At 35.8% G+C, this 72089-nt stretch overlaps 1 protein-coding gene, 1 non-coding gene and 1 pseudogene across 2 annotated transcripts; 1 reads left to right on the top strand and 2 right to left on the bottom strand.

The window, feature by feature from the left end:
* Nucleotides 1-47813: 47813 nt before the first annotated feature.
* LOC139889875 (isoleucine N-monooxygenase 2-like) lies at nt 47814-59174 on the top strand (annotated as a pseudogene).
* Nucleotides 59175-59361: 187 nt separating this feature from the next.
* Nucleotides 59362-59489, bottom strand: LOC139895407 (U11 spliceosomal RNA). Its single transcript, XR_011775859.1, has one exon. It is a non-coding gene; the product is annotated as a U11 spliceosomal RNA (small nuclear RNA).
* A 158-nt stretch (nt 59490-59647) lies between these two features.
* LOC139893264 (actin-related protein 9) lies at nt 59648-65557 on the bottom strand. The gene is made up of 20 exons (XM_071876416.1): nt 65457-65557; nt 65227-65299; nt 64934-65052; nt 64380-64439; nt 64225-64293; nt 64028-64130; nt 63743-63903; nt 63530-63650; nt 63278-63342; nt 62765-62854; nt 62589-62639; nt 62353-62484; nt 62139-62228; nt 61482-61552; nt 61166-61374; nt 60602-60645; nt 60463-60512; nt 60237-60282; nt 60016-60066; nt 59648-59890 (listed from the first exon to the last, which is right to left on the bottom strand). Exons 1-20 carry the CDS (start codon nt 65457-65459, stop codon nt 59747-59749), a joined length of 1752 nt encoding a protein of 583 aa, XP_071732517.1. The 5' UTR covers nt 65460-65557; the 3' UTR covers nt 59648-59746.
* Between the last annotated feature and the right edge of the window lie 6532 nt (nt 65558-72089).

Below are 72089 nucleotides of genomic sequence, written 5' to 3'. Positions count from 1 at the left end.
TGCATTTTGGTTGGAAGAAGTTCAATTCCTCGGTCACATAGTGAACAAAGAAGGTATTAAGGTGGATCCGGCAAAGATAGAAACTGTTGAAAAGTGGGAAACCCCGAAAACTCCGAAACACATACGCCAATTTTTGGGACTAGCTGGTTACTACAGAAGGTTCATCCAAGACTTTTCCAGAATAGCAAAACCCTTGACTACATTAACGCATAAAGGGAAGAAATTTGAATGGAATGATGAACAAGAGAAAGCGTTTCAGTTATTGAAGAAAAAGCTAACTACGGCACCTATATTGTCATTGCCTAAAGGGAATGATGATTTTGTGATTTATTGTGACGCATCAAAGCAAGGTCTCGGTTGTGTATTAATGCAACGAACGAAGGTGATTGCTTATGCGTCTAGACAATTGAAGATTCACGAACAAAATTATACGACGCATGATTTGGAATTAGGCGCGGTTGTTTTTGCATTAAAGACTTGGAGGCACTACTTATATGGGGTCAAAAGTATTATATATACCGACCACAAAAGTCTTCAACACATATTTAATCAGAAACAACTGAATATGAGGCAGCGTAGGTGGATTGAATTATTGAATGATTACGACTTTGAGATTCGTTACCACCCGGGGAAGGCAAATGTGGTAGCCGATGCCTTGAGCAGGAAGGACAGAGAACCCATTCGAGTAAAATCTATGAATATAATGATTCATAATAACCTTACTACTCAAATAAAGGAGGCGCAACAAGGAGTTTTAAAAGAGGGAATTTTAAAGGATGAAATACCCAAAGGATCGGAGAAGCATCTTAATATTCGGGAAGACGGAACCCGGTATAGGGCTGAAAGGATTTGGGTACCAAAATTTGGAGATATGAGAGAAATGGTACTTAGAGAAGCTCATAAAACCAGATACTCAATACATCCTGGAACGGGGAAGATGTACAAGGATCTCAAGAAACATTTTTGGTGGCCGAGTATGAAAGCCGATGTTGCTAAATACGTAGGAGAATGTTTGACGTGTTCTAAGGTCAAAGCTGAGCATCAGAAACCATCAGGTCTACTTCAACAACCCGAAATCCCGGAATGGAAATGGGAAAACATTACCATGGATTTCATCACTAAATTGCCAAGGACTGCAAGTGGTTTTGATACTATTTGGGTAATAGTTGATCGTCTCACCAAATCAGCACACTTCCTACCAATAAGAGAAGATGACAAGATGGAGAAGTTAGCACGACTGTATTTGAAGGAAGTCGTCTCCAGACATGGAATACCAATCTCTATTATCTCTGATAGGGATGGCAGATTTATTTCAAGATTCTGGCAGACATTACAGCAAGCATTAGGAACTCGTCTAGACATGAGTACTGCCTATCATCCACAAACTGATGGGCAGAGTGAAAGGACGATACAAACGCTTGAAGACATGCTACGAGCATGTGTTATTGATTTCGGAAACAGTTGGGATCGACATCTACCTTTAGCAGAATTTTCCTACAACAACAGCTACCATTCAAGCATTGAGATGGCGCCGTTTGAAGCACTTTATGGTAGAAAGTGCAGGTCTCCGATTTGTTGGAGTGAAGTGGGGGATAGACAGATTACGGGTCCGGAGATTATACAAGAAACTACCGAGAAGATCATCCAAATTCAACAACGGTTGAAAACCGCCCAAAGTCGACAAAAGAGCTACGCTGACATTAAAAGAAAAGATATAGAATTTGAAATTGGAGAGATGGTCATGCTTAAAGTTGCACCTTGGAAAGGCGTTGTTCAATTTGGTAAATGAGGGAAATTAAATCCAAGGTATATTGGACCATTCAAGATTATTGATCGTGTCGGACCAGTAGCTTACCGACTTGAGTTACCTCAACAACTCGCGGCTGTACATAACACTTTCCACGTCTCGAATTTGAAGAAATGTTTTGCTAAAGAAGATCTCACTATTCTGTTAGATGAAATCCAAATCAACGAAAAACTCCAATTCATCGAAGAACCCGTCGAAATAATGGATCGTGAGGTTAAAAGACTTAAGCAAAACAAGATACCAATTGTTAAGGTTCGATGGAATGCTCGTAGAGGACCCGAGTTCACCTGGGAGCGTGAAGATCAGATGAAGAAGAAATACCCGCATCTATTTCCAGAAGATTCGTCAACACCTTCAACAGCTTAAAATTTCGGGACGAAATTTATTTAACGGGTAGGTACTGTAGTGACCCGAACTTTTCCATGTTTATATATATTAATTGAGATTGATATTTACATGATTAAATATTTCCAACATGTTAAGCAATCAAACTTGTTAAGACTTGATTAATTGAAATATGTTTCATATAGACAATTGACCACCCAAGTTGACCGGTGATTCACGAACGTTAAAACTTGTAAAAACTATATGATGACATATATATGGATATATATATAGTTAACATGATACTATGATAAGTAAGCATATCATTAAGTATATTAACAATGAACTACATATGTAAAAACAAGACTACTAACTTAATGATTTTTAAACGAGACATATATGTAATGATTATCGTTGTAAAGACATTTAATGTATATATATATATATCATATTAAGAGATATTCATAAATGATAATATCATGATAATATAATAATTTAAAATCTCATTTGATATTATAAACATTGGGTTAACAACATTTAACAAGATCGTTAACCTAAAGGTTTAAAAACAACACTTACATGTAACGACTAACGATGACTTAACGACTCAGTTAAAATGTATATACATGTAGTGTTTTAATATGTATTTATACACTTTTGAAAGACTTAAATACACTTATCAAAATACTTCTACTTAACAAAAATGCTTACAATTACATCCTCGTTCAGTTTCATCAACAATTCTACTCGTATGCACCCGTATTCATACTCGTACAATACACAGCTTTTAGATGTATGTACTATTGGTATATACACTCCAATGATCAGCTCTTAGCAGCCCATATGAGTCACCTAAAACATGTGGGAACCATCATTTGGAAACTAGCATGAAATATCTCATAAAATTACAAAAATATGAGTAATCATTCATGACTTATTTACATGAAAACAAAATTACATATCCTTTATATCTAATCCATACACCAACGACCAAAAACACCTACAAACACTTTCATTCTTCAATTTTCTTCATCTAATTGATCTCTCTCAAGTTCTATCTTCAAGTTCTAAGTGTTCTTCATAAATTCCAAAAGTTCTAGTTTCATAAAATCAAGAATACTTTCAAGTTTGCTAGCTCACTTCCAATCTTGTAAGGTGATCATCCAACCTCAAGAAATCTTTGTTTCTTACAGTAGGTTATCATTCTAATACAAGGTAATAATCATATTCAAACTTTGGTTCAATTTCTATAACTATAACAATCTTATTTCAAGTGATGATCTTACTTGAACTTGTTTTCGTGTCATGATTCTGCTTCAAGAACTTCGAGCCATCCAAGGATCCATTGAAGCTAGATCCATTTTTCTATTTTCCAGTAGGTTTATCCAAGGAACTTAAGGTAGTAATGATGTTCATAACATCATTCGATTCATACATATAAAGCTATCTTATTCGAAGGTTTAAACTTGTAATCACTAGAACATAGTTTAGTTAATTCTAAACTTGTTCGCAAACAAAAGTTAATCCTTCTAACTTGACTTTTAAAATCAACTAAACACATGTTCTATATCTATATGATATGCTAACTTAATGATTTAAAACCTGGAAACACGAAAAACACCGTAAAACCGGATTTACGCCGTCGTAGTAACACCGCAGGCTGTTTTGGGTTAGTTAATTAAAAACTATGATAAACTTTGATTTAAAAGTTGTTATTCTGAAAAAATGATTTTTATTATGAACATGAAACTATATCCAAAAATTATGGTTAAACTCAAAGTGGAAGTATGTTTTCTAAAATGGTCATCTAGACGTCGTTCTTTCGACTGAAATGACTACCTTTACAAAAACGACTTGTAACTTATTTTTTCGACTATAAACCTATACTTTTTCTATTTAGATTCATAAAATAGAGTTCAATATGAAACCATAGCAATTTGATTCACTCAAAACGGATTTAAAATGAAGAAGTTATGGGTAAAACAAGATTGGATAATTTTTCTCATTTTAGCTACGTGAAAATTGGTAACAAATCTATTCCTACCATAACTTAATCAACTTGTATTGTATATTATGTAATCTTGAGATACCATAGACACGTATACAATGTTTCGACCTATCATGTCGACACATCTATATATATTTTGGAACAACCATAGACACTCTATATGTGAATGTTGGAGTTAGCTATACAGGGTTGAGGTTGATTCCAAAATATATATAGTTTGAGTTGTGATCAATACTGAGATACGTATACACTGGGTCGTGGATTGATTCAAGATAATATTTATCGATTTATTTCTGTACATCTAACTGTGGACAACTAGTTGTAGGTTACTAACGAGGACAGCTGACTTAATAAACTTAAAACATCAAAATATATTAAAAGTGTTGTAAATATATTTTGAACATACTTTGATATATATGTATATATTGTTATAGGTTCGTGAATCAACCAGTGGCCAAGTCTTACTTCCCGACGAAGTAAAAATCTGTGAAAGTGAGTTATAGTCCCACTTTTAAAATCTAATATTTTTGGGATGAGAATACATGCAGGTTTTATAAATGATTTACAAAATAGACACAAGTACGTGAAACTACATTCTATGGTTGAATTATCGAAATCGAATATGCCCCTTTTTATTAAGTCTGGTAATCTAAGAATTAGGGAACAGACACCCTAATTGGCGCGAATCCTAAAGATAGATCTATCGGGCCCAACAAGCCCCATCCAAAGTACCGGATGCTTTAGTACTTCGAAATTTATATCATATCCGAAGGGTGTCCCGGAATGATGGGGATATTCTTATATATGCATCTTGTTAATGTCGGTTACCAGGTGTTCACCATATGAATGATTTTTATCTCTATGTATGGGATGTGTATTGAAATATGAAATCTTGTGGTCTATTATTATGATTTAATATATAGAGGTTAAACCTATAACTCACCAACATTTTTGTTGACGTTTTAAGCATGTTTATTCTCAGGTGATTATTAAGAGCTTCCGCTGTCGCATACTTAAATAAGGACGAGATTTGGAGTCCATGCTTGTATGATATTGTGTAAAAACTGCATTCAAGAAACTTATTTTGTTGTAACATATTTGTATTGTAAACCATTATGTAATGGTCGTGTGTAAACAGGATATTTTAGATTATCATTATTTGATAATCTACGTAAAGCTTTTTAAACCTTTATTGATGAAATAAAGGTTATGGTTTGTTTTAAAATGAATGCAGTCTTTGAAAAACGTCTCATATAGAGGTCAAAACCTCGCAACGAAATCAATTAATATGGAACGTTTTTAATCAATAAGAACGGGACATTTCAGTCAACAATAACCCAAATAGTATCGTATCCGCCCACCGTCTTTGGTAGCTTGGTGATGAAATCCATTGTTATCTGTTCCCACTTCCATTGTGGGATTTCTGGTTGTTGAAGTAAACCAGAAGGTCTCTGATGCTCGGCTTTAACCTTCGAGCAAGTCAAACACTTACCAACATAAGTCGCAACGTCCTTCTTAAGATTCGGCCACCAATACTGTTCTTTAAGGTCGTGGTACATTTTGCCCGCTCCAAGATGAATCGAATATCTCGATTTGTGTGCTTCATCAAGTATAAGGTTCCGTAGATCTCCATAAAGAGGTACCCAAATTCTTCCGGCATAACATCGGAGTCCAGACTCCCTAACCTCGAATCGAGAGACAAGTATGTTCAAATGTTTGTGAGATATATTCTCCTCCTTAAGAGCCTCAACTTGGGCTACTCTGATCTGGCTGTTGAGGTTCGAATGGATGGTGATGTTCAGAGCCCTCACACGAAGAGGTGCCATCCTCTCCTTTCGGCTTAAAGCGTCAGCTACAACATTGGCCTTGCCAGGGTGATAACGGAGTTCACAATCGTAGTCGTTGAGCGTCTCGATCCATCGACGCTGTCTCATATTCAGTTGCTTCTTATCAAAGATGTGATGGAGACTCTTGTGATCGGTGAAAATAGTGCTCTTAGTTCCATACAAATAATGTCTCCACAATTTAAGCGCAAAGACAACGGCTCCAAGTTCAAGATCATGTGTAGTGTAGTTCCGCTCGTGAATCTTCAATTGGCGGGAGGCATAGGCAATAACCTTTGATCGTTGCATCAGTACACAACCAAAACCACTCTTCGATGCATCACAATAAACAACAAAGTCGTCACTGCCTTCAGGAAGTGATAGGATAGGTGCGGTGGTTAACTTCTTCTTCAAAGTTTGAAATGCTGATTCGTGTGCGGGTTCCCAAATGAACTTCTTGCCCTTGTGAGTCAGCGCGGTCAAAGGACGCGCAATCAGAGAGAAACCTTCGATAAACCTTCGATAATAACCGGCGAGACCTAGGAATTGGCGAATATGCGTTGGCGTAGTGGGGATCTCCCACTTGCTGATGGCTTCAATCTTGGCGGGATCAACTTTGATACCCTGGTCGCTCACAACATGACCCAGAAACTGTACTTCCTTCAACCAAAATTCGCACTTGGAGAATTTGGCGTAAAGTTGCTCTTGTCTTAAGAGTTCAAGCACTAATCGGAGGTGTTGCTCATGTTCTTCTTCGCTCTTAGAGTAGATGAGGATATCATCTATGAAGACGATAACAAACTTGTCCAAGTAAGGCTTGCAGACACGATTCATGAGGTCCATGAACACGGCAGGTGCATTTGTCAAACCGAATGGCATCACGAGAAACTCATAATGGCCATAACGGGTCCTGAATGCAGTTTTCATCACGTCACTTTCCTTCACCCTCAGCTGGTGATATCCGGATCGCAAATCGATCTTTGAATAAATGCTCGATCCTTGTAGTTGATCAAAAAGATCGTCAATTCGTGGAAGAGGATACCTATTCTTGATAGTCAATTTGTTGAGTTCACGGTAGTCGATACACATACGGAAGGATCCATCCTTCTTCTTCACAAACAACACAGGTGCGCCCCAAGGCGAGAAACTTGATTGGATAAATCCACGATCTAACAGCTCTTGTAGTTGACTCTGTAATTCTTGCATCTCGGAAGGTGCGAGTCTATAAGGTGCGCGAGCTATAGGTGCTGCTCTTGGCACTAAATCAATCTGAAACTCTACGGCTCTCTGCGGCGGCAATCCAGGCAATTCCTCTGGGAAGACATCGGAAAATTCGTTCACAATTCGAACGTCATTCACGCTCTTCACCTCAGTTTCTACCGCTTTCACATGTGCTAGGACAGCAAAACGTCCCTTCTTCATAATCTTTTGCGCTTTCACGCAACTAATGAGGTTCAACTTCGAGGTACATCTCTCTCCATAGATAACCAGTGGTTCGCCATCTCCTTGTGGTATGCGAAGTGCTTTATCTCCACAGATAATATCGGCCTTTATCTTGCTCAACCAATCCATACCGACGATCACGTCAAAACTTCCCAGTTTGATAGGTATCAAATCAATTTCGAAATCTGCACCAGCTATGTTGATAACAGCTCCACGACTAATATGGTCAACCTTTTCAAGTTTACCATTGGCTACCTCGACAAGCATACTCTCTTTTAACGGGACTAATGACCAATTAATCTTATCGCAAAAATGTCTACATACATAACTTCTATACGCACTAGTATCAAACAAGACAGAAGCTAAACGATTGTTGATTGTGAATATACCTGTCACCAAGTTGGGGTTTTCGCGTGCGTCCCTTGCATTAACGTTGAAAGCTCTAGCACGGGGTGGTCCGCCGTCTTTTCGCTTATTTGGGCACGCATTTTTGAAATGGCCCGTCTGTCCACATTCGTAGCACTTCTTAGGTCCATTGGTGTTCGGCTTCCCATTCAAAGTGGTGACCTTGCAGTCTTTCCCGATATGCCCAGCCCGTTGGCACTTCTCGCAGACAACATTGCAATACCCAGTGTGGTGTTTGTAACACCTCTTGCATTGTGGTAAGGTTCCTTTGTAGTTCGGGTTGGTGTTGGTGTTGTTGTTGGGATTAGGGTTTCCACCGTTGTTGTGCCTCTTGGCGGGGGTTTGATCGTAGTTTCTCCCCCTGTTGTTGTTGTTGTTGTTGTTGTTGTTGTTGTTGTCCCATTTCCTCTTTTCACTACTACCGGCTTCAAACTTAGCCTTCTCCGGCTCGTCAAGGATGATTTGATTCAGGAGAGTATGCGCCATGCGTATTGCTTCGGGAACATTCGGTGGTTTGGATGAGGTGACATTTCCTTTGATGGACTTAGGAAGTCCCGAGAAGTATTTCTCCATGCGCTTAAATTCGGGGGTGACCATGGTCGGACACATTAATGCTAACTCCAAAAACCTACGATTGTAACTGTTAAGATCGTTTCCTACGGCCTTCAACTGCATGAATTCAATTTCCATCTTCTGAATTTCGGTTCTCGGACAATACTCATCAATCATAGCCGCCTTGAATTCCTCCCATGGCGTAGTATACGCCTCATCGATACCTTTCGCTTGAGCTAACGTGTTCCACCACGTTAGCGCGCCGTCAGATAGCGTGCAAGATGCAAACTTGGTCTTATTATCCTCCGAATAGTTGCTAACTCGAAATACTGATTCAAGTTTCTCGAACCATCTGGTGAGACCAACTGGTCCCTCGGTGCCGCTGAAGTTATGCGGTTTGCAGCTCTGGAATTCCTTGTATGTACACCCATTTCGAACGGGTGGAATAACCGGTGGTGGTGGCGGTGGAGCTTCGAGATTTCTTTCTGCTAGGGCTGCAGCGACCCGTTCGTTGATCATGTCCTCAATCTGGGCGGCGGTAGGTGTGGATCTTCCGTTAGCCATGGTATTCTAAACAAAAATTTTGACTCAAGTCAAAATCCAGTATGCAAGTAGTAATAATACAGTATATAGTGACCAACATGGAATCAAACATCACATGCTATTAAATAATGCATCTAGGTACAAATACCACAGAATCATCGTACAGCAATGTAAATAGAACATCGTGCAAGAATTAAATAACGCAAAGTTCCATTCATTAATAATAATAAGTTTCATACATCTGGATAAGTTCGTACAATACATATGAAATACATGAAACTATATCTAGATTACATCATGAAATCTAAATACAAAGTCCTACGGTGAAGGCGGGTGAACTGCTCCTCGAGCCAACTGCTCCTCGAGCTCAGTGACTCGAGCTCGGAGAGTCTCAATCTCCCTCATCAGTTCCTCGTTAGAGGGAGCTAGTGGGGCAGGCGGTGCAGGTGGGGCGGGTGGTGCCGGTGGTGCCGGTGGTGCTGATGTAGATGGTCCGGCTCCGGATGTAGACGGTACGTCCCTAGATGTAAGTGGTCCGTATCTAAATCTAGGTGGTACGGTTCCAGGAATAGTCAATACGTAACGGGGAACCTTACGTATCTGTGGGTCGACAGGGTATGGCACAACTCGTTTACGAGCAGTAACCCTACGACGATGGCCAAATGCGTCAGTAAAAGCACGACCTCCATTCACCCCTGGAATGACGGTGCCGTCGAAACGGTACCGCTTCTTCAGCGGGGTGGAGGGTGCCTGAATAGGTCTATCAGCAGGATCCTCATCATCGCTGGAGTCGTCTGATGATGAAGAATCGGCGGATGATGAGTCATCCGAATCGTGTGGTGGTGACGTGTTCTAAGGTGTACAAGGATCTCAAGAAACATTTTTGGTGGCCGGGTATGAAAGCCGATGTTGCTAAATACGTAGGAGAATGTTTGACGTGTTCTAAGGTCAAAGCTGAGCATCAGAAACCATCAGGTCTACTTCAACAACCCGAAATCCCGGAATGGAAATGGGAAAACATTACCATGGATTTCATCACTAAATTGCCAAGGACTGCAAGTGGTTTTGATACTATTTGGGTAATAGTTGATCGTCTCACCAAATCAGCACACATCCTACCAATAAGAGAAGATGACAAGATGGAGAAGTTAGCACGACTGTATTTGAAGGAAGTCGTCTCCAGACATGGAATACCAATCTCTATTATCTCTGATAGGGATGGTAGATTTATTTCAAGATTCTAGCAGACATTACAGCAAGCATTAGGAACTCGTCTAGACATGAGTACTGCCTATCATCCACAAACTGATGGGCAGAGCGAAAGGACGATACAAACTCTTGAAGACATGCTACGAGCATGTGTTATTGATTTTGGAAACAGTTGGGATCGACATCTACCGTTAGCAGAATTTTCCTACAACAACAGCTACCATTCAAGCATTGAGATGGCACCGTTTGAAGCACTTTATGGTAGAAAGTGCAGGTCTCCGATTTGTTGGAGTGAAGTGGGGGATAGACAAATTACGGGTCCGGAGATTATACAAGAAACTACCGAGAAGATCATCCAAATTCAACAACGGTTGAAAACCGCCCAAAGTCGACAAAAGAGCTACGCTGACATTAAAAGAAAAGATATAGAATTTGAAATTGGAGAGATGGTCATGCTTAAAGTTGCACCTTGGAAAGGCGTTGTTCGATTTGGTAAACGAGGGAAATTAAATCCAAGGTATATTGGACCATTCAAGATTATTGATCGTGTCGGACCAGTAGCTTACCGACTTGAGTTACCTCAACAACTCGCGGCTGTACATAACACTTTCCACGTCTCGAATTTGAAGAAATGTTTTGCTAAAGAAGATCTCACTATTCCGTTAGATGAAATCCAAATCAACGAAAGACTCCAATTCATCGAAGAACCCGTCGAAATAATGGATCGTGAGGTTAAAAGACTTAAGCAAAACAAGATACCAATTGTTAAGGTTCGATGGAATGCTCGTAGAGGACCCGAGTTCACCTGGGAGCGTGAAGATCAGATGAAGAAGAAATACCCGCATCTATTTCCAGAAGATTCGTCAACACCTTCAACGGCTTAAAATTCGGGACGAAATTTATTTAACGGGTAGGTACTGTAGTGACCCGAACTTTTCCATGTTTACATATATTAATTGAGATTGATATTTACATGATTAAATGTTTCCAACATGTTAAGCAATCAAACTTGTTAAGACTTGATTAATTGAAATATGTTTCATATAGACAATTGACCACCCAAGTTGACCGGCGATTCACGAATGTTAAAACTTGTAAAAATGACATGACGATATATATATGGATATACATATGGTTAACATGAGATTATGATAAGTAAGTATCTCCATAAGTATATTAACAATGAGTTATATACATATAAACAAGACTACTAACTTAAGGATTTCGAAACGAGACATATATGTAACGACTATCGTTGTAACGACATTTAAATGTATATATATCATATTAAGATATATTAATATATCATAATATCATGATAATATAATAATTTAACATCTCATTAGATATAATAAACAATGGGTTAACAACATTAATTGAGATCGTTAACTTAAAGGTTTCAAAACAACACTTACATGTAACGACTAACGATGACTTAACGACTTAGTTAAAATGTATATACATGTAGTGTATTTAGATGTATTAAAATACTTTTGGAAGACTTCAAGACATATATCAAAACACTCATACTTAACGAAAATGGTTACAGTTACTTTCCCATTCTTTTCTTTCATCAAGAATTCTAGTCGTATTCTTACCCGTATTATACACAGCTTCAAAACGTACTTACTATCGGTATATACCAATAGGAACTAGCATGGGATTCCACTCTTGATTATGTCATGTATGACTAATCAATTTTAACTTCTACCATGAGCTAGTCAACTAACTAGAACTCCTTTTAACCCCACTCACCACTCACCAATTACCACTCATCATTCACTCCATTTCACTTCCAATTCTCTTTCTAATTCTCTCTCAACACACCCACACTAATATGAACGTATTTTTCCAGTAGTTAATCATCATCTTCATCAAAAATCACTTCAAGAATCAAGCTATAATCATCATAGGAAGAACACTTCAAGAACACTTCAAAAATCCCTTCAAGTTTACTAATTTACTTCCAAGCTTTCTAATCCATTCCAAGTAATCATCTAAGATCAAGAAACCTTTGTTATATACAGTAGGTTATCTTTCTTATTCAAGGTAATATTCATATTCAAACTTTGATTCAATTTCTATAACTATAAACTATCTTAATTTGAGTAAAAATCTTACTTGAACTTGTTTTTGTGTCATGATCCTACTTCAAGAACTTTCAAGCCATCCAAGATCCTTTGAAGCTAGATCATTTCTTGTCACTTCCAGTAGGTTTACCTACTAAACTTGAGGTAGTAATGATGTTCATAACATCATTTGATTCATATATATAAAACTATCTTATTCGAAGGTTTAAACTCGTAATCACTAGAACATAGTTTAGTTAATTCTAAACTTGTTCGCAAACAAAAGTTAATCCTTCTAACTTGACTTTTAAAATTAACTAAACACATGTTCTATATCTATATGATATGCTAACTTAATGATTTAAAACCTGAAAACACGAAAAACATCGTAAAACCGGATTTACGCCGTCGTAGTAACACCGCGGGCTGTTTTGGGTTAGTTAATTAAAAACTATGGTAAACTTTGATTTAAAAGTTGTTATTCTAAGAAAATGATTTTTATTATGAACATGAAACTATATCCAAAAATTATGGTTAAACTCAAAGTGGAAGTATGTTTTCTAAAATGGTCATCTAGACGTCGTTCTTTCGACTGAAATGACTACCTTTACAAAAACAACTTGTAACTTATTTTTCCGACTATAAACCTATACTTTTTCTGTTTAGATTCATAAAATAGAGTTCAATATGAAACCATAGCAATTTGATTCACTCAAAACGGATTTAAAATGAAGAAGTTATGGGTAAAACAAGATTGGATAATTTTTCTCATTTTAGCTACGTGAAAATTGGTAACAAATCTATTCCAACCATAACTTAATCAACTTGTATTGTATATTATGTAAGCTTGAGATACCATAGACACGTATACAATGTTTCGACCTATCATGTTGACACATCTATATATATTTTGAAACAACCATAGACACTCTATATGTGAATGTTGGAGTTAGCTATACAGGGTTGAGGTTGATTCCAAAATATATATAGTTTGAGTTGTGATCAATACTGAGATACGTATACACTGGGTCGTGGATTGATTCAAGATAATATTTATCGATTTATTTCTGTACATCTAACTGTGAACAACTAGTTGTAGGTTACTAACGAGGACAGCTGACTTAATAAACTTAAAACATCAAAATATATTAAAAGTGTTGTAAATATATTTTGAACATACTTTAATATATATGTATATATTGTTATAGGTTCGTGAATCAACAGTGGCCAAGTCTTACTTCTCGACGAAGTAAAAAATCTGTGAAAGTGAGTTATAGTCCCACTTTTAAAATCTAATATTTTTGGGATGAGAATACATGCAGGTTTTATAAATGATTTACAAAATAGACACAAGTACGTGAAACTACATCCTATGGTTGAATTATTGAAATCGAATATGCCCCTTTTTATTAAGTCTGGTAATCTAAGAATTAGGGAACAGACACCCTAATTGACGCGAATCCTAAAGATAGATCTATTGGGCCTAACAAACCCCATCCAAAGTACTGGATGCTTTAGTACTTCGAAATTTATATCATATCCGAAGGGTGTCCCGGAATGATGGGGATATTCTTATATATGCATCTTGTTAATGTCGGTTACCAGGTGTTCACCATATGAATGATTTTTATCTCTATGTATGGGATGTGTATTGAAATATGAAATCTTGTGGTCTATTGTTACGATTTGATATATATAGGTTAAACCTATAACTCACCAACATTTTTGTTGACGTTTAAAGCATGTTTATTCTCAGGTGAATATTAAGAGCTTCCGCTGTTGCATACTAAAATAAGGACAAGATTTGGAGTCCATGTTTGTATGATATTGTGTAAAAACTGCATTCAAGAAACTGATTTCGATGTAACATATTTATATTGTAAACCATTATGTAATGGTCGTGTGTAAACAAGATATTTTAGATTATCATTATTTGATAATCTACGTAAAGCTTTTTAAACCTTTATTTATGAAATAAAGGTTATGGTTTGTTTTAAAAAATGAATGCAGTCTTTGAAAAACGTCTCATATAGAGGTCAAAACCTCGCAACGAAATCAATTAATATGGAACGTTTTTAATCAATAAGAACGGGACATTTCATGTACTGCCCGAAATGCCAGCAGGTGGAACATCTGACATCTGAACAAGGAAAAATAAATTTTCCATGTCAGTATGTCATAAAGCAAGCAAATAATAGGCCAACAGTTTAAATCATGTATAACGGTAACTAGCATGGCAATAACAGTAATTCGTATGAAAGTAGTATGCAATCGAAAGCAAGTAGCATCATGCAGTAGTGAAATCATGTAGTAGCATACGGCATATAGCAGTAACAGTAAGCAGCAGCATGCAGTAAGTTCAGTAGAAACACGTAAACTAGCAAGTTGTAGATTAGTCCTATTAGTGAATCCTACTCGGGTCGGTCTTAGACTCACTAATGCAACCTAATTCCCTACAACCAATGCTCTGATACCAAATGTGATGCCCCGTACAAAACCATCGTGTACGAATCATCAACAATAGGATCATTACAAGGTTAAGTACTATATGCTGTAATTAAAGAAGTTGCATTCACGATAAAAAGGTGATGTCATAACCGACATCAAATGTTTTACATTTCAAAAGCATGCTTCACTAAGTAGAAGCAAATAAATAAGTGTACGTGACCCCAAAGGTCGTTACATAACATAGTTTCAAAAGTAAATAAGTTTGAATGCAAGATAAGTAGTCATGCGATAACAACTCTAAGCAGCGGGTTCTACAGCACGACTAGTACACAGCGGAAGCAACCTCAAGCACCTGAGAAATACATGCTTAAAAACGTCAACACAAAGGTTGGTGAGCTATAGTTTAAGTATAACAGTATGTAAGGTAGGCCACGAGATTTTAGTGCTACAAAGAGCGTTTCAAAATAGTAAGATAAAGTATATGTTAACCGTGGGCACTTGGTAACTAACTTAACGTTTATACCCCCTGAAAGTACACTTGGCAAGTGCGTATGTCTACGAAGTATTAAACACCCGTTAAATGCTAGCGCTACTAGCCTGAGTGGGGATGTCAAACCCTATGGATCCATATCTAAGATTCGCGTTCACGGTTCAAAAACCAATGATTAAACGTTACCGAGCTAAGGGGAATGTTTATGCCGTTGTATAACCCACACATATATAAGTTTAAGTACTCGTGCCTAGTATGTAAAACATAAAATCCGCATGTATTCTCAGTTCCCAAAATAAGTTAAAGTAAAAAGGGAATGCTATAACTCACAATGATAATGTAGTCGTAAAGTCGGTCCGGTAAAGGTGTGCAAATAAACGGTCCGAAGGTCCTCAACCTAAGGCAAATAGTACTAAGTCAGTAAATCGTCTTAATAGGTTTAAAAGTATGTAATTAAGGTCTTAAGGGTCATCATCAATCATCATTAAACAAAAGGCGTAAAGTAGGTTTCATTTATGAAAGTAGTTTAAAACAAAGGCTGACTTCAATCAGTCACCACGGCCTCTACCCTTACTGAATTAAGGTGAGACCAGTGGCCATGGCTCCGTATATGAGTCCCTTAAGTGTGGTAAAATTTACAGAAGCAAACTCGTCTTCGTTTGACCGTGGCGACGGTCTAAGTGCGAGTAGGTCAGAAATTTCTGCACAACGTTAAAGGACATAGTAACGATCGGAGGGCCATAAATCCTAAACCGTAACTCGGATTAAGACGAGTCCTATATGAAAAGTTATCTACTCGAAAAGATCTATCTAAAAATCAAGGTTAGAACAGCCCAGGTCTACTGTTCTGTTACAGAATCACCAGACCAGTAGCTTTTGGACAGAACAGTGAGTTTAAAAGGGTTCCGGTGGTCTTGGTGCTTGATGTTCATCATGGTTCTCATCCTTGATGCATATAGCTTCAAGTGTACAACTCATTGACGTATCTACATCATCTTAACCAAGTCTTGACCATCATAACCCATGTACAAGTCTAAGACATGAAGCACAACTCACTTAAGAGTTGTATGAAGTTTGATGAACCAAAGTTGCATCAAGGCCTTAGATCTAACACATACATGGACTTTAAAGCTAATAACAAGTTACAAACTTGAAAGTAAACTAACTAATAAAGATCTTAAGATGTAGAACATAGTTCTTTAGTTAGATCTTGAAGATCCAAGACTCAAAAGTCTAGATCAAGCATAAGTATACAAAGTTATATTCAAAAAGTTTCATTTGCATGTTCTTGAACTAGTAAAGTTAACTTTTAGTTCAAGAGAAATGAGATCAAGGTTAACTAGTAACACTTGACCAATAATAACATAAATCATGAAATTAAAGTGCAAGTAAATGAAGTAATTAGCTAAGTAAACAAGTAATTAAGTTCATGGTTTGCATACTTTAAAGATTCAAGCCTAAGCTTGATCTTTAAGGAAAGTAAACTTTAAAGTTTATTTCATGAATCACAAGTATGCTTTCAACACATGAACTTACAAACTCTTGAAACAATATAAGTAGAACATAAACTAGTAAGTTTAGTTCTTGTGTTCTTGATAAATACAAGATATTATGAAGAATCAAACTAGTAAGTTTGATCTTGTAACTAGTAAGGAACAACTAACAATTATATGTAACAAACTAACAACAACAAGTAATCAAACTACAAGTAACAAAAGATGATGATGATTAAGTGATGTTGGATTTCGGTTTAGGGACAAAGAAAGAAGAGAGAAAACTTCAAGTTACTTACAACTTGAGAGAGAAATGAGAGAAGGAGTTTGAGAGCAAATGAGTGTGTGTGAGAAATGAGAGAAATGTGAGTGAAGTAGTAAACAAGAAAATGAAACAAAACACTCCTAAAGGGAGCTTAGGGGCTGCGGTTTTTCAGCAGAAAATGGGGGGGAGGGAGAAGTTTTGTGGTCACTAGAATGTAAAGCTTCATAAAGGTGGTTAATGGGTGTAGTCTCATGGGGATTATGGACAAACTAGATTCCAAGTCAAGTTAACCAACTAGTTTCCATTTAACTTGATACTTACAAGTTCTTGGTGGGCTAACTAAGTCCATTAAGAAGTAGGGTGGGCTTACATAAGTCCATTAACACTAACAAGGCCCAAGTTCAAATAATAGCCCAAGTATGAATGTAATTAACAAGTTAATCCAATTAAAAGCCCAAGTAACTAACTAACAACTTTAGTTAATTAAAATGATTAATAAACTAATCATGAATGTAAATAATATCTAAAAATATTATTCGTGAAAGTTCCGGGTGTCACAAAGACGTTTCGGGCAATTAAAGTCAAGTTCGGGCAATCATGGCAACATGTAAATGTAATGACATACATTCATTTTATCACACGTATTAATAATAATAATTATTAATAAATAAACGTTAGAAATTCCAGGGTCGTTACAATAAGTCTTTAAAACAACGTTTGACCCAAATATGTCGCCTTCATTTCAAAAGTAAAGATTTGTTTCCAAGTTTACAAGAATTATTCAACCAAAAGTTATGTTACAAAGTTATAAGTACAAATGAAACCTATGCGACACAGTTTTAAATAAAGCCAAAAGATGCTCCATGTATGCACATATACCCGACATCCAATGCAAGTATCAAAATAATGAGCGGAAGCATGTATCACATATCGTTCAAAGACCTGAGAAAAACATAGAAATCTATCAACGAAAACGTTGGTGAAATCATAGGTTTAAGTAAGTAGGTGAGTAAATAAGTAAGTTGAATCACAAGATTTATAACATCGAAGTAATAGTTAACCATTCCAAAAATTGTTATCACGAGCACCCAATTATCAATGCTTAACATTCCTTCCATAGAACCCCATCACAATAGTGTTAGAACATACACTGTTTCACAAAAATAAATTTCATTCGTAAATGGTAGCGAACCGTCTGAATGAGGGTTTGTCTAAAAAATATGGATTCATACAACATAAGTTCTCGCTTACACCAGGCAAGTATAACTAATGATAATCGAATTGAGGATTTTGTTCTAAACTCGTATGTAGAATGTTTGTTTTCCAGTACTTGTGTTCACTTAGTAAAAAGAAACGTTTATGTTTTCTCATCCCAAATGTAAATTCAAAAGAGTAAAAGTGGGACTATGATCTCACCTTGAGTGCAAGAGTAAAAAGATACTTCAACAAGTAACGTGCGAAGAACAAATGCTAGTCTTGACCTAAACAAGTAAGTTGTATCAATAACGGTAAACACGATTGGTCAAAGATGTTCAATTAGTCCTATGGCTCATTAAGACTCGATTATGTAGCATGTAAATCGAATTGTCAAGTTTCATGCGAGATACAAGTATAGAAGCAAGTTAGAAAGGTTGCATAAGTATTTGGTTAAGTTTGGAAAAAAGTCAACTTTAGTCAAATCAAAGTCAACAAAAAAGTCCACGTTCGGGTCGGGTCCCGAACTATTTTTCTGAGGTTTTAATTCATATATAAGCATGTTAGAACAAGTTACATGTGAATCGTAGGTGCGTAGCATAGCAAACATTTTTCGAAATTTGACAATGTAGGTAAGAAGCTAAACACGGCAAATGTCGCGCCGCGACCAAGGAGGGCCGCGCCACGACACTTAACGTGGTCTGGTGCCTGGTCAGTTTCAATTGTTCAAGTCTTTATCCAAAATTCAATTTAGCACAAAACACAAACCGTAAACACTTAGAATACGTATCTTATATCGTTGGAAAGCTCTTTTGACAAGGAATACAACTAAACACTTTTCATCAAGCAAAAACATCAATTACAATAACCAAAATCTCGTCAAGTGATCATTAAAGGTTTATTTTCAAAGTTTCAAGTTCACAAAATGCATTTTAAAATTCGGGAATCCAATTTACACATACGCTATGCCGTTTCGAAGGTAATTAAATATACATTGCAACTAAACACTTACTAACAACATTAACAAGCATTCAATGCATCAAAAGTTCATTTCAAGTTCATCAAACCCTAACCCAAAGTTCACCAAATCAATAATCATGTTTATGAAGTTTTCTTAATCAACCTATACCTCAAAATGAAGCTAGTGATACTAGTAACACAATTAAAACATGAAATTTAACAATTTAACAACATTAACTCATCTAAAATCAAATATTAAACACACCCATTTCAAATGATCATACTAGTTACCCAAAACAACAAATCGAGCAAGTAAATCATATATTCATGCTAGACACGAGCCATAGACACTAACTAACACCATTTCAAGTCAAAAACACGAATTTAGAGAAATCTAGTGTTTTTAGAAACCTTACCCCAAGTAGTGAAATTTGTACCAAATCGAAGAGGATGAAGAGAGGATCACGGAAATGTAATTTGTTTTGATGTTTGCTTCCTAGATCGAATTTAGATGATGATTTTGTGTTGAGAAGATTAGAGAGAAAAGTGAAAGTATGAAGATGGTGGTGGTGGTGAATGAATGGTGGGGAGGATACTTTGACTAGTTGACCTAGTCAAGAGTTTAGTCTCTTGGCAAGTTTAGTCCCTCAAGTTTGTTGTCGGGTGCGGGAATTAACCGAACGAATTATTTGAATTACACGAGAGTACGGGAGACGTTATAATCCGATAACGAAAATATTAAGAATGTTAACTAACGGAGGATACGAATATAGATACGAAGGATATTATTAAAATAAAAAGACGAGCGTTAAAATAATTTAACGGAAAAATGCGGGATGTTACATTACCCACACCTTAAAAGAAATTTCGTCCCGAAATTTAGTGGGAAGTAATAGTCGATGTCTCTTACTCGGGACTTCGTATTGTCCAATCTACGAATAAGTGAAGATACGTCCTTGGGCATTTCCACGAATCTGGATAGTCGGGGTTTTACGTTGTATTAAGGCTTGGTTTTGCGATCCACAATTTCAACCGGTCTTTCTACGAAGAGGAGTTTGTCATCGATAGTAAGTTTATCTAGAATGGTAGCACGTTACTGTTCCGCAGGACACGTCTCTAAGTTTGTTACATGGAATGTAGGGTAAACGGAAACTTAATTGAGTCGAAAGTTCTAAACGGTAGGAAGCGGTTCCAATATGCCCCAAGATTTCAAAAGAATCAGTATTACGGATATAACTTTCCTCGATTTCTCGAAATGGATTACACCTTTCCAAGGTGCAGTTTTTCAATATTACCAGGTTATTGACTTGGAATTCGGAAGGTTTATGCCTAACATCGGCATAGTCCTTTTGGCGACTACGGGCGGTCTTGAGCCCTTCTCGGACTTGAACTATCTCAACGGTTGTTTCTTGAATAAGTTCGGATCCTGTGATTGCTTGTCACCTACTTCGGTCCAACGAATAGGAGAACGACAGTTGCGGTTATATAAAGTTTCGAAAAGTGCGGCGTTAACACACGAGTGGTAACTACTGTTGTAAGCGGGATCAACTAAAGGTGACAATACAAGTTTGTAACATGTCTTTCCAAGATTTGAATTGTACATTTGCTTGGTCCGTTGGTTTGTCGATGATACACGGTACTCATGTTTAAACGTGTTCCTAAAGCTTCTTGTAAAACTAGAAGTGAAACGAGTATTTCGATCCGAGATAATTGACAATGGTATACCGTGTTGGAATAGAATTTCTTAAGATATGTTTGAACAAGTTAGTTAGGGCTCGAAAGCGTTTGTTGGTACATGAATAGAATTTCACCCGCGTGGCGAGCACTAGTAATACATGAAGAGTCTCTCTCTCCATTGAGAAATTATAAAAAAGATTTCCTTATACGGAAGTACGAGCGAAAAGATAGGAGTGAATTGAGAACTTAGAATAGGATGAGTTTTATACCTTGAGGTAGCCATATCGCGCATCTAGTGGCCAAATGTTGAGACTTGGTGGGAGACGAGACAACACACATAGTCGTATAGTTCGGGGTTGAGTGGTAGATGGCCAATTATCAGAAGCATAAGGACGATAAGTCAAAGAAGAAAGAGGTATCCTTGGATTGTGTGTTATCTTGGGTTCCAGTAATATCAGACGGTCATAGTGAAATAACAGGGTTATGTAACGTGGTACGTGGTGATGAGAAGATTGATCGGATTCATAATTAAGTATTCAAATTCTTCGTGCAAACTAACGAATCTCAATTTCCTTGATTTCGAGTCGAGAGAGTATGCCTTTCAGGCGTTCAAGTAGAAATATTTCCATATTTGGGTTCCATCTTGTGCTACACGAATTTAGCTAGTAAGGTTGGTGTAAAAAAATCACGTTCAAGGCTCGGACACGGAGAGGTTTAAATTTTTCCCTTAGTGAGTTAACGAGGTTAAAGGTCGTGCAGCACGAGAAAAAGTCGGAAATGAATCTTCGGTAATAACCGGCGAGGTCTAAGATTTACAAATACAAGATAGAGTCGTGAGGGTTTCCCGATTACGTGTGGCTTCGATTGCGAGATTTTATTGTAATACCTTGACCACTAACAACATGGTCTAGGAATTGAACTTCGTTTAACCAAAATTCCCACTTGGAGAATTCGGTATAGGGTTGCTCCTTTCTCGAGAGTTCGAGCGTAAGACAGAGACGTTGTTCGTTTTCTTGTTTACTTGAATAGGTTTAGACAACATTTGTAAATACGATAATGGATTTGTCTAGATAAGTTTGCATACGCGGTTCAGGAGGTCTATGAATACGGACGGAGCCCTAGTTAAACTGAACGGTATTAAAAGAAATTCATAACTATCGTAGTGAGTTCGGAAAACGGTTTTGGAGTCGTCTTCTCCCTTAACCCTAAATTGTTGATAATCGGGATGGAGGTCGATTTTGGAATATACACGGAATCCTTGTAATTGATCAAGAGGTCATTGATGCGGGGAGGAGGATATCGATTCTTAACCGGAGATTATTTAGTTCACGATAATCTATACACATGTAAGGAATCATTTTCTTCCTAACAAATAGATTTTGAGCTCCTTAGTTCTATAGGTATCAAGTCAATTTCAAGCTTTTTATCCAAAAGTCTAACGTACATCCTCCGATTAAATTTGTCGGCACGCAATAGTTCTCCATTGGTCGCTTGAATGGCCTAGGTAGTATCTAGGGGGAAATGGTGGAGTGCAAAGGGTATGAGCCAAAGCCTTGGATACAAAACATTCATCGGCACCCGAATCGAATAAACAAGTAATATAAGAGTTGTTGAGAAGAAACGTACCCGTGACTAGTTCATCATCACCTCGGGCATCCTTGGCGTTAGTGTTGAAATCTCAACTGCGTGTATTGATTTTGGCTTTATTCATTGGGCATGCATTTCTAAAATGGCCCGGTTGGCGGCATTTATAGCAAACATCCGTTTTTGGTACATTGGGCCCCTTTTGAACGACAGGGGCGGTACGTTTACAATCGCTGGCCACATGGCCACTTCTTTGACACTTGTTGCAAAATGGTTTATGTAACGACCCGCACTTTTTCGATCATTCTATACTTATAAGATTAATATTTACATAAATTAAACCTTGCCAACATGATAAGCAATCCAAATTGTCGAGACTTATATTTCCGAAAAGAGTTTTACACAACGTTTGACCGTCTAGTTTGACCGATGATATCACGAACTATACAATATATGATAATTATACGTTTGTGTATATATATATGTATATATACATATTTAACATGATTAAAGAATGTTTTAATACCTCATTTTATATTAATAACAATAAGTTACAAGTATATTTTGAAACTACTAACTTAAGTTTTCAAAACGATAACTATACGTAACGTTATTTGACATAAATACTTAAGACTTATAATGTTTATACATATATCGTATAAGTAATGTATTTAATCACTTTTAAGAACTTAAATACATAAAATCATATAAGTGTATTCACAAAAGATAGCTATATTTAAATCCTCATTCCATTTTTCACAAAATTTCTATACGTATACCTAGAGTATTTGTACTCGTATCATACCAAGCTTCTATACGTATTTACTATTGGTATATACACATCAAATCACCACCTAACCAGCCCTTATTCATGCCTTATGTATAAGGTAATTACTTTTGAATCATTGCAAGACTAATTACAAAAATACAAACTAAAATTTTGTCATGTTATCCTTAAAGATCACATTTTTAGGAGTATATATGTATCATCATTTTGATCCATTTTTACTACCATTTTCTTATCAAAAACACACACTCTTTCTTACTCTCTAAACTCCATAACAATCCAGCAAATAACCAAGAAGATCTAGCCATAAAAACCATACTAAAACACCATAAGAAAACTCTTACAAAAACACTTCAAGAAAACCCTCCAAGAACACCAACTTACTTCCAATCTTTCATCCACTTCTATCACCCTTTTGATTCTAGCTTCTTACTCCTCTTTTACAGCAAACTTATCCAAGGAACTTGAGGTAGTAACTATGTTCATAACCTTATTCGATTCATATATATATAGCTATCTTATTTTGTGGTACAAAAGTTTAACAACAAGAACATAGTTTGAATGTTTTCAAACTTGTTTGCAAACTAAATAGATCCTTCTAACTTAACTTTTAAAATACTTCAAGACCTGTAATATAACTTATGTATATACTAATTTAACAAGGTAAAACTTGGTTTTTCAAAGTATAAGTATTTTTAGAAAAATGGTCATTAAATGATTTTGTTGTAACAAAAATGTTTAACTTCATATGTTTCACTAATGTTTCACTTATGCCGTATGATTTTGAATACAAACCAAGGTATTTACAGTTCATAGTCTTAAAGAAGAACTCGATCCAAGAAGATGGCAATTTGAATCAACGAAAACGGACTTGTAACGAAGAAACTATGACCGAAACAAAATTGGTTATCCTAGATCATTTCAACTACGGGATCAATTGGAAAAAATGATATAAATCACATATTTCTAAGATAACATGATATTTTATATATATGTACTTATAATTCAATTTTATATGGTTCAGGATCACCCGTAAACAACACGAGAAGATTAATCATAAGATCCCATGATTGTACGCAACACGTCATTTGACAACACCGGTACTTTATGTACGCAACACGTCATTTGACAACACCGGTACCATGGGTCAAGATTAATCTCGACCAACACATATACGATGGGGTTTTATTGATTTCGTTGGGGGTTTTATTTATTTCATTGCGGGTATATTAAACATCTAAAAATGAACCATTAAAATTGAATTACTAACATCGGACTGCTAACTACGGACTAAGGAATTATTCAAAGTATTAAAAGTATAACAAGTATATATTTATAACGTTTGTTTAAAAATGAAAACATATTGATATATTATATATGGATAGGTTCGTGATATCAACCGGAAGACCGAGTCAAATTATTTATATCATCAAGACAAGAGTGAGTATATAGTCCCACTTTTAAACTCTAAATATTTCGGGATGAGAATACATGTATTTTATGTTTTATGATATGGACACAAGTAACTGAAAAATATGTTCTACGTTGAGTTGTACCACTGGCATACTTCCCTGTAGCTTGGTAACTAATATTTACAGCGGTATTGTAAACGCGAATCCTGTTGATAGATCTATCGGGCCTGACAACCCCAACCGGACTGGACGACCAGTATTCAACGGTTGCACAGTACTTCGTTTTGTGACTACACTTGGTACGGTGTAGTAAGATTTCATATTAAAGGGAATATGCGACGTGAAAATGTTAAGTATGGTTATCAAGTGCTCAACCACTTAGAATACTTTTATTAAACTGTTTATATACGAAATCTTGTGGTCTATATATATATTGCTGCCGGCATTAAACCTATATCTCACCAACTTTATGTTGACCTTTTTAAAACATGTCTATTCTCAGGTGATTTCTAAAGCTTCCGCTGCATCATGTTGGATCTAACCAGGATCTTGCGTACGCATGTTTGTGTCAAAAATAAAACTGCATATCCGAGATGTTGTATTGTAAAATATGCTAGAAACCGTGTTGTTGTCATCATTTGTAAAGTTTGTAAGTCGAAGATTATCGCTAAACGTTAATCTTCTTTTTATTGTCTTAAGCTTGTAACAAAAATAATGGTTATGGTTTGTAATGTATAATATATGCAGTTTTCTTTCAAAAATGTCTCATATAGAGGTCAATACCTCGCAATGAAATCATACGTTATCTAACGCGTTCTTATGGTTAAGGACGGGTTATGACATGTGGTATCAGAGCGTTGGTCTTAGCGAACCAGGTTTGCATTAGTGTGTCTAACCGAGAAGCCGTTAGGATACATTAGTAAAGTCTGGACTTTGACCGGGTCTGATTTTAAAAAAAAAAAAACCATTGCTTATCACTGTTGGTTAAAATTTATGTGTAAATATTATGTAAGTACTAATGGGTTAGTTGTTGTGTGATAGATGTCGGGCTCGAAACTTATTATCACATTCAGCGACTCCGAATCAGAACCTTCAGATTGTGTTTCAGTCATTAACATATCCGATGACGAAAGTGGTATTTTTGGGGAAGACTCACAAATTCCGGATGAACCAACTATAGAGAACCCGGAAAGTGAACCCGAGGAGGAAAGTGAACCCGAGGAGGAAAGTGAACCCGAAGAGGAAAGTGAACCCGAAGAAGAAAGTGAACCCGAGGAAGAAATACTAGAAATTACGAAAGAAAAATTCGATCAAGGAAAGAAACGAAAAGCGAATGAATTAGAAAATTCAAATCCCGAACTTAGTGAGAATGACGTGGCACCAATTCCACTCAACACTACCACCCCTATTCCCGCTATTCCTATTAGTGCTATCCCGGCGTCTAGTTCTTCGGCTCCTCAGCCAAAACGTAGGCAGACAGCTAGGATAAGCGTTAGGCCATTCATTGGAACTAAACGCCCTAGAAAATAGACCGAACGATGCACTGCCGTATTAAACCATGGAATCAAATAATGTTTTGTATAATATTATTAGTGTGGTTTGCTTAAAGTTTGATGTAAGATAAGCATATGTAAAATAGCGAAGTATGAAATGCAATAATTTTCCATGGTTAAGTATTATTTAGATTGTAGTAATTGGTTCTGTACTAAGCTATTAAGTATGAACATTAACGGGTAGGTACTACCCAAGATATAATTATAAAACGCTAATAAGAAGAAAAGGCTTTTATAATAATACCTAGTTCATATTATTAATAAGCTATAATGTACTATAAATACACACTACATCTATAATAATCCATGTGAATAATTATTTTCTTTCATTAGGAAATGGCGCGATTGAATCGAATGACGGAACAAGAACTCGAGGAACTCATCAACCAGCGAGTGAACGACAGAATGTTATGGGTTGAGGCTGCAAGAGCTGCTGCAGTTAATCCAAATCCTCGTGTAGGATGCTCCTACAAGACGTTCCAAGCTTGCAAGCCATCATCATTCAGTGGAACGGAAGGACCTATCGGTTTAACCCGATGGATAGAAAAGATGGAGACGGTGTTCAAAATCAGCGGTTGTGATGAAAAAGACATGACCAAGTTTGCATCGTGCACTTTACAAGATAGTGCACTCACATGGTGGAAGAATTATGTGAAGGCGGTAGGAGGAGATGTAGCTTATGATACTCCATGGGAAGAATTCAAAGCAATGATAATCACCGAGTATTGTCCAAGGAATGAGGTTATTAAGTTAGAAGATGAGTTACGAAGTTTGAAGGTGGTTGGTACTGAAATCACCAACTACAATCAGCGATTCATGGAATTGGTTTTACTATGTCCTGAATTGGTTCCAACCGAAGCACGGAAGATTGAAATGTACAAAGGTGGTTTGCCCAAAAAGGTCAAGGCAAACGTTACAGCATCGAAACCTAAGACAATTCATGAAGCTATAACCATGGCAAACGAGCTAATGGATCAGGTCATTTTGGACAAGAAAGCATTCAATACTGAGGTGAAGGTATTGGGGAACAAGAAAAAGTGGAATGGAGGTTATGATCGAGGTAACCAACAACAACCTTATAAGAAACAAGAAACCACGAAAGGTGCGGGTAGCGGTTCAGGCTTTGGTTACAAAGGACAAAGTCCTTTATGCAACCGTTGTCACAAACATCATTTTGGTTACTGTAGTGTGTTGTGCACTAAATGCAATAGACAGGGACATCTTGCTGAAGATTGTAAGGCTCTCGTTACAAATGCAAATGGTAACAAGACTCCTGCCACCAACGCAAATAGAACTGCTTTGGCTAACATTACTTGTTTTGGGTGTGGAAAACAAGGTCATTATAAGAGCCAGTGCCCGAATCAGAATGGCGGACCTGCACGTGGAAGAGCGTTTGTTATTAATGCTAGAGAGGCACGAGAAGACCCGGAACTTGTTACGGGTACGTTTACCATTAATAACTTATCAGCATCTATTTTATTTGATACTGGCGCCGATAGAAGTTACGTGTGTATAAATTTTTACACTAAATTGAATTGTTCATCATTACCTCTAGATGCTAAGTACTTGATTGAGTTAGCTAATGGTAAGCTAATTAAAGCCGATAAAATTTGTCGTGATTGTGAAATAAATCTAGCTGGAGAAACGTTTAAAATCGACTTAATACCCGTAGAATTAGGAGGTTTTGATGTAATAGTCGGCATGGACTGGATGTCCAAAATAGGAGCGGAAGTTGTTTGTGCCAAGAAGGCAATTCGTATTCCTGGTAAGGATAAAATGCCAGTGATGATTTATGGAGAGAAGGGTAATTCAAAGCTAAAACTCATTAGCTGTTTGAAAGCCAAGAAGTGTTTAGAAAAGGGATGTTACGCTATTTTAGCACATGTTAATAAAGTCGAAAAGAAAGAAAAGTGCATTAACGACGTGCCTGTGGCAAGAGATTTTCCTGAAGTTTTTCCGGAAGAATTGCCGGGATTACCTCCATTTAGATCGGTAGAATTTCAAATAGATTTAGTACCAGGAGCTGCACCAGTGGCTCGTGCTCCATATAGACTTGCACCGTCCGAGTTAAAAGAACTTCAAAGTCAGTTAAAAGAATTACTGGACCGTGGATTCATACGACCAAGTACATCACCGTGGGGAGCTCCAATTTTGTTTGTCAAGAAGAAAGACGGATCTTTCCGAATGTGTATAGATTATCGTGAATTAAATAAGTTAACTATCAAGAATCGGTATCCACTACCGAGAATTGATGACTTATTTGATCAATTGCAAGGATCATGTGTTTATTCAAAAATCGACTTAAGATCGGGCTATCATCAACTACGCGTCAAAGAAGAGGACATTCCGAAAACTGCTTTTCGGACACGTTATGGTCATTACGAATTTTTGGTTATGCCGTTTGGATTGACGAATGCGCCAGCTGTATTCATGGACCTCATGAATCGAGTTTGTAGTCCGTATTTAGATAAGTTTGTTATCGTTTTCATTGATGATATTCTTATCTATTCCAAGAGTGAGCAAGAGCATGAAGAGCATTTAAGGTTGATACTGGAGTTGTTGAGAAAAGAACAACTTTATGCTAAATTTTCTAAGTGTGCTTTCTGGTTGAAAGAAGTGCAATTTCTTGGTCACGTTGTTAATAGCGAAGGAATTCAGGTTGATCCAGCAAAAACTGAAGCTATTGAAAAATGGGAGACTCCTAAGACACCAACGCAGATACGCCAATTTTTGGGTTTAGCCGGTTATTATAGAAGGTTTATTCAAGATTTTTCCCGAATAGCTAAACCGTTGACAGCGTTAACACAAAGAGGGAAGAAATATGAATGGACCTCGGAGCAGGAGAACGCATTTCAAATACTGAAGAAGAAGTTAACTACGGCGCCTATTTTATCGTTACCTGAAGGGAACGATGATTTTGAAATATATTGTGACGCTTCGCGACAAGGTTTTGGTTGTGTTCTTATGCAACGAAAGAAAGTAATTGCATTTGCATCCCGACAATTGAAGATTCACGAGCGAAATTATACGACACATGATCTAGAATTGGGAGCAGTCGTGTTTGCATTGAAGATGTGGAGACACTACTTGTATGGGGTTAAATTCACTGTGTTTACTGATCATAAAAGCCTTCAACATATTTTCGATCAAAAACAGCTGAACATGAGGCAACGTAGGTGGGTTGAGTTAATAAATGACTATGATTGTGAAATTCGTTATCATCCCGGAAAGGCGAACGTGGTGGCCGATGCTTTAAGCAGAAAGGAACGAGAACCAATTCGAGTTCGAGCAATGAATATAAAAATTCGCCTAAATCTCAACTCACAAATCAAAGAAGTTCAACGAGAAGCACTTACTAAAGAAAATATAGGAAATGAAATAATGAAGAAGTATGAGGAGCAACTCGTTATGCGGGAAGATGGAATTCGATATTTTGCAAATCGTATTTGGGTACCGAAGTTGGGTGGATTAAGGAAGTTGATATTGAACGAGGCACATAAGACAAGATATTCGATACATCCTGGAGTTGGAAAGATGTACCAAGATCTTAAGACGCATTATTGGTGGCCTAATTTAAAAACAGACGTTGCAACATATGTTGGGGAGTGTTTAACTTGTTCCAAGGTTAAAGCAGAACACCAGAAGCCGTCAGGGTTACTTCAACAACCAGAAATTCCAGAATGGAAATGGGACGGTATTACCATGGATTTCATCACGAAGTTACCAAAGACTGCCTGGGGATACGACACCATTTGGGTGATTGTTGATCGTCTCACCAAGTCTGCACATTTCTTGCCTATAAAGGAAACGGATAGAATGGAGAAACTATTACGATTGTATATAAAGGAAGTTGTTTCAAGGCATGGAATACCTATTTCCATTATATCCGATCGTGATAGTAGATTTACCTCAAAATTCTGGCAATCACTACAGGAGGCACTAGGAACTCGGTTGGATATGAGTACCGCATATCATCCACAAACCGATGGACAGAGTGAGAGAACGATTCAGACTCTCGAAGACATGCTCAGGGCATGTGTGATCGATTTTGGAAACGGATGGGATAAATATCTACCGTTAGCAGAATTCTCGTATAATAATAGTTATCATGCGAGCATTGGAGCTGCGCCATTCGAAGCATTGTATGGAAGGAAGTGTAGATCTCCTATCTGTTGGAATGAAGTAGGAGATCGACAATTAACTGGTCCCGAGATCATACATGAAACGACTGAGAAGATAGTGCAAATCAAGGAGAGATTGAAAACAGCCCGTAGTCGCCAAAAGAGCTACGCCGATGTCCGAAGGAAACCAATAGAGTTTCAGGTCGGGGACATGGTTATGCTAAAGGTGTCACCTTGGAAAGGTGTGATACGTTTTGGAAAAAGGGGTAAACTGAACCCAAGGTACGTAGGCCCGTTTAAGATCATCGAACGCATTGGACCGGTAGCTTATCGACTCGAGTTACCGCAACAACTCGCCGGAGTACATAATACCTTTCATGTCTCGAACCTTAAGAAGTGTCTTGCAAAGGAAGACCTTACCATTCCTCTTGAAGAAATCCATGTCGACGAGAAACTACAATTCGTCGAAGAACCAATTGAAATCATGGACCGTGAAGTTAAACAGCTCAAACAGAGCAATATACCGATTGTTAAGGTTCGTTGGAATGCTAGAAGAGGTCCCGAGTTTACTTGGGAACGAGAGGATCAGATGAAACGAAAGTATCCGCATTTGTTTCTCGATGACGCAAAATAGGTACAATTTTAAAATTTCGGGACGAAATTTATTTAACGGGGAGGTAATGTAACGACCCGCACTTTTTCGATCATTCTATACTTATAAGATTAATATTTACATAAATTAAACCTTGCCAACATGATAAGCAATCCAAATTGTCGAGACTTATATTTCCGAAAAGAGTTTTACACAACGTTTGACCGTCTAGTTTGACCGATGATATCACGAACTATACAATATATGATAATTATACGTTTGTGTATATATATATGTATATATACATATTTAACATGATTAAAGAATGTTTTAATACCTCATTTTATATTAATAACAATAAGTTACAAGTATATTTTGAAACTACTAACTTAAGTTTTCAAAACGATAACTATACGTAACGTTATTTGACATAAATACTTAAGACTTATAATGTTTATACATATATCGTATAAGTAATGTATTTAATCACTTTTAAGAACTTAAATACATAAAATCATATAAGTGTATTCACAAAAGATAGCTATATTTAAATCCTCATTCCATTTTTCACAAAATTTCTATACGTATACCTAGAGTATTTGTACTCGTATCATACCAAGCTTCTATACGTATTTACTATTGGTATATACACATCAAATCACCACCTAACCAGCCCTTATTCATGCCTTATGTATAAGGTAATTACTTTTGAATCATTGCAAGACTAATTACAAAAATACAAACTAAAATTTTGTCATGTTATCCTTAAAGATCACATTTTTAGGAGTATATATGTATCATCATTTTGATCCATTTTTACTACCATTTTCTTATCAAAAACACACACTCTTTCTTACTCTCTAAACTCCATAACAATCCAGCAAATAACCAAGAAGATCTAGCCATAAAAACCATACTAAAACACCATAAGAAAACTCTTACAAAAACACTTCAAGAAAACCCTCCAAGAACACCAACTTACTTCCAATCTTTCATCCACTTCTATCACCCTTTTGATTCTAGCTTCTTACTCCTCTTTTACAGCAAACTTATCCAAGGAACTTGAGGTAGTAACTATGTTCATAACCTTATTCGATTCATATATATATAGCTATCTTATTTTGTGGTACAAAAGTTTAACAACAAGAACATAGTTTGAATGTTTTCAAACTTGTTTGCAAACTAAATAGATCCTTCTAACTTAACTTTTAAAATACTTCAAGACCTGTAATATAACTTATGTATATACTAATTTAACAAGGTAAAACTTGGTTTTTCAAAGTATAAGTATTTTTAGAAAAATGGTCATTAAATGATTTTGTTGTAACAAAAATGTTTAACTTCATATGTTTCACTAATGTTTCACTTATGCCGTATGATTTTGAATACAAACCAAGGTATTTACAGTTCATAGTCTTAAAGAAGAACTCGATCCAAGAAGATGGCAATTTGAATCAACGAAAACGGACTTGTAACGAAGAAACTATGACCGAAACAAAATTGGTTATCCTAGATCATTTCAACTACGGGATCAATTGGAAAAAATGATATAAATCACATATTTCTAAGATAACATGATATTTTATATATATGTACTTATAATTCAATTTTATATGGTTCAGGATCACCCGTAAACAACACGAGAAGATTAATCATAAGATCCCATGATTGTACGCAACACGTCATTTGACAACACCGGTACTTTATGTACGCAACACGTCATTTGACAACACCGGTACCATGGGTCAAGATTAATCTCGACCAACACATATACGATGGGGTTTTATTGATTTCGTTGGGGGTTTTATTTATTTCATTGCGGGTATATTAAACATCTAAAAATGAACCATTAAAATTGAATTACTAACATCGGACTGCTAACTACGGACTAAGGAATTATTCAAAGTATTAAAAGTATAACAAGTATATATTTATAACGTTTGTTTAAAAATGAAAACATATTGATATATTATATATGGATAGGTTTGTGATATCAACCGGAAGACTGAGTCAAATTATTTATATCATCAAGACAAGAGTGAGTATATAGTCCCACTTTTAAACTCTAAATATTTCGGGATGAGAATACATGTATTTTATGTTTTACGATATGGACACAAGTAACTGAAAAATATGTTCTACGTTGAGTTGTACCACTGGCATACTTCCCTGTAGCTTGGTAACTAATATTTACAGCGGTATTGTAAACGCGAATCCTGTTGATAGATCTATCGGGCCTGACAACCCCAACCGGACTGGACGACCAGTATTCAACGGTTGCACAGTACTTCGTTTTGTGACTACACTTGGTACGGTGTAGTAAGATTTCATATTAAAGGGAATATGCGACGTGAAAATGTTAAGTATGGTTATCAAGTGCTCAACCACTTAGAATACTTTTATTAAACTGTTTATATACGAAATCTTGTGGTCTATATATATATTGCTGCCGGCATTAAACCTATATCTCACCAACTTTATGTTGACCTTTTTAAAACATGTCTATTCTCAGGTGATTTCTAAAGCTTCCGCTGCATCATGTTGGATCTAACCAGGATCTTGCGTACGCATGTTTGTGTCAAAAATAAAACTGCATATCCGAGATGTTGTATTGTAAAATATGCTAGAAACCGTGTTGTTGTCATCATTTGTAAAGTTTGTAAGTCGAAGATTATCGCTAAACGTTAATCTTCTTTTTATTGTCTTAAGCTTGTAACAAAAATAATGGTTATGGTTTGTAATGTATAATATATGCAGTTTTCTTTCAAAAATGTCTCATATAGAGGTCAATACCTCGCAATGAAATCATACGTTATCTAACGCGTTCTTATGGTTAAGGACGGGTTATGACAGTTTACCACATTCACCCAAATGATGTTTGCGGCACTTGTCACAATATGGTAGGTTTCCGACATACCCCTTCTTGCCAACGGGGGTGAAAGGCTTCTTGGTGAAGTCGTCGTGGTTGTGGTTGCTTATTTGAGAGGCTTCCCATTTTCTTTTGTTGCCACCCAATTGTTTCTCGACCGTCAGTGCCGGCGCTCCAATTTCATCCACCGTTTCTATAAATTGGCGGGCCATCGTTAAAGCCTCTTGTAGGTTAGCGGGTTTGGATGATATCACCTTGTGTTGAATGCTCTTAGGGAGGCCATTCATGTAAAGTTCAATTCTTAGGGATTCAGGAGTCATGAGGTTTGGAAACATTAAGGCTAGTTCGGCAAACCGTTGGTTATAAGCTTCGAGGTCATTCAGGACCGTTTGTAAATTTCTTAGCCCCTGTTCGAGCCTTCGAGTCTCCTCGCGCGGAAAGTATTCGGAAATCATCTTTTCCCTTAATTCGGTCCAGGAGAGCGTGTGTGCTTCATCGGTACCCACCGATTGTATATATGTGTTCCACCATGAGAGAGCAATGCCGGCGAAAGTGAGGGTGGAAAACTTGACCTTGTCTTGGTCCCGACAACCGCTTATGCTAAAAACGGCTTCCGTTTGTTCGAACCATCGGGTGAGAGTAACCGGTCCCCCGGTTCCATCGAAAGTGGGAGGGTTGTACTTCATGAAGTTTTTGTAGGAGCATCCCTCGTTTGAATTACCGGCTCCATAATTGTTGTTATTGTTATTATTGTTGGAGGAGTGACCGGCCATGGCCGCATCCACGGCGGTGGTTATCATTCGTTGAAGTGCTTGTTTGAGAGTTTCGGGAGGGGTGTTGTGTTGACCTTGGTGAGCCATTGTTCCTTCATGACACAAGAATACCGTTGATTAGTATTATCAATAATACTAATCGTGATATGGAATCAACATAAAGAGAAAATTTTTCCTTGACTCGCCTTAAATTCTTTATGTCATAATGTCGGAACGTTCATATGAGTCACCGTAATATAATCCCGGAAATTATATTATCCTGATTCATATGTGCATTCGACATCATTTCATATAGTCAAGGTGGCATGTCAATCAAATCAACCACGTGAGATTAAGGTAGAATAAGAGTTAGATGTGAATAAAAGAGTTCGAGTATAAATGCACAAGTAGTCAAGTAATTCCTACTTCAAGTCTATATGTCGGTTGTAGTCTAGATTCACTAATGTACCCTATGACTCGGGGTTGACACCAATGAACTCTAAATCCCTACAACCAACGCTCTGATACCATCTGTAGCGACCCGACAAAATCGTCTTTGACGGCGCCGACTACTTAGGTCCCGTTACGTGGTCATAAGTCTTTAAAACAACGTTTGACCCAAATATGTCGCCTTCATTTCAAAAGTAAAGATTTGTTTCCAAGTTTACAAGAATTGTTCAACCAAAGTTACGTTACAAAGTTATAAGTACAAATGAAACCTATGCGACACAGTTTTAAATAAAGTCAAAAGACGCTCCATGTATGTACATATACCCGACATCCAATGCAAGTATCAAAATAATGAGCGGAAGCATGTATCACATATCATTCAAAGACCTGAGAAAAACATAGAAATCTGTCAACGAAAACGTTGGTGAAATCATAGGTTTAAGTAAGTAGGTGAGTAAATAAGTAAGTTGAATCACAAGATTTATAACATCGAAGTAATAGTTAACCATTCCAAAAATTGTTATCACGAGCACCCAATTATCAATGCTTAACATTCCTTCCATAGAACCCCATCACAATAGTGTTAGAACATACACTGTTTCACGAAAATATATTTCATTCGTAAACGGTAGCGAACCGTCTGAATGAGGGTTTGTCAAACCCATATGGATCCATACAACATAAGTTCTCGCTTACACCCGGCAAGTGTAACTAATGATAATCGAATTGAGGATTTTGTTCTAAACTCATATGTAGAATGTTGTTTTCCTGTACATGTGTTCTCTTAGTAAAAAGAAACGTTTATGTTTTCTCATCCCAAATGTAAGTTCAAAAGAGTAAAAGTAGGACTATGATCTCACCTTGAGTGCAATAGTAAAAAGATACTTCAACAAGTAACGTGCAAAGAACAAATGCTAGTCTTGACCTAAACAAGTAAGCTGTATCAATAACGGTAAACACGGTTGGTCAAAGATGTTCAATTAGTCCTATGGCTCATTAAGACTCAATTATGTAGCATGTAAATCGAATTGTCAAGTTTCATGCGAGATACAAGTATAGAAGCAAGTTAGAAAGGTTTCATAAGTATTTGGTTAAGTTTGGACAAAAGTCAACTTTGGTCAAATCAAAGTCAACAAAAAAGTTAACTTCGGGTCGGGTCCCGAACTATTTTTCTGAGGTTTTAATTCATATGTAAGCATGTTAGAACAAGTTACATGTGAATCGGAGGTGGTAGCATAGCAAACATTTTTCGAAATTTGACAATGTAGGTCAGAAGCCAAACACGGCAAATGCCGCGTCGCGACCAAGGAGGGCCACGCCGCGACACTTAACGTGGTCTGGTGCCTGGTCAGTTTCAATTGTTCAAGTCTTTATCCAAAATTCAATTTAGCACAAAACACAAACCGTAAACACTTAGAATACGTATCTTATATCGTTGAAAAGCTCTTTTGACAAGGAATACAACTAACCACTTTTCATCAAGCAAAAACATCAATTACAATAACCGAAATCTCGTCAAGTGATCATTAAAGGTTTATTTTCAAAGTTTCAAGTTCACAAAATGCATTTTAAAATTCGGGAATCCAATTTACACATACGCTATACAGTTTCGAAGGTAATTAAACATACATTGCAACTAAACACTTACTAACAACATTAACAAGCATTCAATGCATCAAAAGTTCATTTCAAGTTCATCAAACCCTAACCCAAAGTTCACCAAATCAATAATCATGTTTATGAAGTTTTCTTAATCAACCAATACCTCAAAACGAAGCTAGTGATACTAGTAACACAATTAAAACATGAACTTTAACAATTTAACAACATTAACTCATCCAAAATCAAAGATTAAACACACCCATTTCAAATGTTCATACTAGTTACCCAAAACAACAAATCGAGCAAGTAAATCATATATTCATGCTAGACACGAGCCATAGACACTAACTAACACCATTTCAAGTCAAAAACACGAATTTAGAGAAATCTAGTGTTTTTAGAAACCTTACCCCAAGTAGTGAAATTGGTACCAAATCGAAGAGGATGAAGAGAGGATCACGAAAATGTAATTTGTTTTGATGTTTGCTTCCTAGATCGATGTAACAACCCAAACCAACCCGCGAACAAACCACGTGAAAATACAAAATAAAAAAAAATTTGCTGAACTGCCACCTGGCGCGGCGCGCCATATAGGCCGCGCGGCGCGCCAAACCTGACTGTCCGGAAAGTCTTTAAATGCGAAAATGTTTGACTAGTTCCCGACATATTTAGGCGTAACGCTTTTAACCCCATGTTCCATATATAAAAACTAGCACGTTCTATTAATAAAATTATGTTTACGAAGCGGGGCCCACATTGACCCAAATTACCCCTTAAGTACCAAATACAATTTTCGACCATAAGACTTTTAATACAAAACAAAGCCGAGCATGGCGATTGGGGATACGCTACCCAATCCTAATAAATCCAAAAGCAAGCCTTCTACGCAAACTATGCAAGTCCTCTAATCCTCGCGCTTACCCGAGCCACCATCCGCATGCAATCTATAAAAAGAGTCAACAACGAGAGGGTAAGCTAACGCTTAGTGAATGATAATATACTACATACATATATATGTATAAAATGGACACGCCACAAAATAACAAATACCGCATACCGAGGCATCCATATATAAGGCACTACAACACAACAATACACTAATATATAACAATATAAACGAACAAGGTTAACACCTTAACCCAATACCGAGAACCAAATACCACAATGAAGATTGGCCGAACTACACGAGCCTTAGTAATCCGAAACCACACGAGATTACTATCTTCACAACATCGAGGTTGGCCGAACTACACGAGCCTTAGTAATCCGAAACCACACGAGATTACTACCTCAATAAGATGACCGAACTACACGAGTCACCATGAATCCGAACTACACGAGATTCATTTTGATAAGATGACCGAACTACAGGAGTCACCATGAATCCGAACTACACGAGATTCATTTTGATAAGATGACCGAACTACACGCGTCATCGTGAATCCGAACTACACGTGATTCACTTCTCCAACTCAAAACCCTTCGTCATTGGGGTTATATCATCCACATCACAACCACGTGTGATAGTGTACACACAAAACGTGTACCTCGCCAAATATCGTCAACCAAAACGCACAACCGTGCCAATTGGATCTAAACGCAAGTCTATCAAATCCACCTATATGTGAAGTGAGCTCTATAGCCAAGAATCACTTCACCCGACCCGCACCCATCCTACACATACATATGCACATAGGATATTATCACTCACCTTGAAGTCTTGAATAATGCTTCCAAGTAATCCGCAACTCGCCAATGGAAAGTACCTATTCCATTATCACAATTACAACAATACACTTAGAGTGGATTTACAAATCAACCCAATTCGTCACTTAGTGCAATTTCGACCCAAATGCACTTCCAAGCACAAACCGTGCCCAAAACTAACCAATAATCACTAACACAAGTGAGAATGGTCCTAATACGCCAATTAAACCCGAACTCAAGTGTTAAACACGCGTCATACCCATTTTGACACTAAAACCCTAGTTTTGACCCATTAAGTCAAAATCTCACCATTTACAAGTTTTAACACCAAAACACATTTAACTCGGTTTAATACTTCAACTTAATCCATTTTAAGTTTATAAACCTCATTAAATCGCCAAATGGGTCATAATCACCACCAAACCCTAATTTGACCCAAAGTCACAATTAGTCAACCAAATAACCTTAAATGGGTTTCAATACTTCCATAATCACTAACTTAAGTGATTAAACTCAATTTCAAGTCCTAAACATGGCCAATTAGTTCACCAACCCAAAATCCACCAACAATTAACAATAAACCCAATTACTAGCATCACTAAACCCATTTCATCATCTAAAAGGGTTTTTCATCAAACTAACTCAAACCCTAACTTGAATATCAAATCAAATAGATGAAATTCGGAGTTTGAGCTTACCAATACTATCACCGCGTAGCCAAGAACGAGAGGAACAACTTTAGAACCCGAGCTTTTGATCCAAACGGCCTCCTTCTTCTCCAAAACCCCAAATCTCTCTCTAGAATCTCTCTCTCTCTCTCTAGATAGTTGGGAGTGATGAATGGATGTGAAAATGATCCAAAACTGATCCAAACCAGCTAATATGGTTCACAAATCCGGCCCCAAGTGAAATTACCCAAATACCCTTCATTTAAACCAATTAAAATAAAGGATTCTGTCAGCGCCAAATGGCGCGGCGCGCCCCAAACCCGTGCGGCGCGCGATCCTACTGAAACAGTTTCTTTTGCATTTTAATTTATATACAATAAAACCCACACCCTTGAACACCATAATACACAAGTATACAAGATAAATATTCGGGTCTTATAACTCTCCCCCACTTAAACTCGATCACGTCCTCGTGATCCTCGTCACTTAACCAAACGGACCACACTTCACGGTCCTCAAACATACGTCCCAATCCGACTTTCCTAGGCAACTCTTCCCAATGAATCACCTCTAACAACCAAAATCGTCACACGCGATTTAACAAATCACAATCCGAGCACTAAAACCATGCTCAATCCCTCACATCGGGAAACTCAACCAATCTCGAACCGAGATATCAACCCTCTAGCGTATCATTACCAAGTACAATGCTAAAAGCAACCAAGTTTAAATCCTAAAGTCAACAATCTGAAACGATGAAGACCGAACCAAACGAACCCTTACGGATTACACCAATCACTAAACATCCATTGTAGTGCGCAATACGACCAATACGCAACTACCGTAACATCATAATCCAACGGCTAGAACGGATAGCGCCCAAAATGACTATGGAAACTCAAAACCCAAGGTGTACGAAATCAACCATCGTCACACCCGTAACAAACATGTGAGCGAAACACGGCTATCGCCTCACTAATCCCACAACATGGTCCTCACAACCCCACCATCGACGTATAAAACGACCGATAGTTCCCGCAACATGGTCCTTACGACCCTACCATTGGTGTATCAAACAACCAATAGATCACACGACACGAAGGCTGGCCGAAAACACACGCGCCCTAGTGAATCCGAACTACACGCGACTCACTACCTTCACCACAACAACAATCGGGAATGGCCGAACTACACGCGCCATAGTGAATCTGAACTACACGAGAGTCACTATCCCGGAGGAATGACCGAACTACACGAGTCAATTGTGAATCCGAACTACACGAGACTCACTCCTCAATACAATGATCGAAACCACACGAGTCATTTGTGAATCCGAACTACACGAGATTCACTTCCACAACATCGAGGTTGGCCGAACTACACGAGCCTTAGTAATTCGAAACCACACGAGATTACTACCTCAATAAGATGACCGAACTACACGAGTCACCATGAATCCGAACTACACGAGATTCATTCCAATAAGATGACCGAACTACACGCGTCATCGTTAATCCGAAAACACACGCGATCCACAATCTCAACACAGGAATGGTACTCGCATTTCCCACCGGTACTCGCATTTCCCGATAGTGTTACACCATACCGACATAACACTACTCCCTTGATGAAGTCAGCGGACCCCGAAGGTCATGCTCCACCAATCACAACACCGGATGAAGTCAGCGGACCCGAAGATCATGCTTCACCGATCACAACACCGGATGAAGTCAGCGGACCCGAAGATCATGCTTCACCGATATAACACCACGCTCATGATGAAGTCAGCGGACCCCGAAAGTCATGCTCTACCAATCACGTATTCCCATGATGAAGTCAGCGGACCCTAAAGATCATGCTTCATCAAACAACCATACCATAATCGAGCAAGAACCACCTATACCAAACATAGGTACCAAACAATAATTCTCCACAAGAGAACCCGACACACACCTCCCTTAACCGGAGGATTTCACCTTGCTCGCCAAACACGTCCATTATCTCTCTACGAGATTTACCACGTTACCACCTCAGTGATGATTCAAATCCGAACCATAAGTACAATTTATCCGAAATTGTACTCTACCACAAATCGACCCAACCAGGTCTCGACAACATTTTTCGGATTTACCAATAGCATCATCCGAAATCTCACACTAAAACTTCCTCGTGCGGGAGTGTAACTCCCCCCACTTAGAACCACGTTCCATATCCACAACTCTTACAACCGCACAATGCTACCACAGGTAGACTTTACCAACAATTGGGCTCACACGACCCATTACCACATCTTGCTCCAACCTTGAGCACACGAAGGATTTTAACCAACCCTTAAACACTTTATACAAAAAGTGTACCGCAACACAATCGGAGTCGAACACCACGCTAGTAGGTATAAAAGAGGCACCTAATGTCGCGTCATAAAGACTCCATTACCAACACACATCGAGATTTAAAACACTCGATCTCAAGGGTTCCAACCAACCGACGAACCTCATGATTCGTCACTTCAACATAAAAGCGAACACGCGCTTAACAACCAAACACCAAAACCATTTCCGTGGCTTGGTAGAAACGTTTCCCAAATACTAAGGAATGCTTGGTTGCACCAAGTCTTACGCCCTTCGCCCGTCAATCAAACATCAACATAGGATACTTCCATTAGGAACGTCACCCATAGCATAACATGCACAACAAAGGCACGCAACTCAAACTCAAACGGCATTTAATAAATAATCAAAAGACATATTTATCAAAATTAAACGTACCTTAACGTCTCCTGGCCGCACCCGTCCCCGTTAACTTGGGACATTCCGACTTACGATGTCCTTCTTTTTGGCAATTGAAGCACACCATACCATCACCCTTTGGTACCGAACATTCCCAAGACTTGTGACCCCTCACGCCACAATTGTAACATCTAGCCGCACTAGAATCCGACATACCCGCTCGCGTACCACCCGTGCTCACACTCGGACCCTTAGCCCTCTTACTAGGAGCACCATAAGAAACGACCCTTCGCTCACTTGAAGGTTCACCCTTTTTCGATCGTGAATACGACTCGAAACCTCTAGCCAAGTCGAATAATTCCGAAAACGATTTCGCTTGACCCCGGCTAATTTTACTTTTCAAGTCATCATTCAAGGTCCGATAGAAATCTCCCATCAACAAACGATCATTCCCCAAATACTCCGGACAAAAACGAGCCTTCGCCATAAAGGTCGTCTTGAGAGTACTCAAATCCATAGATCCTTGTCGCAAATTTCGCAACTCATTACGCAATTCCCACAAATCGGCCAAAGTCCGGAACTCCTCGAAGAATTCCTCCTTAAAGTCGTCCCACGATAAAGCCATAAACGTCTCGCCACCGACAAGATCAATCTTACCATCCAACCAATCCCTTGCCCTACCCCGCAACAAACTCGTAGCGAGTCTCGTCTTTCTCTCGGGAGGGCAATCAATAGTACGGAAACACCCTTCTACGTCCGAAATCCAGGTTGTGCTTACCAAAGGATCCGACTTTCCGTCATACATCGGGGGTTTAGTCCTCATGAAGCTCTTAAGATAACGCTCCATTTCACCACTACTTTGAAGTTCGGAATACCTCCTTTCCATTCTTTCTTCTAACGCACCCATTTGCTCCGCAACGGCGGCCGCAACCCTAGCGTTAAACTCCACGTCATTCGCCTCGGTCTCGTTTCGCGTCGTCATTCTAAAGAATGCAAAACGATTAGTCCACGAACGTGTAAAACCGTACGCACGACACAGCCCCATCTTGCTAAACACTCATCGTACATCACTTGTTAGACACGATTTGCACCCGTAATAAGGTTTGCAAGTTCTTATTACGCACACATGCCGCATCGACTCGTTAGTACAACGACCGTCTCGCTCGATGATATACACAAACACAACCAAAATTCTACGCGGTACAAACACACGCGAGAATTATTATCACAACACAACAACATATTAATAATATCCGCATTACTAATATAAACGTTAGTCAACCTATAGCCAAGGCACTAACCAAACCCATTCCGACCCGTAATCCTACAAGTCCCGCAACAATTTAAGCACACACAAGTCTAAGTCTAGGCACCTATCTCAAGTCACCTAAATCCCTTAGACCATGCTCTGATACCACTTGTAACAACCCAAACCAACCCGCGAACAAACCACGTGAAAATACAAAATAAAAAAAAAATTGCTGAACTGCCACCTGGCGCGGCGCGCCATATAGGCCGCGCGGCGCGCCAAACCTGACTGTCCGGAAAGTCTTTAAATGCAAAAATGTTTGACTAGTTCCCGACATATTTAGGCGTAACGCTTTTAACCCCATGTTCCATATATAAAAACTAGCACGTTCTATTAATAAAATTATGTTTACGAAGCAGGGCCCACATTGACCCAAATTACCCCTTAAGTACCAAATACAATTTTCGACCATAAGACTTTTAATACAAACAAATCCGAGCATGGCGATTGGGGATACGCTACCCAATCCTAATAAATCCAAAAGCAAGCCTTCTACGCAAACTATGCAAGTCCTCTAATCCTCGCGCTTACCCGAGCCACCATCCGCATGCAATCTATAAAAAGAGTCAACAACGAGAGGGTAAGCTAACGCTTAGTGAATGATAATATACTACATACATATATATGTATAAAATGGACACGCCACAAAATAACAAATACCGCATACCGAGGCATCCATATATAAGGCACTACACTAAGCATACCGTACGATCTCTAAGCAACGAGCTAAAGATACAACAACAATATAAGTTCACCAACGACGATGTGAACAACGCCAAATAGCTACACCCGGAGGGTTAGCTACAACACAACAATACATTAATATATAACAATATAAACGAACAAGGTTAACACCTTAACCCAATACCGAGAACCAAATACCACAATGAAGATTGGCCGAACTACACGAGCCTTAGTAATCCGAAACCACACGAGATTACTATCTTCACAACATCGAGGTTGGCCGAACTACACGAGCCTTAGTAATCCGAAACCACACGAGATTACTACCTCAATAAGATGACCGAACTACACGAGTCACCATGAATCCGAACTACACGAGATTCATTTTGATAAGATGACCGAACTACACGAGTCACCATGAATCCGAACTACACGAGATTCATTTTGATAAGATGACCGAACTACACGCGTCATCGTGAATCCGAACTACACGTGATTCACTTCTCCAACTCAAAACCCTTCGTCATTGGGGTTATATCATCCACATCACAACCACGTGTGATAGTGTACACACAAAACGTGTACCTCGCCAAATATGGTCAACCAAAACGCACAACCGTGCCAATTGGATCTAAACGCAAGTCTATCAAATCCACCTATATGTGAAGTGAGCTCTATAGCCGAGAATCACTTCACTCGACCCGCACCCATCCTACACATACATATGCACATAGGATATTATCACTCACCTTGAAGTCTTGAAGAATGCTTCCAAGTAATCCGCAACTCGCCAATGGAAAGTACCTATTTCATTATCACAATTACAACAATACACTTATAGTGGATTTACAAATCAACCCAATTCGTCAGTTAGTGCAATTTCGACCCAAATGCACTTCCAAGCACAAACCGTGCCCAAAACTAACCAATAATCACTAACACAAGTGAGAATGGTCCTAATACGCCAATTAAACCCGAACTCAAGTGTTAAACACGCGTCATACCCATTTTGACACTAAAACCCTAGTTTTGACCCATTAAGTCAAAATCTCACCATTTACAAGTTTTAACACCAAAACACATTTAACTCGGTTTAATACTTCAACTTAATCCATTTTAAGTTTATAAACCTCATTAAATCGCCAAATGGGTCATAATCACCACCAAACCCTAATTTGACCCAAAGTCACAATTAGTCAACCAAATAACCTTAAATGGGTTTCAATACTTCCATAATCACTAACTTAAGTGATTAAACTCAATTTCAAGTCCTAAACATGGCCAATTAGTTCACCAACCCAAAATCCACCAACAATTAACAATAAACCCAATTACTAGCATCACTAAACCCATTTCATCATCTAAAAGGGTTTTTCATCAAACTAACTCAAACCCTAACTTGAATATCAAATCAAATAGATGAAATTCGGAGTTTGAGCTTACCAATACTATCACCGCGTTGCCAAGAACGAGAGGAACAACTTTAGAACCCGAGCTTTTGATCCAAACGGCCTCCTTCTTCTCCAAAAGCCCAAATCTCTCTCTAGAATCTCTCTCTCTCTCTCTAGATAGTTGGGAGTGATGAATGGATGTGAAAATGATCCAAAACTGATCCAAACCAGCTAATATGGTTCACAAATCCGGCCCCAAGTGAAATTACCCAAATACCCTTCATTTAAACCAATTAAAACAAAGGATTCTGTCAGCGCCAAATGGCGAGGCGCGCCCCAAACCCGCGCGGCGCGCGATCCTACTGAAACAGTTTCTTTTGCATTTTAATTTATATACAATAAAACCCACACCCTTGAACACCATAATACACAAGTATACAAGATAAATATTCGGTTCTTACAACTGAATTTAGATGATGATTTTGTGTTGAGAAGATTAGAGAGAAAAGTGAAAGTATGAAGATGGTGGTGGTGGTGAATGAATGGTGGGGAGGATACCTTGACTAGTTGACCTAGTCAAGAGTTTAGTCTCTTGGCAAGTTTAGTCCCTCAAGTTTGTTGTCGGGTGCGGGAATTAACCGAACAAATTATTTGAATTACACGAGAGTATGGGAGACGTTATAATCTGATAACGAAAATATTAAGAATGTTAGCTAACGGAGGATACGAATATAGATACGAAGGATATTATTAAAATAAAAAGACGGGCGTTAAAATAATTTAACGAAAAAATGCAGGATGTTACATACCCAGTTACTTTGTTCATCCACTGGGGTTTCTTTGTTTTTCTCAACAGTGAATCGATTAAACTCATCCTTGTATACTGATTCTGATTTCTCACTTGTCGATTTCTTTCCCTCCCCCGAAAGTTCGTTATTACCCACAGATTTAACAATGGCCGGTTCCGATTGGAAACCTCCATCAGCGATGTCGACTTTAAGCTTGTTTACTTCAACCAGAGTCCAAGATAGCCGGTCCTTGTTGAAGCTAAAAACAAGGTTATGATTGCTTATTGAATCAGGTAAGTCGAAAACAATCCATTTACCTCCGACTTTTATCTCAATGTGATTAGGGTTAGTAATCTGCGAAACTTTGGGGGAATGGTTAGAACTTGCAAGTGATTGTGCAAAGCTCTTCCCATCCCATCTTGATGTTTTCGAAGATCCCAGATTCCAGGGGGCGGAGGGAAGTCTTCAAAACCGTCGATATTTAATTTGGAATCTTGAGTTTTACTAGACGAATGCTTAACATCATTCCTCTCCAACGCTTTGTAAGCACGAATCCATCTACCATTGACTTGAATAGTGTTTAACACTCTTGCAAAAGAATCAATATCCGAAATGCCTTCAAAACGAACATACCCGAAGCGTTGACCACTCGACAATCTCTTACGTGCAAAGTACACGTCTTTAAGTGTCCCGTATTTCTCGAAAATTCTCCGGCAATCATGACGAGACCATGTCTCCGGAAAATTGAAGATCAAGAACGAAGTAACACGAATATCACTCGACTTTGAGAACGAAAAGCCGTCTGGCTTCGACATGGAGATTACATCATCGACCACCAGAAAATAGGGCGGAGGAGATGGGTGGTGAGTGGGTGTTGAAGGTGGTGGTTGAAGATAGAAATTAGAGCTAGTTTAAAATTTAAACAGAACGTTTATAATTGAACGAAATCAAATCGGGATTAGTGGCAGTGAACCGAAAGTATGATTCAGATCTGAAAAAATGGCTGTTGAGATTTCAGATCTAGAAAATAGCAACCGAAGTTAAGACGCCATTAACCGCCGATTACAAATTTGCTCCGGCGACACCGTAGATCTGAACGACTTTATGAGAATATAATACTTCTAATCGAACGATTACTATTTTAAAAGTGATACGCATTCGAGTGGAGAACAGATCTGATTATACAAAACAAAGTAAATCACATAGATGCGAAGTGTATGTTTGAACCTGAGATATTGATTGAACGGTTGGATGGTTGATCGGAACAATTTATGGAGTTCGGATGTTTGAACCTGAACTTAAAAGAATATAGTTTTCACAATTTCAATGTATTTATTTTATTATATGTATAATAACGCACTTTGATCCATTTTAGTGTGTTACTTTTAAAATGCTTCCGCTTAATTTGATTAATTATTATAAGTTTGTGAAGATGTTAAAAATTAAGGATATCGTTTTCTATACGTTTTCTATACTTTTAATCACCAACAAAAAGAAGTTGGTATAGCTATATACTAGCCAACAAGTTAAATTTACTAATTTCTATTTACACATTTCAACATGTGTAGGCTTGAAAGAACCTGATATAGCTTTAGCCAACAAGTTAATTTTCTACTCTATATATATACCATAGTAAAATTTATCATATAACACTGAAGCCACCATTTCAAACATGTTTATGCTTAAAAGAATTTCAAAATAGCTATAACAAACAAATTAATTTCTAATCTTTTCTAAGTCCCATTTCAGAATACGGTTATTTGTAATTAAACTAGAAAAATGGTTTTTTCAAATAGTTTTGATTTGCAACTTTCGTAATAAATTAAGAAATATCAATGTCTTAATTTGTTTCATGTTGAAGTTACGCAACCAATTTAATTATTTATGCTATATATAAAGGACTATTTCTTTCAAATGGTTTTGATTTGCAATTTTCGTAATAAATTAAGAAATATCAATGTCTTCATTTGTTTCATGTTTAAGTTACATAACCAAATTATTTATACTATATATAAAGGGCGTTCTCAATATCTTTTATATATCATCGTTGTTTATACCACAAAATATAATCAGACTTCATGCAAAGAAACTTTTTCAGTATAAATATGAATTTTCTAGACATGATCATCGGCATTGCGATCATACTTATATCTTTCTGGCATCTTTATAAGAACACATTCAAGTAAACATCGGCCGCCATTACCACCTGGTCCAACTCCATTACCGTTTTTCGGTTGTAGCATTCAAATGCTCCTAAATCGACCAACTTTCAAGTGGATCCATAGGCTCATGGACCATTTTAACACCAAAATCCTTTGTATCCGACTAGGACCATCAACCCATGTGATTGCAGTCTCGTCTCCAGACATTGCATGCGGATTCCTGAAAAAGCAAGGCACCAACTTTGCTTCGAGACCTGAAATGTTGTCAGCTTGTTTGATGAGTGATGGGTATCGCTCAACGGCAATGTCCCCTTTTGGGGATCAATGGAAGAAGATGAGAAAAATTCTTAATCAAAATATCTTCTCGTCACCAATATACAAATGGTTACAACCAACACGAGATGAAGAAGCGTATCACTTGCTTAGGTATGTCAAGAATTAAAGATTTATGAATGTATTGATCAGTTTGATATATAACTTGAATTGATACAATTGTTGTTTAGCAATCTGCTATGTGTTGCTTTTATATCCTAAGTGTAACAACGGCTATTTCTAAATATGGTTAGGCTCCACTAAGACTTTTGGAACCACCATTACACAAATGGAAAACTGTTGCTGAGCAGCCTGTTTGTAGCCGTTTACTTGTTTACATTTGAGCAGGCGTGTGACCTTCCAAATTGGGATATGATGAAGTGGACACTTCTGATCCCAAAGTCAACTTACCTAAAATGGTAAGTTGACCTTTTTTGTTGACTCATTCTAACACTCTCCCTCAAGTTGAATAGTGGGGTTTCCAATATTCAACTTGTCAAGAACTTCGCTGAAGGGTCTTCCGTTGACAGATTTGGTGAGGATGTCAGCTAGCTGATCTTCGGATCTGATTGATGGAAGGGAAATGATTTCATCATCTAATTTTTGTCTAATAAAATGTCGATCAACTTCCACATGTTTGGTTCGGTCATGTTGAACTGGATTTTCTGATATGGCAATGGCTGCTTCGTTGTCACATAATATCTGAATGCTATCTTCTGGTGGAAATCCGATCTCTGTTAGTAGTTTTCGGGTCCACAATGCTTCTACAACTCCTTTGGCTATCCCTCTAAACTCTGATTCTGCACTTGATAGAGAAACAACCTTTTGTTTCTTGCTTTTCCATGCAACTAAATTACCTCCGACTATTGTAAAGAATCCGGATGTAGATCTTCTATCCCCTTTTTCTCCAGCCCAACTTGCATCTGTATATATTTGAGTTCTTAGATGCCCATTTTTCTTGAAAACAACTGTGACAACCCGGAAATTTCCAACCAAATTTAAACTTTATCTTTATATTATTCCGACACGATAAGCAAAGTTTGTTAAGTTAAATCTCAAGAATTTTAAATTGTGTTCATACATTCATTATAACCTCGACCAAATTCCGACGATTCACGAACCGTTATATATAAATAAATATGTATATATATGTATATATATTATAACTTGAGAATATTAATAAAGTATTAAACGTATAATACTTTACATGAACGTATTTGTTTCAATATGTTTATCGATGGAATTAGAAGATAATATCAAATGATTGATTTATCAGATACATTATGATATGATTACGGGTCTATGTTATGAGGTCCACTGTGATTTAAGAAATCTATTCTTTTTGACAACATTCGGAAAATGGTAAAGTGATTTATAAGTAAGAACGTGAAGTGTAAATAACTTAGATGTTGGATATCGACAAGTTATGTAACTCGACATTTTTCATTAAGATGATTTCATATGTTTATTTAACCTTTGAACTTTATCCCATGCTTCACCAACAAACTGTAATTTAAAAACTTGAAACCTATTATGAATATATATGATTCTACTTTTCTAAAACATTTTATGATATAACGATTTCTATTATTTTAACCTTTAAACAAAATGATTCTTAAAAATATATTTGGTTTTGGAAAACAAAATTATTATATTTATTTGATTTAGTTTCAAACGTACAAAAACGTTTTCAGTTTAAAAAGAACTTTATTATTAAAACGTATATAACTTTTATAAATATCTAGAACCACTTTTGACAACTCATTACTTAACCAGTATGATAAAGATAACGATATTTATATTTTATTTTATTAAATATATATAACGATTTAAATTAATATTATATATATTTATACGCGTATTATACGTACATAGTTTTATACTTTTACTATACTTAAACTTTACCTTTACTTTATTTTTAATTTATTTTAACTTTAATAATTCACTTTAATAATTCATACTTTAATAATTCACTTTAATAATTCATACTTTAATAATTCACTTTAATAATTCATACTTTAATAATTCACTTTAATAATTCATACTTTAATAATTCACTTTAATAATTCAAAAATCTATTATAAATAGAATTCAATAGGTTTCATTATTTCATAAGAAACTTGAAAATATTTTTCTCTAAACTCTCTCAATCGATTTACATATATATATTTACTCAGTATTATTTCAAGATATTATTAGTATACATAAAATATTACGTCAGAGTGCTGTCCTAGTGATTTCGAAATTGTTTTTTGAGTGGGATTGGATTAAGGAAATTATGGGTTATAGCTATGGAGGTGATTGGGTATGGTTCATGGGTATGCTCGTGAGATCAATATAGTGTTTATCATCTCCGTTGCGTCTACGTACCTTTCCTGCAATATTGAATCTCAATATTGATACGTGAGTACTCATAATTTAACTTTTACATACTAATAGTGTATCCCTGACTAGTGCTCGAGTATATAGGATTATGCATGTTTGTACTTTTGATATTGCCTTTAGTTTGGTTATGTTGAATCCTGAATTAGTTATATATGCAACTGAGATAAGGTATAAGATATGCATGTCGTTGGAAAGCTAGCGAAAAATTAAGAACTTTTCATTTAGATATCGAATGATTTCGATGAACGGATTTGAAGTTATAGTCCATCGAATTTTTGTATTATTATTAAAAATGATTATTATTATCGTCGTTATTATCGTCGTTCTAGTTTTATCTTATTATTATTATTATTATCTTTATCAATAAAAGGATTTATCATTAAAAATTGTTATTTTTTTATTATTACTATCGTTATTATCGTTAAAGTTATAATTAGTATTATTATTATTATTATCCAATTATTATTATTATTATTAGTATTATTATTATTATTATCATTATTAATATATATATCATTATTTAAAAATGGTTATTGTTATTGTTATTATTATTATTACTATATTATCATTAAGATAATTATTAGTATTATCGTTAATAATGTTATAGTAACTATCATTATTAATATTAGTGTAATTAAAACAAATATTTGTAACACCTAATTATTTTGATTACTATTATTATCATTATTACGAACACGATATAAAAGACGATTAAAAGCTATTAAACAAAACGATTAGGAAATAATGGATAAGAGTATCATGATGAAATTAAAATATTATAAGATATTGATTTAGATAAAATTATCGTTCTTATTATTTTTATCATTACTATTATTATTAAAATTATCGTTAGTATTAAAACTATCATTTTAACAAAAATTATCATTTTAATAGAAATGTCATTGTTACTATAAAATATCATTATTATTATTATTATTTTAAATAGAATTATTATTTTAAAGATAATATTAAAAATTATCGTAAATATTAAAGTTATCATAATTAGAATTATCGTTTTATCATAATGTCATCTTAGTAATTATAAATATTAATATTTTTATAATAATAATTATTATTACAAAATAATACAACTTTTACTTACTATCATTATAGATATTATTTTATCAAATAAATATTTGATACAAACATATTTTACTACGTGTAATAACTTACTTTAATAATACCTATCATATTATCTTTATAATATTAAATTAACCCTATAAATTTTATTACTTAATATATATAAAAGTATATTTTATTATATAAATATAATATAAAATTTTATTTATTAATAAATAAATTATATTATTTACTCTAATAAATCTTTTAAAAATATTTAAAAATATAAAATGACGATATTTAAACTATATATTAATCATGTATAGATTTTTGGAAATTATTTTGAGTCAAATTTACTTTTGTTGACTTTTGCATATTAGTCTCGAGCATTAGGATTGTGGTACACTATGACTTGACCTAATTTGTTAGACAAATATTGACCAACACATAAATATATATAATTAATTTAGGTTCGTGAATCCGAGACCAACCTTGCACTTGTTCAATGATGTTATATGTATTTTTACTACGAAATACAGTATGGTGAGTTTCATTTACCTTTTTACCCTTTATATTTTTGGGACTGAGAATACATGCGCTTTTATAAATGTTTGACGAAATAGACACAAGTAATTGAAACTACATTCTATGGTTGAATTATCGAAATCGAATATGCCCCTTTTTATTAAAGTCTGGTAATCTAAGAATTAGGGAACAGACACCCTAATTGACGCGAATCCTAAAGATAGATCTATTGGGCCTAACAAACCCCATCCAAAGTACCGGATGCTTTAGTACTTCGAAATTATATCATGTCCGAAGGAGGATCCCGGAATGATAGGGGATATTCTTATATGTATCTAGTTAATGTCGGTTACCAGGTGTTCACCATATGAATGATTATTTTTTGTCTCTATGCATGGGACGTATATTTATGAGAACTGGAAATGAAATTCTTGTGGTCTATTAAAATGATAGAAATAAATGATTATGATAAACTAATGAACTCACCAACCTTTTGGTTGACACTTTAAAGCATGTTTATTCTCAGGTGTTAAAGAAATCTTCCGCTGTGCATTTGCTCATTTTAAAGATATTACTTGGAGTCTTTCATAGCATATTTCGAAGAACGTTGCATTCGAGTCATTGAGTTCATCAAAGATTATTATTAAATCAATTTATAGTTGGATAGTGGATATTATGAAATGGAATGCATGCCTGTCAATTTTTGATGTAAAGAAAGATTGTCTTTTAAAAACGAATGCAATGTTTGTAAAATGTATCATATAGAGGTCAAATACCTCGCAATGTAATCAACTATTGTGAATCGTTTATAATGTATATGAACGGGTCCTTTCAACAACTCCATGATCCGCTGTTTTCTTCAAATATCTGATGATTCTCATTACGGCTTCCATATGGTGAACATGTGGTTGATGCATGAATTGAATCACAACTCCAATTGCATGTGCTATATCAGGTCGAGTATGAGCAAGATAGATGAGTTTTCCCACCATCCTTTGGTATTGCCCTTTATCAGCAAGATCAGCTTCATCTTTCATATATAGCTTCTGGTTTGGAATCATCGGAGTATCAGCTGGTTTGCAATCAATCATACCTGTTTCTGCAAGAAAATCAAGAACACACTTCTTTTGACAGATAAATATTCCCTGTTGGGATCGTAACACCTCAATCCCCAAAAAATATTTAAGTCTGCCCAAGTCTTTCATTTCAAATTCTTTAAATAAGTTTACTTTTAAGTTAGAAATTTCCTGTTTATCATTTCCTGTTATTATCATATCATCAACATAGATGATTAAACATGTAATCAAATTTCCTCTTCGTTTAAAGAATAGAGTATGATCCGAGTTACTTTGTTTGAAATCGTATTTTTTCATAAATAAAGTAAATCTCCCAAACCAAGCCCGTAAGGATTGTTTTAACCCATATAAAGCCTTTTTAAGTCGACAAACTTCCCTGTTTTTGAAGTTGTCACTGAATCCTGGTGGTGCTTCCATATAGACCTCTTCCTTTAATTCGCCATGTAGAAAAGCATTCTTCACATCAAATTGGTGAAGTGGCCAATCTTCATTTGCAGCGATAGAAAAAAGAACTCTAATGGTATCAATCTTTGCGACTGGTGAAAAAGTTTCTGAGTAATCAATCCCGTATGTCTGAGTATATCCCTTGGCAACTAGCCGAGCTTTGTATCTTTAAATGGTACCATCTGGTTTGTATTTAATCGTAAACACCCATCGATTTCCTACTGGTTTTTTTCCTTGAGGTATGACACATTTTTCCCAAGTGTCATTATCATTCAAAGCTTCCATTTCCACTTCCATTGCTTTTTTCCAGTTTTTTGATTTTAACGCTTGTTCAACAGAAGTTGGAATATTTTCAGAGTAAATTGCGGAATTAAATTTTTGAGCTTCTTTTGACAGATTTCCTTGTGCTATATTAGCCATAGGATATCTAGATCTTTGCGCTGCTTTCTCTAGAGAATATCGTTTTGGTGGGACACCTCTATTGATTCTTTGAGGTAGGACATATCGTTGGGTGGTTTCATCAGAATTTGTGTCATTTTGTTCATCATGGGTTTGATGTTCATTGTTCGAGGAGGTTTCAGTAATCTCATGGTTCGGTGGGATAGTTTCTGTAGGTTCATGGTCTTGTGTTGGCTCGGAGTTTAGTGTTGAAGTTTGTATAGGTTCGGGGTTTTGTGTTGGCTCGGGCTCTTGTGTTTGAGGTGGTTCATGGTTTTGTGTGTTTTGTGTTGGCTCGGGCTCTTGTGTTTGAGGTGGTACATGGTTTTGTGTTTGAGGTATTTGAGGTGGTTCATGGTTTTGTGTTTGAGGTATTTGAGGTGGAGCCCATGTCATCCAACTGAGAGTGTCATTATCCTTCTCCCCCTCACTCGTGAGTTGGGTATCATAAAAATATTCGGTTTCGACAAAGTCACAGTTCATTGTAGTAAAAACATGACGTCTTTTAGGGCTATAACATCTGTACCCTTTTTGGTTAATTCCATAGCCCACCATGACACATTTTTCCGCACATGGATCTAGTTTGGTGCGTTCATTTTTCGGAATGTGAACAAAAACCGAGCACCCAAATATTCGAGGTTCAATGCTAAATGAGGTTGGAAGAGTATGAAATTGAGAAAGAGTATCTTTCGGAGTTTTTGTGCCCAAAACTTTAGTAGGTAGCCGGTTAATAAGGTAGGTGGCGGAAGCAAGAGCTTCAGGCCAAAAACTTTTTGGAACTTTTGATTCAATTAATAAAGCTCTTGTCATTTCTAAGAGTAGTCGGTTTTTCCGTTCGGCTACTCCATTTTGTTCGGGGGTGTGAGCACACGATGTTTGGTGAATAATCCCGCTTTCTTCGCAAAAATGTTTCATTGAAGTATTGACAAATTCACCCCCATTATCGGATCTCAAAATTTGTATATTTTTGTTAAATTGAGTTTGTATCATTTTGTAAAAATGGGAAAACTTCTCAAACACTTCAGATTTGTGAGTCAGAAAATAAATCCATGTCATACGTGAATGATCATCAATGAATAAGACAAAGTATCGAAAATTCTTTCCCCCATTAACCGGTGCAAGACCCCAAACATCCGAGTGGATTAAAGCAAACGGTACATCTTTCCTTGTATCACTTGGTTTAAAAGTACTCCGGTGGCTCTTGGCCAAAATGCAAGTTTCACAATTTAAAGTAACATTTGATGAAAAAAGACTTGGAAATAAAGCATGTAAGTATCCGGCAGATGGGTGACCCAACCTCCTATGCCATAACCAAGCTTCCCTCGTAGGTGTTCCGTGAGCAAGCATCACGGTACCTTGTTGGGTTACTTCGTTCACATAGTACAACCCGCCCCGTTCGGTACCACGCCCAATAATTACCCCAGTTCTGATATCTTGAAGGATACAGAAAGTGGGGTGTAATAAAATGGAACAATTTAATTCTTTTGTAACGTGACTAACGGATAATAACTTATGAGACAGGGTTGGAATATATAAACAGTTGGATAATTTCATAGTTGGAGTAATTTCGATTTTTCCTCCCCTTTCTACTTGTACAATGTCCCCGTCAGCCGTTTGAATATTATTTACCCGAGGTTTTGATTCGGAACAAAAATCCGATTTTTTAAAGGTCATGGTGTGAGTAGCACCACAGTCAAAAATCCATTCATCACTTTTTTTGTTGTTTGTGACAACATTAACTTTTCCACAAAAGCTTTTATTTTTTAAATTTAAAGGTTTAATATTAAAAGGACATGTACATGTAGATTCTATACTTGAACTACTGCCTTTTTTAAAAGTGTTAATTTCAGTTGGGCCATTTCTTGGTCCATTTGCCATAGAAAAATTAGACTTAAAACCATTATTTGAGATTTCACTTTCATTAACAGATTTATTATTTTCAAAACAAATTTGTGATTCCTTATAACTCAAAAAATCATACGACCCTTTTGACCTCTGCTTTCTTAAAGGGTCATTTAGCTCTTGATTACTTAAAGGGTCTTTTGAGTTTTTCACATGGACAGAGTGTTTTACTTTACAGCTCATATCACTTCTTTCTATGTCATCTGCCATTTGCAAAGATCCAGATATAGATCTTAAATTTTCTTTTTCAATTGTATCTTGAAGGCAATGGAAGCGATTAGGGTTTACCCTTGTTGCTTCATAATCTATTGATTTTAACTTTGATCTTCTTGCGAAGCGATTAGGGTTTACCCAGGTTGCTTCTATCGATTTTAATTTTAATTTTCTTGCTTTGGCCGATTATTTTCTGCGACCTCAGGGTTTGAGGGTTTTTCCCTCACCCTTTCGATCGGTTTATGAGATTGAAACAATAAATTGGGGTTTGAATTACCTCTTGTTGCTTTCTGAGTTGACCGATTGTTGGGTTTTGAGTTGCCGCCGTTGTCGGTAACCTGATGGTGGCCGCCGGCTGCTTCTGTTGCCGTCGTTACCACTTTGCCCGGTTTCTGCTTTCTCCACCATTTGGGGTAACCAATTAACTTAAAACACTGGATGATTGTGTGATGTAACACACCACAATAAACACAGCTTAGCTGTTGTGGTGGTCTATGATGGTTTATGAAGGCGGTTTCTGTTCTGGTAATGGTTGAAGGTTGACAGAGCACGTCCAGGTAACTCCGTTCATTGTATTTTAGACTGCCGTCTAAGATTGACATGGCAGCTTGGTTTTCTAGGCTACCGTCAATCTTAGACATGGTAGCTATGTTTTTGGTAGATGATTGAGACATAAAAAACGAGTATCTTGATCACCGGATCGATACCGTTAGCTCTGATACCATGTCAAGAATTAAAGATTTATGAATGTATTGATCAGTTTGATATATAACTTGAATTGATACAATTGTTGTTTAGCAATCTGCTATGTGTTGCTTTTATATCCCAAGTGTTACAACGGCTATTTCTAAATATGGTTAGGCTCCACTAAAACTTTTGGAACCACCATTACACAAATGGAAAACTGTTGCTGAGCAGCCTGTTTGTAGCCGTTTACTTGTTTACATTTGAGCAGGCATGTGACCTTCCAAATTGGGATATGATGAAGTGGACACTTCTGATCCCAAAGTCAACTTACCTAAAATGGTAAGTTGACCTTTTTGTTGACTCATTCTAACAAGGTACATATACAATATGATACAGCAAACAAAAGATAATACCCTAACTAATGGAGGTGGTGGATTAATTAATATTCGAATGGTGAGCCAACATTATTGTGGAAACTTAATCAGGAATATGATTTTTGGAACAAGATTCTTTGGTAAAGGATTGGAAGATGGAGGGCCAGGAGAGGAAGAAAATGAACATGTTGAAGCTGTTTTGACTATCCTTAAATATCTTTACGGATTCAGTATCTCTGATTACTTTCCATGGTTGAGAGGAAAGATCGATTTAGATGGACACGAAAAGAATATAAGGGCTGCCATTCATAGTGTTCGAAAATATCAAGACGTGTTGGTTGATGAACGCATCCAAATGTGGAACAATGATGCTCGAAAAGAAGAAAATGATTTGCTTGATGTTCCGGTGAAACTTGACAACCCTAAGCTTACTACAGAAGAGATCAAAGCTCAGATTGTAGTAAGAATTACAAATCCAGCTTAATTAATTCCATTCATATGCATGCATGTATTGAAATGTATGCGAACATCCAATTTGTTTGTCGTTGTTGTGATTAAACAGTTATGTTATGGTTAATGTGCAGAGTTACAAGTTTAGTTTAATAAGTATTAAAAAAATTTATTTAAGATTATGTTACTATATATTAATTCGGATTTTTCTAACGATATCCCTTAAAGTTGTCGTTAGGGTGTAATGATGTATTGTATAAAGGGATTAATGTTGACCTTTATATAAAGGTTGTTAAAAAATACACTTATTTGCACTTTAAAGACAGCCTTAAGATTATTGTCCAAGAATCCTGGTTTTGATTATTTAATTTGTAGATGAAATTGGTAGTTTGAATTAGTATTTAGGTTTGACCTAGAGTTGATCAAGTAGAGTAAATGGTAGTATATGACTACATGGTTAGTTTATTTCTACGTTTTTGTTTATGGCTATTTATAGACATAATGATATATTGATATGAATAGAAAATACGGAGTAGCAAATTTTCCTTCCAAACTATTCTACATTTACTGCATATCATATTTGTTTCCTAACAAAGCCTTTTTCTTTTCTTTGTCATCCGTAAGCTTTTTTTTTTTAGTCCAACAGTTGTCGGTACAGGAAAATAGCGTTTTGTATTTTACACATGTGCACATAAAAGTCCTTAAAATTGTACAAATATCAGTTATACAAAGAGTTAACATTGATCAATAATGATCATTGTTTGTCATTTTTATGTGTTTATAAAATCCAGGAACTAATGGTTGAAACGATTGATAATCCCTCAAATGCGATAGAATGGGTGATGGCAGAGATGCTCAATAAACCCGAGATCCTAAAAAAAGCAGTCGAGGAGCTAGACAACGTGGTAGGCTGTGAACGACTAGTTGAAGAGCGGGACCTACCCCAACTAAACTACATAAAAGCATGTCTCAAAGAAACCTTTAGGTTGCATCCATTTGCTCCATTCAATCCACCCCATGTTGCAATAACCGACACTACCGTTTCCGGTTACTTCATACCAAAGGGTAGTCATGTGTTGCTTAGTCGACTTGGTCTAGGAAGGAATCAAAACGTATGGACAAATTCGACGGAGTTTGTTCCAGAACGCCATATAAGTGGGGATGATGTCGTCGTTAATCTTTCAGATAATTCGCTGAGGATTCTTTCGTTTAGTACTGGTAAACGTGGTTGTCCTGCAGTCGTATTGGGCTCGACCATCACTATAATGTTGCTAGCCAGATTGCTTCAGGGGTTCACTTGGGAGGTTGATCCGTATAATAATAGTTCAGGGATTGAGCTTGTGGAAAATCATGATGACCTTTCGTTCAGAGTTCCACTTGTAGCTCTTGCCAAGCCACGACTACCTACGTATCTGTATACAAAAGTTTATGGGTTCTGATCATGTCGTATTAGGTTAATCTTTTTTGTCCCCTAATAATTCGGATTGTAGTTAAGACCGTTATGATAAATTATAAGTCTGTCAATTTTCACAAGTTTACATGGTAATATTACGAATACGTGTCAATTTTCACAAGTTTATATAGTAATATTACGAATACGTGTTGCAATTCTTTAGTTAAAAAGTATAGAGGGTCGGCCAATGGGAGCCAACCCTAAAAGGTCCACAAATTATGTCAGCCATATGTCTTGATAGCCATACAGCACTCGCCATTTAATGGGCAAGCGTAGCATATTTAGCCAACTGACCCTTTTAGTTTTCAAATGTACCACCCCCTTCTTCTCTTATACCACCCTTTACCTTTCATATATACAACCACACACCGATGTGGGACAACCTTTTTACCTTCATTTACACTTTTTTTTTGGTACCCCTTGTTACTAAAACAAAAAAATAGTAATGTAAAACCTAGGCTTTGATTGTAATTCAACATTTAGTTTTATTGAATGAATAAAATATGTTTAAATTTATAAAAGGTTAACACTAACAATCACATGAACACATTTTGAATTCTAGGAATTAATGTAACACATTGGTTGTGCTTGAAGATAATAAGAGTCCTTGTATTTTCTGCCTGCAGCGACATGTACTCCGTTTTGAATCCAGTCTTCTCGATGTATCCATGCCTCTTGACCATAATCAATAACGCCCAATATCTGTTCAAAACATGCGGCAATGGTTTAAGAATCTATCGTGTATCGTGTACTAGTATAAGATAGGAAAATGTCGTCTCTAGTTTGTGACTATAAACAGGAAAGTAAAGATGATATAATCAACTTACAGCTCCACCTCGCCATGCCACATATGACGGATTTGTTCTTGATTGCAGTACCTATTTAACACATCCGAATTTTGTATTAAAAGATAATTGCAACGTAAAGGCTGTTTGCGAGGGGAAAATTTAGAAGCAACAAGAAGGAAACAGGTTTTTGTATACTTTTGCCCTACAATCAATTACAAATTTAACCATCTATTAAGAAAAGCAAATAGCCAAAAACCGACCTCAACAACATCGATTGCTTCATTTGAGGGGATCGCATTAATTACTCTGCAAAACACAGTAGAGATGTAATGGAAAAGTTACTTTGGATTTTATATGAAACCAAATATTATCTTAGCACACCATGAACATGGCGGTATTATTATTGTTTTCCATAAAGTCAGCGTATCTAACATTATATATAAGCGAGTAAAATATTCATGAGAATAGAAAGCGATAATTTTATACCTATCCTCCACAGCAGAAATAAGACCGTTTGTTAAAGCAACTCCCCCAATCTACAAAAATCAAAACTCATCATTCATATATAAATAAGCTCATTAGACTAGAGTATAGAATCGGTTTCAATTAAAAGTATGTAACTTACCAGTTGCATGCTACAAAACAGCTTTCTTTGTAGATCTATACGGCCTATCAGTTGGTTAAAAAACAGTAAGGCTAATGATAGAAATCAGGGGTTCATCACTTCGGTTTCTTCAGGTTTGTTCGGTATTAAACATTTGAAAGAAAAACCAAACCAAATTTAATTTCAAAACAGAAAGCCGAACCGCAAACCGAATTCAATTCGGTTCGGTTTCGGTTAAAATCGAAAAGCCCAAAAAATAAAAATTTAACCAAAACAACCGTAACAAATCGATTATAATTTCAACTTTTAATTTTATAATCGGTTTTTTGTCTATATATGAATAATTTAACATATTATTAATTGGATTCGGTTTTGGATTTAGTTTTCGGTTAAACTGAATTCGAAAAAGTAAAACAGAAAACCTGACCGAACCCGAACCGAAAGCCGAATCCAAATTCGGTTTGATTTTGTTCGGGTTTTTTTTAGTTCAGTTTTCTGCTTAATCGGTTTGAAACCAAATATTGAACACACCAAATAGCAATAATATAACAAGTGCATATTAGCAGGTTTGGTAACGTTGTGTACCTGTTGAAAGAATACTGTTTGAGATGGCTAATGCGAGCCCAATATTTTCTTCTTTTTTCTGTTGATTATTAGACATAACATAAGGATAGTTATTATCCCACATCTGTAACGGATTGCTCATGCCTGGATAATACACGTCTGGTGCATCAGGTCTCCTAGGGAAGTCGACATGCCACGTATCTTCTAGCATATCTTCGTAATCTTTAAACCTAGACAGACAAATATTTGGACAATGACAGTTAACATATGGTTATTGAATTTTTTATTTTATTGATATTTACTTATTATATTACGAAAACTGACGATGGATACTAACCAAGAACGAGGCGGAGGAGGGTAGACGTCAGGAACCAAAAGCGTTGGATAAAAAAGACCCATAGGCGCCACCTATACCAACAGAATACAAAGATTATTTGCAGTCCACTTGTTACAAGCCGTAGTAGCTTTGTTATATTTTTTAAAATCTAAACTTGTTTATAATAAGTATACAAGAGGCATCCAGAGTCAAATGCACAAATAAAATCTAAATTTGTTTCAATTACTTTGGTTTTTTCGATTTTAAAAATTTTTAAGGCAAAATGTTAAACCGATATCAAAACATTATTCAATTTCAAAACCAAACCAAATACAAAATTCGAATTCGGTTCTGTTTCGGTTAAAACCGAAAAACCCAAAAACTCATATTAGAATTTAACCAAAATAATCTTTAACAAATTGATTTTAAATTTGACTTTTGATTTTAAAATCGGTTTTTCTATATTAAAATTTAAAATATAATTAATTATTAATTGAATTTGGTTTTAAATCTGGTTTCGTAGAAGAGAATTCGAATAAGTAAAACCAAAAACCGAATGCAAATTCGGTTTGACATTTACCATTTTGAACCGATAAAAGTTATGAGCAGGACATTTATTTCTAACTAGACACTAATAAGCAGTAAATGTAGATAAGAGAAGAAGATAATATTTGATACATTAAGAGCAGTTAGCTTTGTTTTATGGGATCCAGGTGGCAAACCATCTTCATATGAATGAACTACGCCAACTGCTTCAACCACCCCCTCCTGCACAAAAAAGATATAAACACCAAAATTTGTGAACCTGATAAAAAGTTTCATGCTTTCTTTAAAAATCGATTATGGTGGGGTATCATAAACGAGAGTTAGTAGAGGCATAAAATGATCTGACATTAATCTGGCAGTAAGATTCTTTGAGTGTGTTCAGCATCAACAAATCTATCGGCTTTGCAATAGCATCTGTTCGAATAGGTGGCCATGTCTGATGATGTCTTTGAGTCCATAGAAGACATCTTGATATATCCTGACAATAAGTCAAACATATTAAAGAAAAAAAATATAACAAATGGAAAAATACACACACACACACAAATGATTGAGACTAGATTCTGAATAACATAATCGCACCTCCCCGCCAAAACGTAAAGTGATCTGTGTATGAGGTAGAGCTACTCCGTCCTGAAAAGATAAATAAAACTAGGTATTGTTGTTGATACTGTAAATCTTTACTTTATTTTGTGTCCGTTTAGTGAAAGATGAAGTTTAAAAGAGAATCTAAAAGGTAGAAAGCACATCAAAACCACCTCGACACAAATAACCGAAGTGACCTGACCACCAATATTCACAACACATGCTGTTGACAACCCATTTCCAAAAACAGCAGCGAGACCTTCCTGCATTCATAGGTTAAAAATTACTATTAAAAGAAAAGAAGAAAAAAAAGGATAATACGCCTTGAAGTGAAGATTTTAAAATGTAATGAGTTAACCAAAAGTGTAAACCACAACAAGAGTCGTTCAATATTCTGATCATTTCTGGTTCCAAACTGGGAGTGGTAAGAATGTAATTGTTTAACACTAATCAAAATAAATAATTTTAATTTTTTATAGTTTTTTTTTATGACCATCAAAAGCCTCACAAGTATGCATTTGCAAATCGAGTATTTCTATTAACAGCACTAAGATACTTTCAACTCCTTTTTCAACACAATTGACCAAATATTGGTACTATTTAAAGTTTCTCTGCTGATGCAATATGCAACAGACATCTGCACTTGAAATGTAACATAGCAAAATATCTGTAACATGTAACTTCACCTGGTGGACTACTGCTGAGCTGAACCGCAAGTCTCGTAACACTACAGATAATATTTCCTTGATTTCTGAAATAAAATAAAAATAAATAATTAAGAGGTAATATTTCATCTTTCTCCTACAAACGCTGATTATGTCAAATAGACCATGATGGTAATTCCACAAATATGATTCAAGAAAGAAAACAATATCATATAATATCATCATTAAAAAACTCAAGTTCCAGTCTTATATTCAAAACAATAACATAATTACCTCGATTGTCAAAAGTTTCAGGCACTACAATAAGAGCAGAATACATGCTTCTCTCACTATGAGAAATATGTAACTTCTCAATTAGAATCCAGTCCCAAATAGCTTGTAGGTCTTCAAGTACCTGCATATCAAACGAAATTGTTTGTTAAATAATTTGTCTTCAAATTACAAAAGCCAACTATTTCCTTATACATAATGGAGTAGTTATATAACCTGCTGCATGGAATAATGTTGAGAAATATTAAGATGGCCTCTACGTATTGGACGTCTTAAGCAATACGGTTCAGTCGGCGATATTCGCATAGCTTCTTCACCACATATGTATTCTTTATACTTGGATTCACTAGTTTCATGTGATGAAGTTTCTGTTGCATCTAAAAACAAACATGTAACGATAAATTATAGAATATTAGGAGCGTGTCAAGTTGCATGCTAATTTCATATTAAAAAAAATAATAATAAAAAAAAAATGATCAGGGGAACATTGTATTTGATTACCTAATGCTGCAGATGAACTTGAAGTTTTCTGGAACACGTCAGTCCACGGGAGGGTACTTTCTTTTCTACTGTTCTGTTGAGATAGAACATCAACACGGCCTGTCTGCACAATAACCGAACAAAATTTGAGATATTTTTTATTTGAAATTAAACTATGAGAAAGTACATTCTTTTTTTTAATGATAAAACCGGCCTACCTTTCGTTGGTAAGATGAGTTGTTTACCACCTCTTCATCGAGAAACGGTATCTTTAATAAAGATGCAATCTACAAAAATGGAAAATAAAAAATATATATCTTCAACGAGATAAATTAGATATAATAGCAGAGAATGAGAACTTTAGATAACTCACAATATCATAAGCTTTCTCCCTCTCCACATGTTGAGCGGTTGTAACTTGAGAATTAAGCATCTGGTAAGTTCACCATTAAATTACGTGAAATTGACTGATTAATCTTGATTTTACAACATTCTTAAGCATTTAGTCCAATTAAATAATCCCTTATATTTAAGTGATTGAAATTACCCTAGTTTCAACTACACGTTACACAACAAGAAAGAAATTTTTATTAACATAAAAACTGTAAACTATTAACATACAACATCATATGATTAACTACACACGACATTTTATTAGCCATATAACAGATCTCTTAGAACAATACTGAATACATACGACCTAAATCGATGAATCCAAATAACACGTAACCCGAATAATTACCCGTTGCTTTTGCACGCGTACCCTGCTTGTTACATAATTTGTTTTGTGTGTTACAATTTCGGGTCAATTACTCTGATCATTTAACAGATGACATGAGTCCATGATCTTCAGCTTATTTTCAAGTTTAAGTAAGCTGTATCAGTTGTGTATCAGTGTATCGATTAAAGACGTATACAAAAGACTACCTGATCTTGCACATTTCTTCTAGGAGATTGATTGGCTCCAGTAGTACGACGCGCAATGCAATGAGGAATACTAAAAGGGGCATTCTGTTGAGCACGCCCAATTCGTATATTCGCAGACCCTAAATATAATCAAAAAATTAAAACTTATAACTGTCTACCTCAAGTGCACAAAAACATACAATAAAACAAATACTTAATTTCATGTACTTTAAATTACTTTGAACAAGTTAATTATGGATGATAAATAAGCTATAAACATTGAGTGTTAGGGTTTTTGAAAGGTGAAGAATGACCTGGATTTATGACGACAAGATTAGAGCTACGGTCACCGAGAAGGTGCGGCGGAATCACTGATTTTGTGTAATCCTGAACACAATTAACAAGGAATTGAAATTGAGATTGATCAGTGAAACTTAAAATTGAATGAACTAAAAATCAAATCAATCAAAATCCATAGATTATATGATAAAAATAAGAACTTGATGATTATTAATAAAAAAATATATATATATTTCCTTTCTACCATTGAGGATTGCAGTTAGCAGAATCGAGCTAGCTCTGGCAGCAATCTAGTGTATATGTTAGACGTTAGACATATCTCGTTGAAAACTTTGGGGATTTTTTTAAACACGATATAAATATAAATATAAATATAAATATAATCGATAATAAATATATTTTCGCAAATCTCTTTTTTGAGAGAAGTTGTTGGAATCGGGGATAGAAAACACTAACTCGATCATTTTTCACGCACGCACATGTTTTTGAAAGAAAACTCGAATCGCATTACAAAAATTTTGATTCATCAATTTATGCGGACATGTAGATCGGGTATGATTCCCGAATGAATTTTGGAATTTCAGTTTTGGGTTTTTAAAGGGTTGCATCTAACTTAAAAATATACTCCGTATGATTGACTATGTTTAGACCATTCACAGTGGTGACGGGGTGATGGGGCGTGATGGAGTGTTTTTGTGGGGTATAGTGCTGATTTGGCAAAGGTGATGGCGTGATGGAGTTTGTAGTGGTGGACGTGATGGTTTTGTGATGAGTTAAATTGGTCCCACCATTTTAATTTATTTTTCATTTAGTTTGATTTATTTTTTTAACTTGTTTGTTTTTTATATAAAAATAATACATATTAAATAATAAAAATTTATAGAAACACACTTAAATTAATAAAAAGCAAACCATTACAATTTATTAAAGTCCTAAAAATTAAAAAGTACGATAATTTAAAAATCCTAATACAATTACTTTATTAAATTCCTAAAACTTGAAACGTAGTTTATAATAAAAATTACTCGTCGTCACTTGAAAGCTCAATATAATCTTTGTATTTCTCGGCCATCTTTTTCTTGAACTTTAAAGCGGATTTCCTTTCTTTCGGATCGGCGATATCTTCTAAATTAAGTTTAAATAATTTTATGACCTCCATTGCAGATCGTGTTCGTTCTTCCTCTACAATTTGATCCATAATGTTGTTTCGCCTCTCCACTTCTTTTTCCTTATTGTCTGACCATTTCGAAGCCAACTCGTCGAATCTTGAAGAGTTTGAAGAGTTCGTACCACATGATGAAGTTCCCGCATCAGACGAACCAGATTTTTTAGCAACCTTCTTTGATCGTTCTCTTCCCATTGGCCGTTGAATCGCATCGACTCCAAATAGCTCCTGAAGGTTGCTTAACCGATCTTCCCCGAGATTGACTGTCTGGTTTTCGCCAACCACATCATCGTCTTCATCTTCGAGTTGAAGTTGTGAACCTCTTCTTCTACGCACACCACTTCCACCAATTGCAGGTGGTGTATACCACTTCGGCTTCCTCTTCAAGAATTCCCAAACATCCTTGTAGCCCCACGGCTTTCATGCTCGTTCTTGCCATTTTTGCACCGTTAAATTATACACGTCATCTTCGTTTCGACCACTACGCCTTGTGTTACGTTCTTCTTCATTGTATAATGTGATGACCCGGAAATTTCTGACAAAATTTAAACTTAATCTTTGTATGATTAACATTTTCGACACGATAAGCAAAGTCTGTAAAACTGAATCTCAAAATTTTTGAACTACTTTCATATATTCAAATACCTTTCGGTTATTCTTGACGATTCGCGAACAATTATATGTATATAGATACATATATATATACTATAACTTGAAAACGTAACAATGTATTAATTGTTTGATACTGTACATTAAACTTATTGGTTTAAATATTTATTTTGAAATGTCCCGTTCTTATTGATTAAAAACGTTCCATATTAATTGATTTCGTTGCGAGGTTTTGACCTCTATATGAGACGTTTTTCAAAGACTGCATTCATTTTAAAACAAACCATAACCTTTATTTCATCAATAAAGGTTTAAAAAGCTTTACGTAGATTATCAAATAATGATAATCTAAAATATCCTGTTTACACACGACCATTACATAATGGTTTACAATACAAATATGTTACAACAAAATAAGTTTCTTGAATGCAGTTTTTACACAATATCATACAAGCATGGACTCCAAATCTCGTCCTTATTTAAGTATGCGACAGCGGAAGCTCTTAATAATCACCTGAGAATAAGCATGCTTAAAACGTCAACAAAAATGTTGGTGAGTTATAGGTTTAACCTATATATATCAAATCATAATAATAGACCACAAGATTTCATATTTCAATACACATCCCATACATAGAGATAAAAATCATTCATATGGTGAACACCTGGTAACCGACATTAACAAGATGCATATGTAAGAATATCCCCATCATTCCGGGACACCCTTCGGATATGATATAAATTTCGAAGTACTAAAGCATCCGGCACCCTTCGGATATGATATAAATTTCGAAGTACTAAAGCATCCGGTACTTTGGATGGGGTTTGTTAGGCCCAATAGATCTATCTTTAGGATTCGCGTCAATTAGGGTGTCTGTTCCCTAATTCTTAGATTACCAGACTTAATAAAAAGGGGCATATTCGATTTCGATAATTCAACCATAGAATGTAGTTTCACGTACTTGTGTCTATTTTGTAAATCATTTATAAAACCTGCATGTATTCTCATCCCAAAAATATTAGATTTTAAAAGTGGGACTATAACTCACTTTCACAGATTTTTACTTTGTCGGGAAGTAAGACTTGGCCACTGGTTGATTCACGAACCTATAACAATATATACATATATATCAAAGTATGTTCAAAATATATTTACAACACTTTTAATATATTTTGATGTTTTAAGTTTATTAAGTCAGCTGTCCTCGTTAGTAACCTAGAACTAGTTGTCCACAGTTAGATGTACAGAAATAAATCGATAAATATTATCTTGAATCAATCCACGACCCAGTGTATACGTATCTCAGTATTGATCACAACTCAAACTATATATATTTTGGAATCAACCTCAACCCTGTATAGCTAACTCCAACATTCACATATAGAGTGTCTATGGTTGTTCCGAAATATATATAGATGTGTCGACATGATAGGTCGAAACATTGTATACGTGTCTATGGTATCTCAAGATTACATAATATATAATACAAGTTGATTAAGTTATGGTTGGAATAGATTTGTTACCAATTTTCACGTAGCTAAAATGAGAAAAATTATCCAATCTTGTTTTACCCATAACCTCTTCATTTTAAATCCGTTTTGAGTGAATCAAATTGCTATGGTTTCATATTGAACTCTATTTTATGAATCTAAACAGAAAAAGTACAGGTTTATAGTCGGAAAAATAAGTTACAAGTCGTTTTTGTAAAGGTAGTCATTTCAGTCGAAAGAACGACGTCTAGATGACCATTTTAGAAAACATACTTCCACTTTGAGTTTAACCATAATTTTTGGATATAGTTTCATGTTCATAATAAAAATCATTTTCTCAGAATAACAACTTTTAAATCAAAGTTTATCATAGTTTTTAATTAACTAACCCAAAACAGCCCGCGGTGTTACTACGACGGCGTAAATCCGGTTTTACGGTGTTTTTCGTGTTTCCAGGTTTTAAATCATTAAGTTAGCATATCATATAGATATAGAACATGTGTTTAGTTGATTTTAAAAGTCAAGTTATAAGGATTAACTTTTGTTTGCGAACAAGTTTAGAATTAACTAAACTATGTTATAGTGATTACAAGTTTAAACCTTCGAATAAGATAGCTTTATATGTATGAATCGAATGATGTTATGAACATCATTACTACCTTAAGTTCCTTGGATAAACCTACTGGAAAAGATAAAAATGGATCTAGCTTCAACGGATCCTTGGATGGCTCGAAGTTCTTGAAGCAGAATCATGACACGAAAACAAGTTCAAGTAAGATCATCACTTGAAATAAGATTGTTATAGTTATAGAAATTGAACCAAAGTTTGAATATGATTATTACCTTGTATTAGAATGATAACCTACTGTAAGAAACAAAGATTTCTTGAGGTTGGATGATCACCTTACAAGATTGGAAGTGAGCTAGCAAACTTGAAAGTATTCTTGATTTTATGTAACTAGAACTTGTAAAATATATGAAGAACACTTAGAACTTGAAGATAGAACTTGAGAGAGATCAATTAGATGAAGAAAATTTAAGAATGAAAGTGTTTGTAGGTGTTTTTGGTCGTTGGTGTATGGATTAGATATAAAGGATATGTAATTTTGTTTTCATGTAAATAAGTCATGAATGATTACTCATATTTTTGTAATTTTATGAGATATTTCATGCTAGTTGCCAAATGATGGTTCCTACATGTATTAGGTGACTCACATGGGCTGCTAAGAGCTGATCATTGGAGTGTATATACCAATAGTACATACATCTAAAAGCTGTGTATTGTACGAGTACGAATACGGGTGCATACGAGTAGAATTGTTGATGAAACTGAACGAGGATGTAATTGTAAGCATTTTTGTTAAGTAGAAGTATTTTGATAAGTGTATTGAAGTCTTTAAAAAGTGTATAAATACATATTAAAACACTACATGTATATACATTTTAACTGAGTCGTTAAGTCATCGTTAGTCGTTACATGTAAGTGTTGTTTTGAAACCTTTAGGTTAACGATCTTGTTAAATGTTGTTAACCCAATGTTTATAATATCAAATGAGATTTTAAATTATTATATTATCATGATATTATCATGTATGAATATCTCTTAATATGATATATATACATTAAATGTCTTTACAACGATAATCGTTACATATATGTCTCGTTTAAAAATCATTAAGTTAGTAGTCTTGTTTTTACATATGTAGTTCATTGTTAATATACTTAATGATATGATTACTTATCATAGCATCATTTTAACTATATATATATCCATATATATGTCATCATATAGTTTTTACAAGTTTTAACGTTCGTGAATCACCGGTCAACTTGGGTGGTCAATTGTTTATATGAAACATATTTCAATTAATCAAGTCTTAACAAGTTTGATTGCTTAACATGTTGGAAACATTTAATCATGTAAATATCAATCTCAATTAATATATATAAACATGGAAAAGTTCGGGTCACTACATATTTGAATATATATGATAAGTTGGAATATTAATTATATGAATAACTTGCGACGTATATTTAAAACGTGTTTATGAATGTTGAAAATATATATTAACTTGGTCATAAAACGATTTGTTATTATATATATATATATATATATATATATATATATATATATATATATATATATATATATATATATATATATTAATAAATAGCGAGACAACGATTTATAGAAGTAAATGACCAAAACACTCGAAAGTTTAAGATACATTTTGAATGATATAGTTTATTGATAATTTAAGACTATATTTTGATAAAGGTACGAGTCACAAAACGTAAATTGCGAGTTTTCTAAGCCTACAAAAATGCGTTCGAGAAACCGGAACCGGGACATAAATCGAGTGACAACGTACGAGTCATCGGAACAAAAATTACAAGTCAACTATGCACATGAATTTAATATAATATATAATTAATTATTTAAATTATATATATTATATATATTATAAAATATTATGTCGACAAACAAGAAGTTAAAAATTTGTGAGCTGTCCCAGGGTGCCATGCGATCGCATGGCCTTGAAGCACAAATCCCATGCGATCGCATGGGGTACTTTTTCAGAAAAGATTCTATAAATTCAAACGATTTCATTTCAATCACACACATATTTATTTATGTTACTTCCTCCGTATTTAAATTATTATTATTATTATTATTATTATTATTATTATTATTATTATTATTATTATTATTATTATTATTAAGATTAATATTATTATTAATCTTATTAATTATTAGTGTTATTAATTATTAATTAGTAATATACATAAAATACTACGACGAGGTTATGAGCGTGTCACTTTCAAAAATGGGTTTTTGAGCGGGATAAAGTTAAGGAAATTATGGGTTATAGCTATGGAGGTTATGGGTAATGTTCATGGGTATTATTTACAAGTCAAACCTACTATTATAATCTATGTTGTGTCTACGTACTTTTCTGCAATATTGAATCACAATATTGATACGTAAGCATTTATATTTTATCTTTTATACATTATTTGTGTATCCATGTCTAGTGCTCGAGTATATATATTTATACATGTTTGTATGCTAAATTTCGTCGTTAATCAGTTTATAATGAATCACGAATTAAATACATATATTACTGGTAAAAGGTATATGATATACATGTTTTCGGAAAGCTGGCGAAAAATCAATAACTTTTCATTTAGACACCGAATAGTTTCGATGAACGGATTAAAAGATATGATCAACTGAATTATGATTGACGTTAATTGAAATTGCTTTTGAATCTGCAATTAAGATTTAAACAACTTGTTTACGAGATTGATAAAGTGAACTTTTAAATATTACCAACCGAGTAAATGACTCCTTATATAAGGTATGTCTCGTTTTGTTGAAATATTGTCAAAATTGACTTTTGAAACGACTTTGGATAACTTTTGTATGTCGATCTCGAGCATTAGGATTATGATACACTATGACCTGACCTAGCTTGATAGACATTTATTGACCAACATATGTTCTCTAGGTTGAGATCTACGGTTATTTGGTAATCCGAGTTTCAGTCACATTTTGGTGAACGACTTTATATGCTGCTAAGGTGAGTTTCATTTGCTCCCTTTTTAATT

Source organism: Rutidosis leptorrhynchoides, chromosome 2 (genome assembly GCF_046630445.1).
Source record: "Rutidosis leptorrhynchoides isolate AG116_Rl617_1_P2 chromosome 2, CSIRO_AGI_Rlap_v1, whole genome shotgun sequence".
In the NCBI taxonomy this organism is placed as follows: Eukaryota; Viridiplantae; Streptophyta; class Magnoliopsida; order Asterales; family Asteraceae; genus Rutidosis; species Rutidosis leptorrhynchoides.
Note: the sequence above shows the minus strand (reverse complement) of the source record. Positions and strands in the feature narration are given on the sequence as shown.

Coding starts and splice junctions, on each gene's coding strand:
- LOC139893264 (XM_071876416.1), bottom strand. Junction 61,375..61,481: donor CCTCCTCCGCCTCGTTCTTG/GTTAGTATCCAT, acceptor TTGTCTGTCTAG/GTTTAAAGATTACGAAGATA. Junction 60,283..60,462: donor ATTTCTGCTGTGGAGGATAG/GTATAAAATTAT, acceptor TGTGTTTTGCAG/AGTAATTAATGCGATCCCCT.